This window comes from Fringilla coelebs, assembly GCF_963513975.1.
Source record: "Fringilla coelebs genome assembly, chromosome: 10".
NCBI lineage: Eukaryota > Metazoa > Chordata > Aves > Passeriformes > Fringillidae > Fringilla > Fringilla coelebs.
Genome location: NC_140036.1, coordinates 23,450,225 through 23,522,313, shown reverse-complemented (window position 1 = coordinate 23,522,313; position 72,089 = coordinate 23,450,225).

Below are 72,089 nucleotides of genomic sequence, written 5' to 3'. Positions count from 1 at the left end.
TTTTCCCCCACAGAGAGAGTTGAGGAGAAAGAACGTTGTGGGGCTGAACAGAAGAACATTCCTCAGGGATGGACATGTAGATTTCAGATTAATTTCTTCCCTCATTTTATTTATTTAGAAGAGGATGAATTAAACCTACCACGGAATGTTGGCCACAAAACATTTTTTCTGGGAAATCTTCAGGAAAAAAGAAAAGAATTTAAAAAGTAAGTGAGAACAAATGATAACAAAAGTTTAGTTTTTCTATCTATTAGAGAAGACTGCACCAGAAATAAATATGTTTAAACAATTTCTAGGGCAGTCACAGTTAAAGTTCAGAGATTCAGAAATAACTGAGCTGCTTTTACATATTTGCACTTTTAGTCCAGATTTTTCATTTGTTTGAGTTAAAATAGCCTTAAAGTTGTTCCTTTAGTACAAAGCTTTTTAAATGTCTTTAGGTAAGATCTTTATCTTCTCAATTTGAAGGTTTTGATCCCTTGTAAAACACTGGCTATAAATGAGAAAATATGGTCCTTTCAATGGTGACCTGGGAAGGGAACTTTATAATGCTCTGTTAAACTTCTGAGCCTGAAATTTCTAAAAAGAAAGATAAATAAGAGAGCAGGGGAGTGCAAATAAAAGAGTGAGAGGTTTATGCTGCTGCCTGCCAGGAATGCTGAATGCATTCAGGTCGGAGGGAAGGAACAACAATAAAACACCAGGCTGCAAATCCATGCAGGGATTTCATGGCAAGTAGAGGGACTAATTGTTCCTGTCAGGCTTCAAATGGAAATGAAGGTGTTGTGGGGATGGATCCCAGAATCCCAGACTAGTTTGGGTTGGGAGGGACATTAAAGCTCAGCAAATTCCATCCCTGCCATGGCAGGGACAATTTCCACTGTCCCTGGTGCTCCAAGCCCTGTCCAGCCTGGCCTTGGGCACTGCCAGGGATCCAGGGGCAGCCCCAGCTGCTCTGGGCACTCCCCACCCTCCCAGCCAGGAATTCCTTCCCAATATCCCAGGGAATTCCACTGGACCGTGAGACAGCAGGAAAGGAGGAACCTCGATGCTTCCTGCTCTGGAGCTGTGCCTCCACTCAGGCAGAGTGGGGTGGGTGGGGATGCTGTTGGTTAATTGATTTTTGATGGAGTTTTATTGTTCATGGACAAGTGGAATTGGATTCCCCCTTCCAGAGGGCAGGGATTGATGGGATATTGGGAAGGAATTCCTCCTTGTGAGGGTGGAGAGGCCCTGGAATAGAATCCTTAGAGAAGCTGTGGCTGCCCCAGGACTGCTCGAAGTGCCCAAGGCCAGCCTGGACAGGGTTTGGAGCAACCTAGGACAGTGGAATTTGTCCCTACACATGGCAGGAGTGGCACTGGGTGATCCTTAACATCCCTTCCAATCCCACCCATTCCATGATTTTAAGCTGTCCACTTTCAGTAATAAGATTAGGTCAAGTTTCAAGGTACAGAAATTATTTTTTAGAAGCAGTGGTTGCAGAAATTAAAATATTTTGATTTTGTGCCTTTAAATGGAATTTTAATATTCCATCTCTTAATTAAGAAGGGCAGAAAAAAAAGGAATTCTTCAGGGGAAAGCAGGAAGATATGGTTTGATATTTTAAAAGTGCTCAAAAATTTAGAAAGCTTAATGAAGTAATAAAGCAGAAAATATATTCCCTCTGTTCCCATTTATTTTCTTTATTTTCCACAATTCTGGGACCCTCTGAAGTTTCCAGGGAAGGTGTAGGAACAGTGACCAAACTTCTCCTGGTTGCCTCCAGTGCCTCAGCAGTGATGCATGGCCCTGGGGATCTGTAAATCATGGACTGGGAGCAATAAAAGCTGCAGGATAACTCATTTAAAAGTTACTTTGTGGAAATGATGATTGCTGAGTCTTGCAGCAATATTCACATGAATTGTCTCTTGACTTGGATTGAGTCAATTAAAGCTACTTAATTAGTGCAGTTAGTAATCATCTGCTAAAATTACAGACATTCTTTTGTGCCCGGGTTTCTCTGTTTTAATAACGTTTTTAAACCATTTCAAGAAATGACCCTGTGCAGATGAATTCAGTTAAGTATTTTCTTTGCATTGCTTTTGCACTAAAGGAAAATTCAAAAATATTTTAATATCTGAGACTTCTTACAGCAATATAATTCCCATTTTCTACATTATTACGCTTCCTGCTTTGGTTCCTTGTTACCCCTCATGGTTAAATAATCCAAACTCTGAGACTTGCATCCCTTTTTCTTGGCTTTTTTGTTTGTTTTCCCAATTAATTTATTAATCCTGAAAGGCCATCAACTTTCTTTGTGGGCAATGTGATTTAGTGCAGCGGACTGAACTCTTAGATTGCACTTTGATTTTGAAGTAATCTGTTCCCTCTTGGTAGGAGTTACAGGACAAGGAAAACTGATAGACCCAAATGAAACATAAATTTTGGGAAAAAAGGCAGTGGAAGAAGCAGAGCCTGTGAATTCCCTCTGGAAGAGCCGTGCCAAAGGGACAGTGGGCTCCAGACTGCCTGGGAAATTGGGGGGAAGGACTTTGAGTCATTGCAGGAAACAGAGTCCTGTAACAAAGCTTTGGGATATTGATCCCTCTTCAGTTCCATCAACATCACAAGGTGTTTTCACAGAATCACAGGATTGGAAGAGACCTTCAAGATCATCGAGCCCAGCCCCAAATTCCCTCTCATTTTCACTCGCTCACATTTGTCCAGCGAGCGGCAATCCAAAATATTGTGAGAATTATTTTCAAGCCGAGCATTTGTTTTGCCGGTATTGAAAAAAAAGCAGGGGGAAAGCAGAGCTATTATCTGTGACAATGCCTCCTTTTGTACCTGAGAGGCATCGATTCACAGCACAGCCATTTGCAGCTCTTCACACCCCTCAAAAATTGTTCACAAGAACAAGGAACCGCTGCCAGGCTGCTCTGTGAAATCCTGAGGAGGTTTTTTTCCCCTATGAAAATCATTCCATGTTCAGGATGGGGTGGGTGGAAGGTGGCTTTGAACAATCTCTGTGTTCCTGCTTTGCAGGTGCTGTCAATAAAACCAGACCAGATTTATGGACTGACTGCACAGCCCAGGAAAGGACTGGGATGCTCAGCAGGGAATGAGATTGCCAGAAATGAGCCCAGGAACATCCAGAGCTCACAGGAGAGGACACAGAAGGTGCTCCAAAGGGGGAAATGGCCTTAGGATAAAGGAGGGGAAATTGTGATTGGATTTTGGGAAGAAATTCCTCCCTGTGAGGGTGGGAAAATCCTGGAATAGAATTCCCAGAGCAGCTGTGGCTGCCCCTGGATCCCTGGCAGTGCCCAAGGCCAGGCTGGACAGGGCTTGGAGCATCTTGGGACAGTGGAAATTGTCCCTGCCATGGCAGGAGGTGGAATTGGATGATTTTAAGGTTCTTTCCAGCCCAAACCTTCTGTGGTTTTGTGATTCTCTGCCCTTCAGGGAGGAGTTTTGGTTCCCAGAGCTCCCATCATATTTGGTGTCAATTTGACCCTTAAATCTTTCACTGGGTGTGGAATTGCCTTCAGCTGGGGAGATTCTCCTCTCAGCAGCGTGGCTGGATCCAGTTTAGCTGAGGTCAATCAGATATTTCAGATTTATTTGGTCTTCAAGTCCTACATCTGAATTTAAGTCCAGATTCATTGCATAAACACATCCCAAACGAAATGCGCTTTAAATGAATCAGTTTGCTCTCTAAATCTGTATTTTTTGTGCTTCAAGTGCTTCTCAGTTTTAAATAGCATACAACCATACAGAACCCGCCCCTTGTGTTTCATTGGCTTCACCCAGGCACGTGCATGGCCTTGACCTTGGAGAAAATGCCAGTAAATGTTTAATAAACCCAGAGGCCAGCCTGAACTGTAAGAATTGTTCCAATACACGGATCAATAGCACGTGTTGGAACGCTGTTATTAAATAGAGAGCTGCCTCAGTAATGAAAAAAACACATCAACTTTCTATGAAAAGCTGTTTTTTGGAGGCAGAGTGAGCCATAGATCAAGCTTTGACAAATTCTGCTGCTGTTGAATAGATTAATTTTTTGCTATCAGCCCCTGTTCTACCTGTAAGAGAGAAAAGAAAGGAATTTGTGCTACAAAAGAGATTTAAAAGGAGGTGAAGGAAGGCACAGCTCCAAACAGCAATGTTTTGATTCAGAAGCTTGAATGCTGGTGCATCATAAATTGTAAAATGTGTTTATTTCTGCTCAGTGGTAAATTCCTGTTTTAGGAGAAAAAGGCTTTCTTTTCTGTTTCTGACAATCTGGGGGGGGGAGGAAATCAAATCCTGCTGTCTTTTTGCAGACCAAATTCCATTAATTTGCAATTCTGTGAAATTTCATTTCTTCACAAAAAGAAAATAAATGGTAAAATATTAAAATTTGAATTTTCAGTGCCTATCCTGCTGCTTTGTCCCAACAGCACATAGCTATGGAGCCTTCAGCTGGCACTTGGATATTCCAGGTCTTTGAGGGAAAAACTGGAAGTGAGAAACTCTGGCACAGCCCAGAGGGATCCACAAACTCTGGAGTGGGACTGAAACTGCAAAGTTTGTGGTTTTCTTCCCAGAATCCCAGAATGGTTTGGGTGGGAGAGGACCTTAAATGTCACCTCCTTTCCCTGCCTGCCATGGCAGGGACAGATCCCACCACCCCAGGCTGCTCCATCCCCAGTGTCCAGCCTGGCCTTGGGCACTGCCAGGGATCCAAATGTTCTCTGTCAGGTGAAATAATCAGCATTTTCCCAGTGGTTTCCTGACCTGTCCACCTCCACAGAGTTAAAATCCCTCCTGTCCTGCTGTCCATCAGCTGTGGAAAATGGAATTATCTCTGTGCCTCTCTTTGGAAAATTTGGCCATCACTCAACGGTGTTTCCATGGCAAACCCAACCTCAGAAGTCCCCGTGCAGACAAAATATCTCCCAAAATGTGAAATATGATGCTGAGATTATGTCAACAAATCCAGGACAGAGATAACTCTTCCTATAGAGTAACTGCATTATATAAGCATCCACGAAAGCCTTGGAAACACGAGATGTTTGAAATCTCATTTGATAGAGATGATTTGTGCTAAAGCAATTTCTCCCAAAGAAATGTGGATCTCATTTGCCAACTGTGATTTGAAAGAAGAAATATATATATATATATATTGATTTTTTTTTTAGTTTTTTTTTTTATTTTTGGCCCTTGCAGGATGGATTTTACTCCAGAGCAGGGAAGGGGACAGGGAAAAAAATACTCAGTTCTTCTCCCATAGTTCATTGAAATTCCCTGTAGAAAGAGATGTTCCATTCCATAGATGTGACATCCCCATGCACCCCCAAATGATTTATTATTAAACCCTGTATATATATTGCAGCTTATGCACTGTCTTTTAATAAACACTAAATTTATGAGGAATTTAACAAATTTTGGCAAGTTATGCTCAAAACTGACTCCTCCCTTCAGGACTTTGAGGGTTTATTTGAATGAATAAAGGTATTAATTTACAACACAATGAAAATATTCGTCAAAAAACCCCAAAATACTGAATAATGCTTTTCCTTAATTTCTTTTTCCTGTGTTTTCCAACAGCTGCAGACACTTTTGGAGTGGTGATTCCCACATTTTGCTGCATGAAGCCATGAAAAATCAAAGTCAAGGTGTTTCTCACAGATTTTGTGATTCTCACTGGAGTCAAAAGATGTCACATAACTAAAAGTGAGTATTTTCCTTTGTGGGATGTGGGAATAGGGTTTTGAAACCAGAATTTTTTTGGAAACTGTTGTGACCTTAAGCTGTTCAGGGCACAGTGATGGCAAGCTTTGTCCTTGTAATCCATTTCTTAACGACACAACTTCAGAGCCTCGTGAGCTTCCCATGCAAGGAAGACATGAAAAATCTGGGTGGGTTGAGCAGGGAAGGGTGGATGGACCAGGAATCCCATGGGAATCTTTGTCTGTTTTATTCCAAGGGCTTGAAGCTCATTCTGCACCTCCTCACCAAGGTGGTGTCCACCACCCCACGGTGTTTTCTTTGTCATTATGTATTAACGAGAAGGAATTCATATTAATTTTTTTTTTGACTGTAACTTATGATATTATTGTTTCTTCCTGTCCTTTCTACTGTTCTTTGTGGAAGCCAGTGCTAAAAACAAACATGTGCAGCTCTTCCTCAGAAATTCTCTTTAAAGCTTGATTGCTTTTTCCCAGACCGCGCCTGTTGATCCTGTGACACAAACCCTTCATTGGTCTCCTTGGATGCTGAAATTTTAGTTTAAAAACAGTGGTTCTGTTTGAAATCAGAGTCAAATATTTTTATTTTCAATCTGAATCAAAAAGCATTTTTCTGCTGTTCAAAATCTAAAGAAAAATCCTCTTTGTGGTGTTTTGCAGATGCCACTGAAGTCAGAATCACTCCCTAAATTTGCTGTTGCAAACTCCCCAGCTTTCTCTGTTACAGGACAGATAAACACAGGCTGAGGGGCTGTTTCCCTGCCATTTTTTCATGGTATTTTCCCCTTTATTTGGATTCTATGATATGATATATGAAGCAAAATCAATAATTCCCACTTTTCAGGTTAAGGGCACAGCTGAATAAATAATTCATAAGTCATTGGATCAATGTGATTTCAGAGAACATCCACCAGCAGAGACCAGTTTTCTCAGATACCCCCATTATTTGAAATTATCTGACAATTGTCTTGGGTAAATCTTTAAGTCCTTCTATTGACCAGAACTAATTTGAAATAAACACTTGCTATTTGTGCTCTGCTGCTTCTTTGTGACCTGCCAGCTCTGAGTCACCTTGTGCTGCCTGATTGGATCAGCAGCAAAACCTTGATGAAAAAGCCTTAAAAAAAAATAGAATTCCAGGCTGGTTTGGGTTGGAAGGGAGGTTAAAACCCATCCCAGAGACCAGGCTGCTCCAAGCTGGCCTTGGACACTTCCAAGGGTGGGACAACCACACCCTCCCTGATCCAATCACATTTCCTTGACTGGAAGAAATATCCACACATGTCCCAGCTGAGATGGAGACAACACAGAGCAACACACTCCATTTGCAGAAGGCCTCAAACTGTTTCTATTTTAGCATGCATGCTTTTTATTCATTCTTACAAAGCTCTTTAGTTTACACTTATTGGTCAGGAAAGACAAAATGCTCATTGGAACAGGCAGCTGCAGGTTTCTCTTGTTTATCCTTCTTTCTTTCTTGGTTTCTGGGTCAACAACCTTGGCAGAAAAATTCTTTCAGGGGCAAACATGGATCCCCTTATCAAACATGGATCCCCTTATCAAACATGGATCCCCCTATCAAACATGGATCCCCTTATCAAACAGGGATCCCCTTATCAAACAGGGATCCCCTTATCAAACAGGGATCCCCTTATCAAACAGGGATCCCCTTATCAAACACGGATCCCCTTATCAAACACGGATCCCCTTATCAAACATGCATCCCCTTATCAAACATGGATCCCCTTATCAAACACGGATCCCCTTATCAAACACGGATCCCCTTATCAAACATGGATCCCCTTATCAAACATGGATCCCCTTATCAAACTTGCTCACAGAAGTCACTGTAAAACCTCTTCTTCCACACATGCCACTAAGAAGAGTGCAGCACTTTCCCAGAGATTTTTTTTTTAAGGATAGATTGTCAGGAGTCGAAATCCCTTCTCCTTCCCATTTTTTATTGGCACTGTGGAAACAATGCCTGTGAAGGCATTCATCTTCCTGCAGCCTCTTTTTGAGGATTGGTTCTAGAATGTGCAGCACATTTATCTCCCAGTCCCACGGGGCTGATCCGAGAGGTCTTGGAATCAATGGAACAATCCCTGGGGTTTCCAGGGAAAGTGGGAATGTGCTAAAAGGATGTTGGGGCTGATCTGAGAGCTCTTAGAATCAATGGAACAATTCCTGGGGTTTCCAGGGAAAGTGGGAATGTGCTAAAAGGATGTTGGGATACCTTTGAGCCGCAGAGATTTCTTGCAAGGTAAAGTTCAGTGTCAGTGCTGGCAGAAATCAAAATATTTTAATTCAGAAATGGAATGCAAAGATGGAGGAACAGTAAAAAGAGACATTAATAAAACTTTTCTGGTATTCAGGCTTCACTTGCTGATTCCATGGTAGGTTTCTGATATGTGCTTCCACACATAAGTCTTGTCCATATCACATCTTTTGTGATAAGGGCTATCTTACCTGCTGAAAAACCAGCTGATAATACCTTGCCAAGTCCATTTTATGGAGCATGGAATTTAGTCCTATGAATTTCTCTGGAAGGTTTTCTATTTTAAATTGTTTCAGCTGTAGGTTGATTTGTTTCTAGTGCTGTTAACAGCTGGTACATCTCTGAAATCTTATTTTTGTCATTTGTTCTTCCAGGCCTGACTCCTGCCAGGATCACGCTGGGACAACAGCTCCCATGTGCAGCTAAAAAATACTCAGTCATTAAATCAGTCATCTTTGCTCATGTGCAAGTCTACTTTTTTAACTTCTCCCAAAACTCTTAAAATCTGTTTTTGCTACAATATTTACATGTAAAATAGGAGCCAGGGTGCTGATGGACTCTGAGCACTTCATCATCCTTCTGGCCTTTATTTTCTTGCTTTCTGTACTCCTATCACGTATTTTGTCTTCAATTTTGCAGGCAAATTCCTGGCTGGGGAACTTCCCTAGGAAGAGATGTAATTCCTCATGTCCCTACTCCATGAACAAAGCTGCAGGCACTGTATTTATACAGATTATAGCTGATTATATATGTCCTTATATAATGCATTCTAACAGATTTAAGCTGGGGGAGCATTTTGTAACTTCTGTATGGGAGCTTCATCATCAAATCCTATTTGTTTTTCAGATTTTGGTTCTAATTCTCATGAATCCCTTTACAAATGTCCTTTTCTTCATGGAATAATGTCAAACAACTTTTCTGATCTCTGGGTATTGTTTCTGCTGGAACATGATGGATTCCTCTGAGGTAGGATTTGTCAAGGTTTTCATCTCCTTTTCTGGTCACAACTGAGAGCATTACGAGTATTTGGATTCTTGGATACTTTGTCCTGAAATCTTTCCTTATTAACAAACTCTGGGAGATTTTGTTAAGTAGGGATAGCAGATAACTAATTTTGAACTCTTGAGTGCATGGAAATCTTGGATATCTCAGGCTGTTCTAGCCACAAATAGTTTTGTCAGTTATTTCAAGAGAAAAAATGGTTTTTAAAGCCATGATGATCATGATTTAAGACATCCCAATGCAACAGCAAAAAGTTATTTTGACAGAATATTGGACTCCCTGATTGAAGTAGTTAATAAATCCTTGGAAAACTGTTGGGATAATCAGTTTGCAGCCACTCTTGGAAGACTCTGCTGCTCTAACTGCCCAGGGAGGGATCTGCTCTGTAAATAAGATTTTACCATTCCTCCATCTCCATTTCCAGTCCATAAAATCGAGGCTTCCCATGGAGGAATGGCCCAGTTACCAACAGCTTCATTTTGCATAATTGGGTTCTCTGGTGCTGCAGGAAGAACTGCCATGAAATCCCAGCCAGGCTGACCAAGCACAGGGTGAGAGTGGAGAGCAGGAGTGAATCCTGGAGCCCTGACAACCCCAAAATCACCTCTGTGCAGCTGGTCAGCACTGAGGCAGTGGGAAATGCTGTTATGCAGAGATGATCCAGATGTCCTGTGATTGGAACTGTTCCCACTGCCTTGGTTTGTGGGTGGATTTTCATCCTACACTGATGCAAAGCCACTAAAACTGGTGAAGTTCTCCATGTGGGATGTGGGAATTGGACCCGTGGTAGAGCAATATCCATAACCAGTGAGCTAAAGCAACTGCTTGGATGGTCAGGATTGAATTTTGGATTCAAAGGATGTAATGTTTTTTTGGCCTACAGTTTCCTACTAGTTTAGGACAATGTACAAAACCAGTATATCTGTGAATATTAAACCTGCATAATCCAAATAATCTGTGTTGAACTGGTTTTACTCCCTCTGTTGCCTGTTATGGCCATGTCCTATAATTATGGGACTCATCCCAACAATTATAGCATCCTTTCTCCCCACAGCATGCTGTGTTTATTACAAACCTTCAGTTTTTCTGGTACTTTAAATATTTTTAACTTTTTTTTTTTTTCAAATGCCCAAACAGTTTTCAGATCATTCTATCTTCTCACTCTGCAACTGCAGTGAAATTTCAGAGAGCAGTAATAACCTACATTTCAGAGTTTATCCTTTTCCTCTCAGAAAACACGATTAAAACTCTGTTCTCTCAGTTCTGAAGACTTAATTTATTTGTCTTTCACAGGCAGATTATTTAAAGTCTTCTAATATTCAAATGTAAATAATCAAACCTAAGGCCTATTTGCTGTAGATCTTAAAACAAAATCTCTGTTCTTTAAATCTTTGTTTCCAAGAGAGAAAAGAACCTTATGTCAGAAAAAAAAAGAAAAAAAGAAAAAAAGAAAAATCATTTGCAGTTCATCTTTTGGATAAGACTATTACAAAGCTATTGGAAGCAAAAAGCCAAGCTACAAAAAATGCACATTGTATTGCCTTAGATATAGACGAATGAATTACAGGATTTGAGTCTTATTTATTTTCCAGAAGTGCTTAAGAACATTCAATCCCCTGTTGAAAAGTAGTCACTTTGTTCATGGGTTTGTTGTTGAGGCACTTGGGGGTTTTGGCTGGGTGGGTTTTTTACCTAAACTTCAGCAAAGCAGAAGAGGAAAGTAGGGCACTGCAGCAGAGTGAGGGCCTTGGAGGGGGGAAAGCAACCACAGCCAGCAGGGATGGGACAGGGATGGGGCTGGGACAGGCATGGGGCAGGGATGGAGCAGGGGCAGGGATGGGGCAGGGACAGGGACAGGGATGGGACGGGGATGGGGATGGGATGGGGCAGGGACAGGGATGGGGCAGGGTTGGAGCAGGGACAGGGATGGGGCTGTGACAGGGATGGGGCAGGGACAGGGATGGGGCTGTGACAGGGATGGGGCTGAGTTAGGGATGGGGCAGGGACAGGGATGGGAACATACAGGGATGGGGCAGGGACAGGGATGGGAACATACAGGGATGGAGCAGGGACAGGGATGGGAACATACAGGGATGGAGCAGGGACAGGGATGGGAACATACAGGGATGGAGCAGGGACAGGGATGGGGCTGGGACAGGAATGGGGCTGTGACAGGGATGGAGCAGGGATAGGGATGGGGCTGGGACAGGGATGGGGCTGTGACAGGAGCTGTGTTGGAGAAGGAGCCATGTCAGGCTCCAGTTTTTAGGATTGGGATGTTTGAACTTCCATATGGAGATATGGCCACCATAAGGTTTTGGAGAAGCCATTGAAGAAGGGTGCTGAATATTCCTTTTCCATCTTGTTATTCCCTCCTTTTTTAAGTGTTTGTGATCTTCAGAGTGGATGAAATTTTTGGAGAGGATCAGCACAGGAGGAGTTTGTTTCCTCTCTTTAACCCTGTGAAAACACCTCCATTCTGAACAAAGCCACCCTGCCTTTGATGTCTGATGGGAGTCTGGGGCAGACACAGGAGCAGAGCTGCTCACTTTGGGAGTGTGAATCCTTCAAACAAAACCCTGGGACATTGTTTTAAATGCTGAAAACAAAGCAGAGCCCTGATAGGGCACGTTGCTTTGTGGAGTTAATTTGGGGAGTTCTCAGATCCTCGATGGGTGAACAGAAATCCTGTCTTGGAATATTGCTGTGGAGATGCTTCACTTTTACACCCCCCACAGTGGAGGGTTCTTGTCACAAAATTCCACATCTCAGATGTTTGATAAAAGCAGGGATGCTGTGAGTGCCCCCAGATGAGGCAGCTCTAAAATGCTTTTTTTTTTTTTTCTGGAGTCCGTCATTGTAAGAAGAAGTTTGAGGTTTTTTCAAATATTTTATCTTTGAATCATGATTAAATTATAGTCTGATCATGGAGTGAACACAAGGATGTCGGTGAAATAACCTATGGATAATGCAGGGATACTCATCCAGGAGCCTTACATAGGTCTGGCTGTGCCATCTCTGGAATTTAATTTGAAATCTTAACTTTACCTAGAATTCTTTAGAGTAATGTTAATGGTTACTGTAAGCACAAACTGATTTCACTGACAGGAGGAAGTCTGGTTTCTCTATATATTTCCTTTTATCTAATGCAAAGTATTTTTTGAAATCATCTTAGAAATTCCTCCTGGCAAAGATAAAACAAAGGTCCAGCTCTGTTACATTTAACAAGCAGAGAAATGCTTTATGAGTATGAAGAAATGATTAATGAATTTCTTATATTTTATTTTAAATGTGTCTAATCACGAGGAGAAAGAACACATTGATATTTTTTCTTTATATGAAGTGAAAACTTATATTAAGTTTTAAGATTCATTTTCACACGGAACTGGCTTTAAAATGGTGTTTTTAATTCCTTGAGTTTAATTGTTGCTCTATGAATACTTGAATTTAATCTCTGCTGGAGAGGCTGAGGTCCAGGACAGCGGTGATACAGCCGAGGTGATTCTGAAAGAGAGGGAAAAGCCAGCACAGAAGCTTTAACTCCTTTCACAAGTTCAGACACATTTACAAATTACTATTTTCAGCACCTTCCTGCTGCATCCAAATCTGTCAGCTCAAGCTCTTCTCAGTTTGTGTGGCATCACATCGTTCCTGCTCCGAGGTGAAGCCTCATTAGCCTTCACAAAACAATACCAACAGGAAATGTCTGGGATGATGGGACTGGAGAGGTGCAAAACTGCTGCTGGAAACACAGGTACCTGACAAGCCATTAATAAGATCATTAAAAACAGGCAAAAATTCAATTTCATCTGAAAATACGAGACTTGTAACGTGCTGAAAAATACATCAAAAAGCTGTTACATAGCTAAAAATGCTCAGGGAGTTTTGCATCCTAATGTGGGGCATTGACTGACACGCAAGTGAAGGAAAAATATCAATATTAAATCAAATGGAATGGCAGGCTGCAACTTCTGCCATCCCTGGGAATTGTAATTGAATTTCTTGTGGGAATTGTAGAAGTATTTCAATGGAGGTGCACAAAAATCCCCTTAGGGAGACAGAGGTGCAGAGGCTGCAGGTTTGCTCGTGCCCAAAGCTACAGCAAGAGTGAAAATGCAGCCTTGGCAAAGGTATTGCTCAGTGGATTTTGTCAGGAATTATATTTTTTGGAAATATTGCTGAAAGTGTTCGGGGGCAGGCTGGCCTGTGGAAGGTCCCATGGCATGGGTAGAACTGAGTGGGCTTTAAGTTCCTTCAAACCCAAATAATTCTGGGATTTATGATGAGATTTTGTGAAGTTCTTAGGGAATTTATCAGGTTTGAATGATCTGGTGTGTGACAAAGGGATCTCTAATGCAAAAGCTTTAGATTAATGAATTTCTCCTAATGAACCATGGAAAAATTTGGGTCTGAAGAGACCTTAAAGCTCATCTCGTTCCAGCCCTGTGCCGTGGGTGGTTGGTGGTGCTCAGGGTGGAATTCCAGCTGGGTGGAAGGTGGGAATCAGCTCCTGTGCAGCTCATTCCCATCCCAAGGGACGGTGCTCAGGCTCTGGATCCATCAGCCCCCGTTCGATGCCCGCCTTGTCCCTAATCTCTTGGCAGACTCCTGCAGCTAATCTTCCCATTGATTTTGGCTTAGGGACACCTGGAGCTCTTCAAGCCCTAATGAAATCTGAGGAGCTCAGTTTTCGAGCCATTTAACTCATTTGGAGGCAGAGCTTATTTATTTTCTGGGGAGCAATCGAAGGCTCTGCTCGCTCCTGAGTAAAGGTGTCGGACGGACGAGTGCAAACCGAGCCAAAATCCATCCAACCACACCGAGCTCCAGCCCTGCCACTGGAATCTTTTGGGCTACCATGCACCAGCCTGGTACTTTCCCCTCTTTTTCCTTCTCTTCTGGTTTATTTTCCCCAGTTTAACTTTGGAGAAAAAAAAAAATCTGTTTCTCTTCCTAACCTTGTGTTTCAGGGCACTGCCATGATCGATACTGCACCACAAATCCCCCTGGATCCAGGCTGGAAGGATTGCCAAACTTTCTGATTGCCTTTCCCATTGTTTTTCTGGCTTCCCCTTCTGGTATTTTCTCCACCCTACCCCAGATCCAGATGTTTTGTCCAGGACTCCTGGCAGGTTTGCTGAGGAGAAGCCAAGGCGAGACAAAGCAACAGGAGCAAGCTTTGGGGGACTGGGCGTGCAGATGGGGTCACCCTCCTGAATCCCATGCCAGGTGCATTGGAATCCTGCTCACTTCTTCAGGAAAGGCAGGGATTGCCAAACAACCAAGGCAGTTCAACAGGAAAAAAAATCCAGGAACTTTTGTCTGGGTAGGAATCGTTACAGGGATGGAGAGAAGGCTGAGGTATGGAAATGGGGAGAGTTCACATTTCCAGATATTTATTTACCTTTATTTATATTATTTACCTTTAAATAATAACAATATTTAAGTAAAAATAATGTTTCATTTAGTTGTGAGTCCCTTGCAGAAAGCCTCTCATATTTCATTGCATAACTGATAAGCCCAAATCTCTGTCAGATAACGTCTCACTTTTCTATTTATTTAAATGATGAAAGATGGCTTTTTTATGACTAAGATGATTTAGTGACTTTTCCTTTCACGTTTTCTTAACCAGGATGACATTTAGACAAGGGAAAGGGAAAAAAAAAGTCAGACCAGCCATCAATAAATGGTTTTATTGGTTAAATTTTAATGTTATTTTTAAGCAAATAATGAATTACTTTGACTAATAACTGCAGAACCAGACATGATTCATTCCATAATTAGCTTGACAGTCACCATCAATCCTGTCATTTTTTTCAGCTATTATAAAACCTTGTCTCCTTTTCCCACACGACATCTTCCCAAGCTGCACCCCATGAAACAGGAGGCTCCTGAGGAATCTCCAAGCAGATCTTTGGCAATTGCAGCTCTCCAGCCATTGGGGGTGAGCACCCAGCCCTGAGACTGAGCCTGCAGCCAAAACGTGGGGAATATGGAGAATATTGACAGGCTGGGAGAGCTTTCAGCCTGGGTCAGGGCTGGTTTTGTAGGAGAGTTAAAACTGGAAGCTTCGGATGGGAATCAATCTCACCCAGGGAGCCAAGCCCAGCCAAAGCACCTGCAGTGGTGGAACAGCTCTGGGGGACTGGGTGACATCACAGAGCCTTTAATCACAGGTCTGAGGAGAAGGAATCCCCTTGGAACAGAATTTTTGATGTGTTCTAGGTCAGACAGGTGGGAGATAGCCTCTTCATTTGGATTCTTCATGTGTGCATTCTCACCTTTCAGCAAAACAATTTAGTGCTGGTGAGATAAGAGAAGGTTGGCCCCAAGCTGTGCCAGGGGAGGTTCAGGCTGGAGATCAGGAAGAATTTATTCATGGAAAAGGTGGTCAGGCATTGGAAATGGGGCTGTAGCCTCCATCCCTGGCACTGCCCAAGCAATGCCTGGATGTGGTACTCAGGGACCAGTCACAGGTTGGACTCCGTGATCCTGGAGGACTTTTCCAGCCTAAATAATTCCATAATTCCATACCCAGCAATAATGTCAAAGATGAGAGAAGTTGTGGGTATTTGTGCATTTGGGAAAATCATTGCAACTCTTTCATTAATTTACTTTTATGCATCCACATCCACTGCAACTCCCATAGATAAAATGCATTACCTCCCTTTGCTCTTACTCCCAGGGAGAAATCCTTGGAATCTTCCCGGATTTCCCACGGTAGCTTGCAAAGCATTTATCTCACAGATGTGTCAGAGAATAAACATCTATTTTCCAATTAAAAAAAAACCAGTGCAAACATATTGGTGTGTGTTAATAGCATTTAACACCTGAGTTTGGCAGCGATGCTGCTGTTGGGAAGCCAACTCTCAGCGCTCCCTCTGCAAGGAGAAACTCCTCTTGTAACAAGTGGCTCACAATCCTCACGGTGTTTTTATTCTGCACTTCACACTCGTGCTTGCTGACAGATTTAGAGCGCTTTGTGGAAGCAATAATTGGCCTGGAAACACAGCTGGCAGGCTTCCCCAGGAAGGAGCAGGAATTGCTCTGCCTGAGGTCTCTCATGAGCTGCTGAAACCCATGGAACGAGGCTCCAGGACTGTGGTGGTGTTTGCAGGGTCCCAGGATGAGGGAAGAGATGAGAATGTTGGCTCTATGTCTAAGAAGGCTGATTGATTATTGTATGATAGATATTATATTAAAAGAGAATGATATTTTTAAACTATACTAAAAGAGTAGAGGAAAGGATTTCATCAGAAGGAATAGAAGGGAATAAATGATAATAAAATCTTGTGACTGACCAGACAGTCTGGACAGCTGGGCTGGGATTGGCCATTAATTAGAAACAACCACATGAGACCCATCCCAGATCCACCTGCTGCATCCCACAGCAGCAGAGAATCATTGTTCACATTTTGTTCCTGAGGCCTCTCAGCTTCTCAGGAGGAAAGATCCTAACCAGAGGATTTTACATAAAATCTGTCCATGACACAGGACTGCCGTGTCCTTCCAGGAATGCCGGGAGCCCGTGGCCCTCTCTGCCCTGCCTGGAGCTCTGTGGGACCTGCTGCAGGTGATTCCCAGAGCTCTGGAACGCCAGGACACAGGGATGGCCTCGGGCTGGCAGACAGGAGCTGCAGGTGGGATATGGGAGGGAATTCTTCCCTGGGAGGGTGCTGGGAGCCCAGAGGAGCTGTGGCTGCCCCTGGATCCCTGCCCCATCCCAGGCTGGGTGAGGCTGGAAGATCTCAGTCGATGGAAGGTGATTCCATGGCGACCTGAGAGAGCTGGGATGTCCTCTGGGGCAGAGTCCAGAGAAGCTGAGCTGATCCATCCCCATGGAGGCATGCCCAGCATGGCATCCATGCTGCAGCACTCCCCATTCTTTGTCGGGAAAGAAGATGTCAGGACAGACTTGTCCAGTGGGAAAGACATTCTGCTGGGTTTTGGGGCTGCTTTATTTGCATTTTGGGGGGTTGCTGTTGTCATTGTGTTGCCTTTTTTTTTTTAATTTTAATTTTTTTTATTTTTTAAATTTCAAACTGTCTCTCTTCTCTCAAAACCATCAAATCTCTTTTCATGAATTCATAGAAGGATGCTTCAGGAATTGAATGCAACAGGGTCATATTCTGGCTGTTAATATTAATGCTTAAGCCTGGATTTGGAGATGCCTCCTAAAATAAAACCAGAAAGCTGCACTTTTGGAAGAGTTGTTAATAATACAGAAGGAGTAAAATCTGTCCCACTTTATTTATATCGAAAGCTCCTATCTGAAGAAATATTTCTGAGAAAATTCAAAGACCCTGGAAGAAATCATAAATAGGTAATATTTAGATTTATTGTTGGTTGTATGGAGTTGATACCTAAGAAACTAAAAATCTTTATCTCATTGCTAAAAAGCAATCATCAGATCTTTTTGAAGTGAAGAGAGATTGGATAGAAGTCAGTGGGAGGATAAAAATAGAATTATTATGTAAAATTGTTTTGGAAGGAAAATGAAGTGCTTTTCCATCCCAGACATCCCAGTTTGTTCCGTTCACTGTGGTTCTCTTTCCTCTGCAAAAAAAAAAAAAAAAAAATCTGATTATTTTCCTTATGCCTGTTTTCACTCATGGAAGGTAATTTAAGGAAATTAATTTCCCTCATTAGGTTGTATAACTCAATACTAATTTACTGAAATGATCTCAGAAAGGAGAGGTAGGCTCATCTTTGGATATTAAAGTGTTTCAGTAAGAATCCCTGGAACTTTATTATTTCTGTCAGCTTGGGGAATTTGGTTAAGGTTTGCTTTGAAGGATGGGCTATGAAATCCCTAATAAACATCTCTGCCCTGGAACACTTAGATGCTTTAAGGCTGCTCTAATATTCCTCTCACAGATGTGCTACTGAATGAATCAAAACTGAGTTTATACCCTTAAGTTAGCCCTGTCTCAAACCCAGACTAAAAGTCCCTATTCAGGGAAATAATTTATGAAATATAATTTGTCCTGAAGTGCTTCTGAAACCTCTATCCCTGTAACTAAAGCATAATTAAATAATGAAACCCCAGAATCAATCCAGATGGTCTTTTTGGTAATTTGATATTTTTCAGAAGGAAATAAACAAGAGAAATTAACACTTTGGGACTCTTTGGGAGTGGATCTTGCTTAGTAAAGTATGTGTATTAAATTATAATATAATATAATTACTTGTGTGTGGAAAATATAGATATTCCAATAGCTGGTTCTGGCAGTAAAACTATACTAAATTAAAACAGAAATAGGAATTTATATTTTATTGAAGCCAACAATACCAAATCCATTCCTTCCTTAAATCTCAGTAAAAACACTTTTTCCATGACAACATAACAAAAAAAACCCCCATAAAACCAGATATTGTCACCACTACAAGGCAGGGGAATCACAGGTTAAAACTTGAGGTCTAAAAGTCAGTATCAAAGTGGAAAAGTTGATTAATGATCTTAAAATTCAGGAAATAATGACAAAGCTTTGAGAAAAGCAGGTTTTGCTGAATATGATTTTCAGAGGAAGAAACGAAGCCACAAGTGGAGAGCAGAACATTAAATAAATATAAGTGAGGAGAACTGGGAATAGAAAAAAGTGCAAGACAAGTTGGTGTGTTCCATAAAACATGAACAAATGCTTAGCAACATTTTACAGTTAAAAAGAGGGATTTTGTTGAGCATGTACAGGTCAGGGATGTTTGTCCCTGTGCATTTCGAAATCTGCAGCACAGATGGGCAAGAAATTCATGTATTTGTTACATCCATGCACAAATACGTTTGTATAAGGACAAAAAAAACCCCCAAACTCAACTCATTAGACAGAAAAAAGAGAAATAAACACTGAATTTTTGGGTTTTAAAGGCTTTAGTTGGACCATGGTTTTAACCAAAGGGTTTTTTTAGTGATATTTTGAGGGATTCTGTTGCTGCTTCATTGTTAATCTTCAAAACTCAAATAAAAATATTGTTTTTCATATTTGCTGCTTTAAGTAACACATCCAGCTTCCTTCTAATCTCTTGCCTTGCTCTTGGCTGCTTCATAAATACATGAAAGCTTGCCTTGAACATTTTAGCAGTTGTTAAAGCAGCCAGAGAGATAAAAGAAAGTTAAAGGACATGCAAAGATTGAATTACGGCGTTTCCCAGCATTTGGATGACAAAGTTTGACCATTATGAAGGATAAATCAATTTGCAGGCGCTGTGGCCAGCGAGCTGAGGCTGGAGCTGAAACTGCTCCACTGGGAAATGTGCTCAGAGATAAAAGGAGTCATATTTCTTATTTTGTGTGGAGAAACATGGAAGGGATTTTTAGAGACCAGGAGATGTGCAAAAATTTACCAGGAAAATGAGAAGGGAGAAGAGAATGTGAATTCTCATTCTAAAATTTCTAAAGATGTTTCCCATTATTTAGAATTTAAAGTGAAATATGTACATCAATCACAAAAATTTGGTTATTTAGAAATTAGGACAAGGTTTCATATTTATGGGTCTACTGTATTTTAATTTTAAAAGAGTTCTGGGTTCCTAATGAAGAGTCTCATGATTAATGATTGGAATTGATGATCTTAGAGTTAATGATTCTATGAAGTAAGGAGGTGAAGGTGCCACTGGAGCCAAGAGGAGTTGATATGAACTGCTGTGGAACTTCTCCTCTTTGCTGTCCAAGGTCCCAAAGTGTCCCTGGAAGGAGAATCCTGGGGAAGGCTTGGAGATCTGGTGAGTGCTTCATAACATGACTGAAAATTTTCCTCTTCTTCATCCTCTCATGTTTTCTCCTTCCCTTTTTATTTGCCAAGAATCCCCAAGCAATTGCAGATATTTCTAAACTTCCTCAGAGTCGTTTCCTGCCCTTTATCAAGATTTTGTCCCAGAAATGAAGAGTTTAATCCACCATGATCACATCTCAAATGGCCACCGCTCCATCTCCTCAACCTTTGGAGCATTCTGTGATGGGGTGGACTGGAGATTCTCCCCTCCACAGCCTCAGCAGCCTGGAAGGAGGGGAATGGGCACAGAGATCCAGCATTTCAAAGTTCAGGGTGGTTAGTCAGGCTGGGGGCTGTCCTGCCCACTTGCTAAGGCAGGCACGAAGATTTATTTTCTGTTGCTTTATCATCATGAATCAAACCTGGAAAGGACCAAACTCGGGAGCGGCGCAAATCAATTTGTGTGGTTCTGGCTGTAAGGAGAGAGACAAAAAGCAAGGGGGGCCTTTTTTATCCTGCTTTCCATTTCAGCTGAGTGTGTGCTGCTAATTGAAACCCATCTCCTGGGCTCCAGCTGGAGCTGTTCCAGACAGGAGCAGGGGGAGCCAAGGTAATGTCTGCTCGGATTTGTAAAGCTTTAACCTGCCTCAGACAGCAGATGAGTCCTTTCATTGCACACGATCCATGGGAGCACTTACAAATGAGTTTCCACATGTTAGAACGCTCTGCCAGCCTGGTGGAAGAGCAGGAAGGCAGGCAGGCTGGAAAAAGGAGCCACCAATCTCCTCCCTACAGCAGCTCCTTGGGGTAGATCCCTGGACTCCTCTGAGAATAAGATTTGGTGATTCCACATGCTCATTCCTCTCTGATTTCACAGAATCCCAGAATGGTTTGCGTTGGAAGGGAACTTAAAGTTCATCCCATCCCACTCCTGCCATGGCAGGGACGCCTTCCCCTTTCACAGGCTGCTCCAAGCCTGGCCTTGGACACTTCCAGGGATCCAGGGGCAGCCACAGCTGCTTTGGGAAACCTGGAATATCAGCATAAGAGCTACTGGAACCCTGGTGCAGAGAGAGTTTTCAGGGTAAATCGTGGTGCTCAGAGTGAAGGGTTAAAAATCAACGTCCTCCTCATCCCAGCCTAAACACTAACAGCACAAATCATCAAAGTTATACCCCCAAAAAACGGTCTGGCTGCTGCTTCTAAAAACCCACTGAAGCATTCTGACTTCAGTTCTACAAATATTTCTCTCCTGATGTGTACATGGAGTTCATTAGTGACTGTCTGGGAGTAAAACCTTGAATATTTATCCGTAGCCTAAAGCCCAGTAGTCACATTCAGTGAAATCACCTCGTAACTGTGCGCTGGTTGTGGTTGCCCACATAATTGGGAGAGATGGTGAAGTACTTAAGTGCTTCTAGTGAGCTTTGTGTCAGAGTTATTTCAGCAGGAATTTGTCTTTGGTGTCGTTACAGACCCGGCTGGAGCCCCTTTTTAGAGCACAGCTCTCATTGCAGCAGAGATGAGGAAATCTCTCTGATCATCCCCCTCTGAGAGGAGATTTCCTGGGTTAATTGGACAAACAATGACATTTTGAAAAATTAGAGGGTTTGGCCATTCCAAAAACATTCTGAGGATATTTTGCTTCCACAGCTTGACCTAAAAAGTGTTTAACTTGCTGTGCTGAAATGTCATTTCTTTAGGAATTTTTAGTGCAGTTTGGAGTGTTCTGGGTGTCTGATTCCAGCATGGCCTGTCAATGCTCCAGGAGAGGGGTATTCTTTTCCCTCCCCAAACCCATTCTGGTTTAATTAAAGAAAACCAGCTTATATTTCCAGCATGAAAACCATCGATACTCAAAATCAGGGAAATTCCTATTCATGCTCCACTTAAAACTTCGAGTCCTAATGGGAGCTGCAGTGGCACAAAAACGAAAACGATCCCATTTATTCTGGATAATTTCAGAATTAATGCAGTCAGCGTATTTAAATCTATTTAAACGAAGGTGATTTCTAAAGCAGAGCTCCCTCCGAGCAAAATATTGTTCGGTGCAAGATGATCCTGCTTGGGTGGAGCCTTGTGGGTGTCTTAGAAATGTTACCGTCCCAAGATGTTTACAATTTCTTTATCAGGTGGTTTTCATGTCTGGAAGAGGCGTGTGACACTTATTTTTAGGTTCTGTCCTTTTCTTTCTCTCCTTGCAGCTCCCCCAATATCGGTGTTTCCTTAGAAACCCTGGCTGTCAGCTGGCATCATAAAAATCTGAGATGACACCGAGCTGGCTTTTGGGGGAGGTGATTCTTGTGCAAACAACGTGTTTGCTATTGCTGGCAAAACTCTTGGCTTTAATCCTCATCCCGAAAACAATAATTTCAGTCGAGATTTCGGAGAGGGAGGGGCCCTTCTGCGCTTCCCTTTGCATTCCCGGTTGAGAACGAGGATTACTCCGAGGGGAAGCTCATTGCTATGCAGAGGTGGAACCTTTTCCAGCCCTAGGTTGATGCTGGATGGATGTGTTGTCATGAGAGCTGCATGCTGGGCTTGCATAACTCTTTGGAGGTGTTTATGTACGAGCTCTCCCAAGGGTGATGTTTTATCAAACCTTATTACAAAAGTGCTCTTCTCCGCCAGCCACCGAACGCTTCGGGAGCATTAAAATGCAGAGTTGTGTCTGGTCAAGGATAAGCAGAGGCTGTGTTTCATATTCATGGCAGAGATAACTCCCAGAAATTTCCAGAAGATTTTATAGGAGCTGCAGCTCTCCCGTGCTGTGGTCACCTACAGGGGTTTGAATCCCAGAATGGTTTGGGTTGGAAGGGAATTTAAAGCTCATCCAGCGCCACCCCTGCCATGGGCAGGGACACCTCCCACTGTCCCTGTGCTCCACCTGGCCTTGGGCACTTTCAGGGATCCAGAAACCCCTGCCACATCCAGGGGGTTTCTGCTGCATCTTTTAGTTCTTCCTCTTACAAAAAAATGCAGATCAGAAAGAATCAGAGGGAAATACTTGAGGAAAGGTCGCTCTGCCGAGCTGCTTTGAAACTCAGATAAAAGAACAGTGATAATCCCATTACAGAGGAGCCACAGATGCTTTAATTCAATCCTACAAACCCGGGGAGTCCACATGGAGCCTTCCCTGCCCTCAGGAAGTTTTTGAGCTGCAGGAGAAGGGCACAAGAGAAAGGGATGGGATGGTGATGGTGGGGGAGACTGTGTGGACATGGAGATGCTGAGAAAGGACATCCCACTCCAGGGTGATCCAAAGCCTCACCTGAAGGAAATTGCAGCTTTACGGACTTGATTTTTTATTTATTTTTGGTTAATTTGGGCAGCAAAGCTCTGCCAGCCCTGCTGGGAGGGGGCACTTGGTGCCTTCTCCTGCTCAAACCCCCTGAGGCCAAGGAGCAGAGTTTTATTTTCTGTTTGCAGAGTTCAATTCTTCTCTCTCTCGAATCACAAACCTCAATTCCTTTATGAGCCACGGCTGCAGGGCCTGCAGCACAAAATCTCTGCCAGTGTTACTAGGTCAGATCTGCTGTCCTCTATTTATGTTTATTTTATAACTGAGCAAGAAGGGTCAGGTTTGGTCTGTGGCAAAGGTCGTTTCTCTGTGAGCAGACTTTGATGGACTGAGATACAAAAGGTGATAAAGTTATCACTTTGAAAAAGTCTCTTGTTAGAATACAAATATTATGAATTCATTCCTTTTTTTTTTTGCCTTGAATTAAAACCCACCAAGTGCAGCTATCTTTGGTTCCCTTGTCTGACACGGCTTTGCCAGTCTGTAAATTTTCTTTCAAATTAGCAGCCCGAGTTTTCTTATCAACCCTTAGCCAGTTGCAATTACTGTCACTCTTTTCAGCACAGTTAATAGGTTTGTGCCAACCAAACTGAAACTTTTGTCAGGAATTGTGATTTTCTGAGTGCCCTGAAGTCGCTGATATTGTTTTAAACATAAGAGCTTTTTTAGACATGGGGGTGACAGGCAAAGCCAAACTTTGTTCTCTGACTTCCCAAATTGCCCTGGACAATTCAGCAAAATCTGAGGGCATGAAGGATTAGTTTTCCCCTCATTTTTATGAGGGATTTTATAGATATTTTTTTTTCTTAATTTTTTTTTTTTTTTAAGAATACAATTTAAAGTAGAATAAACAGAAGTTGCACAAAAGAGCTTTTGAAAAATGTGTGGTACAAATGTAGGGTCTTTGGGGAATCAGTGTGATGCATCTAAAATGCTGTTGAAAATGTTAATTAGTCCCATGTATCCAGTACAAAGGAGAACATTTTCATAATTAAGGAATATCTAGAACTAAGAAGAAAATAGATTCAGATGCCAGGCAGCTGGACTTGCCTTGCTGTGTTTTCTCACTAATATTTTTGGGAAAAGATCTTTTATGGGAAAGAATCCTGTAGAGAGAGGTGCAGGTATTTCTTCTGACAGGAAAGGTGGTTTCAGCTCTTTTCTGGTGGAATTATCACTAAGGGTTCTTCACATCTCTTCCTGCTGTTACCTGCCAGAGCACATTTGGACATTTAACAGTTTTGGGGGCTTTTGAGGTCTTGGAAAAGGGATCTCAAATATCCCTGAGGAGCTCAGCTGCTGGGGAACCCAGGAAAATTTGGGGTGGGGACCCTTGTCCATAGGGCTGAGCCCTTTGCACGGGAATTTCTGTAAAAAGTGAAGATTTATGAGGTTTTTTTTTGAAAAACAGCAAGTTTTCCTGATCTAAGAAGAACATCCTTGATATGGGGCAGTGAGGCTGCCTCTTTGCTGCATTTCTGTATTCAGCTGTGGGAGGAGGGAGTTCTCAAAGGGCTTTTTTTTTTGCTGAACACATATTAATATACGACACTAGGCGGGGGTTTTTGTGTTTTTCTCAGCTTTTTTGCTCCAAATGAGCCAGAGCAGCACTCAGGGCAGAGTGGGGGGACAGCCCTGGGACCATCTGCCATTGTGTCCTATGTCCAGGGCCAGGATTTAACAACTCTGAGAGAGAATTCCTCTGGATATCCTCTCCAATAATCTGCTGTTTAAGGATTTTCTGGAGCCCCTGACAGCCCTCAGTGGGCATCCCTGCTGCAGAGTCTGCCTCGTTATCCCCCTGCACAGTGGGATGGGAGGGTTGGGATGAGCAGAAATCCCTTCCTTTTTCATGCTGGTTAGGCCACCTCCAAAGCATCCTAATGGGATTTACCCTGATTTGACAAAGCTGCAGCCAGACCTCACGGCTGGGGTGTCCCTAAATAGGTGTTTGCTCCCAGGGCTCAGCCTCCAAAGGATAAAGGACAAGAGCTGCTGTAAAGAAGGATGGCCCAAGCTGCTAAAAATACATTGTTCTGGGGTTTGAAGTCACATTCGTGCTTCCAACAGAGAAATTAATTTGGTTGTCCCTGACAGAGCCTTTGCTCCCCGTGGGTTTCTCCACAGAACTGTTTCTTCAGGGGACAATTAAAACCCACAGTGCTGGGAGTGAGGGAGAAGGGGATGGACATGCTGTAATAATAGCAGGCCCCCAAATGCTCCTTTCATTACTTCCTTCTCTTCAGATCTCCTTCTTGGCCTGTCTCTTTGTTTGTTTTTGTTTTCCATCAGCGGGATCCGGTCTCTTTCTGAATGTATTTCCCCGAGTAACTCGCTGGAAATAGCCCACATTTGATCCTACACAAAATGCTTTCATGGGGACCCAAATCCAGCTGAGTGAAGAACACTGGATCCAAAATGCATATTTATAAAAACCAAATAAAGTAAAAAGCAACCTTTCCCCCCCCAGCAAACCCAACCCTCAGGAACAAAAGTTCCTGCTGATACCCTGTTTTTCCCTTTTTTCCTTCCCTTCACTCTCAGTTATATCTAAATGCAAAGTAGACAGCAATAAATTCAGGATCAGGCTCCCACTGTTCCTGTACAAGCATCAAAAATATTTGTTCCAAATTTTTGGCAGGATATTTATTGTAGGTTATTAAGAGTAAAACACAGGAGAAGTTTTTGGAAGTCTGGTTGGCCCCAGGAGAGGGGAGCCTACACCAGGAAGCCTTGGGGGAGGATTTCCACCTCACTCTGCTACTCCAACATTTAAAAAACTCCATTCTGCTGGATTTTTAATTCCTGATTTCAAACCGGGCCTTGGGTGAACGATTCTTACAGAAAAAAAAGAAATCTTTGCAACTTGAAGCAGAAGATTTTTACCCTTCTGTGCTCCTTTACACGTTTCTCACTTCAAACCTCTGTGGTTGCCCCTCTTGAGCTTCCTGTGGTCCCAACCACTTTCTGTTCAGGTCTTCCTCTGCCACCTCAACCAAGTTAATTCCTGGGATATTTCCCATGCAAACATCAGCACTGGCTTATCCAGGCTGTTCTTAGAACTCAGTGCCAGCAGTTCCTCAGGGTGGCAGTCCCTAAGATGTTCTGGTGGCTCTAGGGGCTGTTAATTTATAAATTTATAGTTTTTTCTGCTGGTTGCATTTATAGCTAGAAACGCTTGCCTTTGTTTTTTTGTTTTTTTTTTTCTCCTTGTGTTTTCTTGGGTTTTTCATTGCCAAAATCCAGCATCAGTGGCTCCATCAAATGAAGCTGATTGAGGCTGGTGAAGTGTGCCTGGCTTGCATTTTAATGGGAGCATTCAACCTACAGATGGGCTCGGGGAGAGGTCAGCTAAGTTCAAGTGAGAATTTCCATGCAGATTCATAGATGTTCAAGGCCAGATGGCACCACTATGATCATCTTGTGTGATCTCCTGCAGAACACAGGCCGTGGAATTGCACCCATTCATCCCCACCTCAAGCACAATATTTTCCCTGCAGATGTTTGACTCCTCCTCCGTCAGGCCCAAATTTGAGCTGACCTCAATATATCAGTGATGTGACACTGACATCAGGGCTGTTAATAACACAGATTATTGGAACATTAAAGAGCAAAGATTGCAAGGTCTCCCCTGGAATCTTGTTGGCTTGGCTGCAATTCCTATTTTATTTATTTTTTTTTTAATTATTTGCTGTAAGATCGATAGAGCTGTGTGGTTGTTTTCAGGAGTGTTTAGGAAGAACTCCAGAGGGAGGATCTGACAGCCTTGCTCTGTGATGGATTGGAATGTCAGATCAGCATATGGTGAAAGGAGGGGAAAGGCAAGAGGGACAGCCAAACCAGAGCTCTTTTTTGAAACACCCTGGAAATTGGGTTGGTGACTAAATAAAGCTTTCTCGCCACCAAAAGTACAGCAACAACAGCAAAAAATTTGATCTGAAAATAAATCTCTTTTTTTTTTTTTCCTTGCAGAAAATCATCACATTTTTCTTGTTCACTTTGGGTGATTGTAATTTTTCCCAGGAGGATTTCTCACTTTCCTGGAGAAACAATGAATCCAGGAAACTTTTTCCCAAAAACCAAACCCATTTCTGATGCTTCCCAGCCAAGTGCCGTGTCAGCCAGCCAGGACAAATGTTGCACGAGGTACTGTGAGCCCAGTTCCCTGCTCTTTGTTCCCAAAAAGGCTTTTTTTCTTTGGAATTGTCTGATTTGGTCTGACAGGAGCTCGGCATGTGAATAAGACAACCTGGGACATGAGTAATGGTTGCAGAATCTGATGTTCTGCACAGAGCTGGTTTGAGGTAGGAATAAATAAAAAAATAAGAGGGCAAATATTGTTCATTTTGCAATTTCATGTTCATTTTGCAGCATTGTCTGAAGTGAGCTGTCTTGGAGCTGGCTCAGGGCTGGGAATTCCAAATTTCAAGTGTTCCCACTTGAGGTTGGGGTGTTTCAGCAGGAGGTGAAATGGGCAATGATAGGATGGAAAATAGGGACAGGAGCTGGGCAGGGAGGATGAATATTGGCAGGAAAAGGGGTGAAACAGATATTAAAAGGTGTTTTAGGGACTGGTCACCAACATTTCTCATTTCTTCTCCCCCCAGGGATAGCACTGGACTGTGTGGAAGGAGTTAGCAAAACCCAGCCCTGCAGCTTCAGCTTAAGAGGGATCCAGCCAAATCCTGTCGTAGCCATGCATCCTATCCCAGCGTCCTTCATCCAGAATCCTGGAATTGTTCAGGTTGGAAAAGCCCTCTGAGTCCAGCCTGTGACTGATCCCCAGCTTGTCACCAGCCCAGAGTGCCACAGGCAGGTCTTCCATGGACACTTCCAGGGCTGAGGACTCCAAACCTGCTTGGGAAGCCCATTCCAATGCCTGACCACTGGTTTTGTTCCATGGAGAAATTCCTCCTGATGTGTGTGTGAACTCATAGATTGTGGGCTGCCTTGGTTTTCTCATAACTTTCAGGGAACAAGAGCTAAAGGCAATAAATAATTAAATGCACAGAACTCCACAAACCAACTCCTCAAATGTAGAATATGTGGAGGAATAACTTGGGACAGTGTGGGAAGGGCCAGATTCTTGGTGGAGACCTTCAGAGACAAACAACAAACCTTTCCTGACCGTGGCCAGAAACACCTCGGCGTTCCTCGCTTTCTTCCAGGTCAAAACGACTTTAATTTGCAATCAACTGAATCATCTGCAGGTCTGGAAGCAGTCTGTGTGCAGGAGGGACGTGCCACGGGAGGGAGGAAGAGAATCCTTGGTGTTATCAGCGTTTACAGCTCCTGACAGGATGGCTTTTAGGAATGAAGGTTTCGACGTGGCTTAGCGCACGCACGCTGTAATTTGTCTGTCAGTTCTCTGCAAGTTCATTGGCATTGTCAGGTCGTGTTTAGCTCAGTGGGGAAATATGGATTTCATCCCTGGTGATTTCACGGAGCACTTTGATAGCCTGAAGGTTTCCCATTAGAACCACGGCCTCCCATCTCCTCCCCACCTCCTCGGGAATTACTGCGCCTCTTCGGAGGACTTCAGCACGCACAGGACCCAAAGGGAATCAGGAATGGTTCTTTCAAGCTCCTTCAAAAGGATTAAATATCTGATTGTGCAGGAGCACCTGCAGGTCTGGAACCTCTCTGGGTACCTGTGTGGGTAGGGGTTCCTGAAGCCAAAAGAAGGGCACGGACAAAAATCAGTTTTCCTTGGTAGACATGTGCCAAATGTAATGGAGAACTCCACTTGCTGTGCTGAGGCATGTCCAGAGAAGTATGACAGGAATATTTTGCCACTTTTCCTTTTTAAAGGAGAGTAGGGAACTCTTTGCAGCACTGTTCCTGCTGGGCTTGGTCCAATACCAACAGAAAATCTCCACATCCATTGAGGAGCCCAGGCCAGAGGTGCCTCTGCCTTTCCACAGCTGTTGCAGGCTTCAGATGAAGACCCATAAACCTTCTGTATCTGGAGAACATTTGATTTTCCATGCTCAGCCATTTAGTTAAAGGTGTTTCCAGACAACACTAACAAAAATAGAAGCTGACAGATTAAAAGCAACTCTGCATTTTGCAGGTGTGCTCCGAGCTAAAATAATTCTCGGTGCTATCGTCCACTGTTGAAACCTGAGCTGTGCAAAGCACTCTCTGTGTGGGTTTGGATGGGTAAATATTCCATGTAAAAATAAGTGTTTATAGCAAAACACTCTTTATTATTTCTTTTCCACTCTCCTGCCATGCTGGGTTTTTTTAAATCTGATTTCATGTGCACATACGTAGTTTTTATAGTGTCATTTTACCTGGTGAGTGGAAAGGCAATTTTTATAAACAAAACTTAGTGCTAACAAAAAACCTGCATCTCTCTGTGGTACAAATGAGCATAATTCCAGTAAAACACTGTTTTTAAGTGTTTAGCTGCTGTCAGCATGCCTGACCCCCAGCAGAACTGGATACACATTCTGTTCCTGGAAAAATAGACGGGAGACACTGGGTACTGTTGGGTACAGCTTGAAGACAAATTTTAACCATCAGAAAACAACTTTGAATTATCAGAAGCTAATTTTTAACCCTCAGAAGCCAACTATTTAACTATCAGAAGGCAAAGGACACCATGCTGATGTTGATTTTCAATCTGAAACTGATTAACAAATTGGAGGGTGGAAAGAACGGAGAAATACGTTTTGTTCCTGGGAAAATAGGAGATGTGGGTTCTGTTGGGTACAGCTTGAAGACAACTTTTAACCATCAGAAAACAACTTCTAACTATCAGAAGCCAACCTTTAACCCTCAGAAGCCAACTTGTAGCCATCAGAAGCCAAAGGGCACGATGCTGACATTGATTTTCAATCTGAAGCTGGGTTAACAAGTTGGAGGGGAAGAATGGGGATGATTTGTGTTCTGACTGCACAGAGCTGGCTGTTTGTTAAACTCCAAGGGTGGATCATTCCCAGGTTTTTCTGCCTGTTGTTGGTCTGGGCAGAGCTGGCTGTGCAGGATGGGATGTGCCAGCCTGGATCACTGTTGATGTTCAGTCCCCAGTGCTGCTCCTCTGGAACAGCTCTCTGATAGCCCTGAGATGTCTGCAGGCTGGAGGGCATCCCACCCTGACAGGCTGTCACAGCATCCCTGGAGAGGGACAGGAGAGGGGTGTGAGGATGTGACAGACACGAGGACTCCTCCTGAACCCCCTCAGGGCAGGACCAGGCACTGTAGATGGAATTCTGGAATTGGGTATTTCCTCCCAGGCTTCTCCAGCACCCCAGCAAAGCTTTGGTAGGATGTGAAGAACATTTGTTCATCTCCACTTTGTTGTTCCACTCTCACTGCAATTCCTCTCCAGAATTCTAGAGTGAGAGAACTCTGAGCAAGTCATGATAATAATTCTGTGGCTGTCTTGGTAATGCCTCCATAATTAACATTTGTCCTTACAGATACAATAACTCCCCGTAATGCAGACATAAATATTCCATTTTAAATAGGCACCTGAATTCTGGGGATGAGTGGTGTAAACTTTAATTACATTTCACAAGTGCATTTCTCTCATAATCCCATATTTTTCATTAGACACAAAATAACATTTCTGCTCATTTTGGATAGTTGTTTTTTTTTTTCTTTGCTTTGGTCTGTTTAAATACAAAAAAATGTGAACAAGTAGAGGAAAGCCTGTTGACTTAGACAAATTAAATATGTACAGAGTAATTCATACAGAAAGTTTAATTTTTTTCCCTCTGTCTCAATAAAGATATGATAATTTTTTGAATCAAAGTCTTAAGCCTCGAACTGCTACCGTCTCTTCAGGAAAACAAATGCTAGATTCATTTGAAAGTTATTATTTAACATGTTACAAAGATTAATCTCTCAGCTGTTATTGAAAGCTCATGCTTTTGAGTTTTGGTAACTCAAAGAAATATAAATACAATTGAATTTGATGAGAGTCTCTATTGATGGAATACAGACTTTGCTTTCCAGCCAGGATTTACCTGCTAATCTCATTTTTCCATGTAGGAAACCACGGCTGAGTTTGGGCAGAAATGGATCTTGGGTTTTATTCTGAAGCTGCATCCTTGTGAGTATGAACATCACCTCAAACTGACTCATGGAATTCCTACAAGGGCTGGAGGTACAGGACCAGGGGGAATGGCTTCCCCTGGCCAGGGGGCCGGGCTGGATGGGATCTTGGATGGAATTGTTCCCTGGGAGGCTGAGGAGGGGCTGGGATGGAATTCCCAGAGCAGCTGGGACTGCCCTTGGATCCCTGGCAGTGCCCAAGGCCAGGCTGGACCCTGGGACAGTGGGAGGTGTCCCTGCCATGGCAGGAGTGGGATGGGACGGGGTTTAAGATCCCTTCCACCCAAACCCTTCTGGTATTCCGTGATTCCCTGAGATAAAACTTCAGCTCTTGTCTGAAACGATAAATCAAAAGTTCAGGCTTAAAGCAGAAACTTCTGTCATTTCTGAAAATAGACTCAAGAGTTTAACGTTGCATGTTTGGCTGTTTCCAATTGACAGATCCTTTTTCTCTCCCTCTATTTATTGAATATTATCTCTGCATTCTGCCTGTCGTGGCAGTACCTGAAGGTTTGTGATACGCAGGCTTTGGCAGCGTTATTGACTTAAAAAGTTGCTGTGTCCTTCACATTCCCTTGTGTTCAACTCCCCAGATAAGTTCATGGTTATATTCTGTAGATCTGATCCAATTTATTTCAACAACAAGATATTGCTTGGAAGGAAATATGTCCTGCTCTCTATCTTTAGGAATTACCTAAATGTGTTAAAATCTGAGCCTAACTATTTTTCACAATTAGGCTGATGGGGCTTGATGCCTTTCTGAGGGAAAAAAAACTGAGAAATATGCCCAGAAGAACAAATCATTAGATGTGATAAGCCAGGAGGTCCAGTTTTCCTGATAATTTGTCTTAATTATCTTTTTTTTTTAATTTAACTGTGGGCTACTTGTTTATATTGGAAATAAAAATAATCCCTCTGTCATCCTTGGATATTCCCAACAGCCAAGAAAGTCTTTTCCATCTACTTCCCCTCATCTCCCCAGCCCCTGCAGCCAAGCTGCCTTCCAAGGTATAATTAATTTATGGTTTGTGCCCCAAGGAGGAAAAACTGAGCACTCATCAGTGTGATGTTCTAGCACTTCAGTGCATTATTTTTGGGCATCTTATTGTGTTTATTCCAATACCCATGGCAAAAAAACCTGGATTCTTTGCCCTTCATTTCCTTCTTGAACATAATAAATCTAATTCTGGCACTGATCATATCACAGCCACTTTTTAGGATGGTAATTCTGACTGCAAAGGGCCTGATTTTGGTGCTCCCACCATAGCTGGTTGGGAGGGAGGTGGGTGTCCACTGAAATAGTAAAATGCAAAATAGAATGCCCAGAAATTGGCTCTGTTCTAAAAGAAAACCTCAATTTTATGTCTTTTAAAGTGCTTTTTGATGCAGAATTTCAGCACAGGGCAACAAAATCTGCATGATTCTTGGTCCAGTTCATGCCACACTTTTTTACTTGCTTGGGAACCTGAATTTCAGCTCTTTATCTGAGAGTCTCAAACTTTGTGGGCAATGGCAGAGCAAAAATGCCATTGCCAGCAGCTCCTGCTGCAACTGCCTGCTCTATTTTAGCAATTCCAGGGAAGTTTGTGAGTAATTTTAGTTTTACAGGGACTGAAGAGATGTTTTTTGTTCAAAATGGTGACTATTGGTCCCATTTCCATCCAGAGAAATTTTATTCATTTTATTCCTTTTTAATTTGGCATTCTCTTTTCTCTTCCTGTTCTAAACTGAGCTGTCAAAAAGCAGTGTAGTGTCTGGGAGGTGTGCAGGGAGAAGGGAAAAAAGTCACATTTTGGTGTTCTTTTATTCCTTAATTTACCAGGAGACTCAGTCTGACCCAGGACTTCAACAGGGAGAACATACATTTAAAAACAACACAATAAAATAAGGAAAAGAGTAAATAGCTATGAAATGTGATATTTTGGTGGATAAGAGTCAAATTATCTATATATTCTATACAGTCAATCAGAAATATTAAATAGCTGAGTGCTGATGAATTGTGGTGGCATCATGAAGGGGGTAGGGAAACTCTTACCCCAAAATGACAGAATTTCATGTCCCTAAAACTTGGGAAATTCCCCTTAAAGAGGACATCTGAAGTCACCTGCATGAACCTGATGTTTATTTTTCACAATGAAATGTGGTATTTTCTTACTTTCTCCTCTAAATACCAGAGAACTTTGTTGTTGCTGTTAGTAATTAATAATTCTTGGCATTTTTGCTGCACTTTTTACTGGCTATATTTATAGAACTGAATTTAATTCAACCTCACATTAGGAATACAAATATATTAAATCCCTAAGTCATGGTTCTTTTTTTTTTTTTTTTAACTCCTCATATGCATTTAGCAAAAGCTACATTTCCAAAATTCCCATCTGTTCTGCATGTAAATCCAGCTAATTATACACTGATTGACAAGGCTATAAAAGGACATTTTTTGGGGAGATGATAGCTTTGGGAGCTGCACTAAAAATTCCCACGTGGGGGCATTCTGCAGTTTTCCCATGGAAACTCTGTGTGGGAGTCAGGGGGATACAAACACACCCAAAAAAGTGTGCTCTGGCTGTCACCTGGGTGGTGTCAGAAAGGCTTTGGGGTTTTTGTGTGTGGAGTGAATGTGAGTGTGGGGAGGGGTCAATAATCCCAAATAACGCCACAGTCCTCACTGGGGTCAGCAGCAGACTCTGCTCTTGGCTTGAAGGGCAGCTGGGGGGATCCCAGAGAGCTGGGGGAGGCCTCAAAGGCTCTGATGGGATCAGAGAACCCCACAACCCCGGAGTCACTGAGGTTGGAAAAGCCCTCCAAGGTCATCAAGTGATGGATCCCCACCTTGTCCCCAGCCCTGAGTGCCACATCCAGAGCATTCCTGGGACACCTCCAGGGATGGGCACTCCAACCCTCCCTGGGCAGTCTGTCCCAATGTTTATTCACCTTTCCATGGGGAAATTCCTGCTGATCTCCAGCTGAGCCTGCCCAGCCCAGCCTGGGGCCGTTCCCTCTGCTCCTGTCCCTGTTCCTGGGATAAGATCCCAAATCCCCCCCGGCTGTCCCCTCCTGGCAGGAGCTGTGCAGAGCCACAGGGTCCCCCGTGATCCCCCTTTTCTCCAGGCTCAGCCCCTTCCCAGCTCCAATCCCTTCCCTGCACATGCTCCAACCCCTTTATTCCTCCCCATATTTCCATGGAGAGCATCACAGCCAAGGGATGATGGATTTAGCAGTTGAGCTGCTGCAATAAATTCTGGGCATCAGCAAACACCTTGGATTTGATCCTTAAATGCTGAACTTTTGTCTAAAAATAGCCACGGTGCAAGATGAGCCACTCAGTTTCTTTTTAATAAATCACCCACTTTTAAAAATAATTTATTTTATGTTTCGTTGTTCTTTCTGTTCTTCCTTTTTTATTTTTTTTTCAAGTCTACATAAGCTACTTTTACTCTAGACAAGGAAGAGGAGAGCTTGTATTTTAAATAGATTTATGTACGAGCAGGGCTATTTATGAGAGAATCTGGAAGAAACATGATCAGAAAATTTTGATAGAACTGGAAGGAAAATTGAACACAGAAAAAGGTGAAACAAAAAGCAGACAATTTCTTAATTGTATTCTTAACAAGGGTAATTAAGCACTGGAACAGATTATTAATGAATGTGGTTCATGCAGCATCAGATATGAGGAGTCTTAAAATAAGATTGAATCCCCTCCTAAAATGCCTGATCTAATTTCAGCACGAGTTATTGGGTTAGATGAAGGCACCAAGAAATAAAATCCCAATCTGTGGCACAGGAAAAATGTTCACAATATTTCTGATGGCCCTGGAATGTCTGATTCTGGAAAAATCCACCAGGAGAAAATCCAATTGTTCTTCTAACGTGAAATGTGAGTATAATCAGGTTTAAAAACTAACACATTGCTGAGACCATAGAATGATATTGGCTTTGTGGGCTTCTTTTTTAAATTTTTTATTTGTTCTTTTGAAGATTACAGACAAAAAGGATCAATCTGTATTTTCTATTTTCTGATTTCACTGTGTTCATGTGATGCTTGTTGATCACATCAATAAGGAATTCCTGGCTGTGGATGCCAGGTGTTTGGAGGGAGTTTTAGATCATTTTAATGGGATTTTGAGGATTCACTTTTAACACTGGGGGAGGAAACAACAGAATTGAAATGCTCCTCAGATGCTGCCACAGATCCATGTCATGGCCATCCTGTCATTCCCTGTCCTTCAGCGGAGTCAGGGTGCACAGGATGCAATCCTGGAGCACCATTTAACCCGTGTGGGAACAGGTAAATCTGGGAATGATGTGTTCTGGAAATGGTTTTCCATGGGCGGAATGGTTCATCCCCCTGTCCTCCAGGGGAATGCACAGGACCCAATCCAGGAGCATCATCAAGCCTTTGTGGAAGAAACTAAATCTGGGAATGATATGTTCAGGAATGAAGTGCCTTTCCATGGATGGACTGCTTCATCCATCCCTCCCTCCTTCAGGGAAACATTGGTGCACAGGATGCAATCCAGGAGCATCATTTAACTCTTGTGGGAACAAGTAAATCTGGGAATGATATGTTCAGGAATGAAGTGCCTTTCCATGGATGGACTGCTTCATCCATCCCTCTCTCCTTCAGGGAAACATTGGTGTGCAGGATGCAATCCAGAGACATCACATTTAACTCTTGTTAAATGGAATTATGTGTTCCAGGAATGAAGTGGTTTTCCATGGATGGAAGGGTTCATCCCCCTGTCCTCCAGGGGAGTGCACAGGATGCAATCCAGGGTCATCACTGAGCCCTTGTGGGGACAAGTAAATCTGGGAGTGACGCGTTCCAGGAATGAAGAGGTTTTCCATGGCTGGAATGGTTCATCCCCCTGTCCTTCATGGTAATGGAACGCCATTTAACCTTGTGGGAACAGGTAAATCTGGGAATGGTGTGTTCTGGAAATGGTTTTCCATGGGTGGAATGGTTCATCCCCATGTCCTTCATGGTAATGGAACACCATTTAACCCTTGTGGTGTTAAATGGTAAATCTGGGAATGGTGTGTTCTGGAAATGGTTTTCCATGGGTGGAATGGTTCATGCCCCTGTCCTTCATGGTAATGGAACACCATTTAACCCTTGTGGGGTTAAATGGTAAATCTGGGAATGGTGTGTTCTGGAAATGGTTTTCCATGGGTGGAATGGTTCATCCCCATGTCCTTCATGGTAATGGAACACCATTTAACCCTTGTGGGGTTAAATGGTAAATCTGGGAATGGTGTGTTCTGGAAATGGTTTTCCATGGGTGGAATGGTTCATGCCCCTGCCCTGCAGGGGAGTGCACAGGATGCAATCCAGAGCCATCATTTAGTCCTTGTGGGAGCAGCTAAACCTGGCAATGAAGGGCCTTTCCATGGATGGAATGGTTCCATCCAGAAGCTCTGCTCCAGATGGGGAATGTCAAGCACCTCCCAAGGTGATTAATCTCCCCCAAACTCCTGTCTAATTTAATGAGTCGTAGTTCACAGAGCGGTGTCAGCAAGGACCACAACATTGGCTAAGGTCTGTGGGGAGCCTTAAATCAGGGAAGAGCACTGCTAATGACTGCTGGAAGTCAATCCAAAGGCTGCTCTGAATTTCAGATTAACATTCCCAGTCCCTCCTCATTGCTCTGAATAACAACTTCACCCCTCAGCTCTGAGAGTAAGCGGATGCTCGTGGTCCCTGTGCCAGGGATGGCTGGGAGCTGGACCCTTCTGCCAGTGGTATTCCCAATTTCCAGCCAACAGAATCACAGGATCTTTCTTCTCTTTCCCAGGAAATTGCACTTCACTCTTTCGGCACTCTTTAATTTTGTTGCCACCATTTCAAGGAAGTGTAAATTCTTAAATTTGGTGGATTTGATGCTATGAAATCCTGTAACTGATACTTAGACTCCAGCCTGGATGTTTACAACCCCTGGCTCCATTTCCCTCTGAATTTCATGAGGTTCTTGGCGCAATAACAGGAGCAGGCTTCCAAATAATGCAACTTCTGGCTGATTGAGACTTTGATTTTAGCCTTTCTTAGAACCAGGGCTACAAAAATATTCATTTTTTTTCCTTGTGGCCTTTAATTTCTACAAGAACCCTTAATAACCAGTGCTTAGCCACCAGGAGGCTGCATTTATTTAAATCAATATCTAATTAGATTCCTTTCACTCCAGAAATTTAAGGAATTTAAGCAATTAAGTTTGGGCAATGATATCCTCCTGCTTGCTTTTGTTTCTGCTTGACTACATTTTGCCTGCAATTGATAATTTCTAGACCCCAAAATCACATTGATTTCTTTGGTTTGTTGGTCTACTTGTGTATTTTTAAGGATTTTTTTAAAAGCATTTTGGGGTGCAAGAATCTTTCCTCTTAAATTTCATTCATTGGATTCACAACACAATGCAAAGGTGAGATTCCCTTTTACTTCTACCTTGAAATTGCTCTGACTAAAAGATAAAAAATTATTTCTGTGCAAAGAAATATTTGTAAAATGTAGAGATTCTGATTCATAGGCAAAGCAGAATATTTGAGGAAATTTTTAGGTTGGTGGGGATAGAGAAATCCCTTTGAGGAAGTTTTTGTGGTGAGGACAGGGAAATCCATCCTATGATACTTTATGTATTTGATACAATTAATTTTTAAACCATTTAATAAGTTAAAATAATCTTTCTTTTTGCTTTTACAAGCAGGACCTGAAAAGCAAAAATGAGAAAAATCACTTTTCCCCTTCTGACAGAAATATTAAATACATGAAAAATCAGAGCTGGGACAAAACATTTCTCCTGTGCTCTTTGTAAAGAACCTGAAAGGTCTCACAAAAAAGATCCATTAGGAAGGATGATTCCCTGCATGGGGATTTGTGGGAATCAAACTTTCCAGGAAAAAAATGGAAGTGCTGAGGTTTTTTTTTAAAATCCATGAAAAAATGAGCAACCATTTTGGGCGGACCAGAGCAGCTGATACCCTCCTGCCAACCTCGTTTCTTTCTATAAGTGCTTTATTTATATATGGAGATGTATGCAAATCCTCGACACCGAGAACACCCCGTAAGCAACGGAATTGACAGGAAATCAAAGAATTCCTGGAGCTGCCAAAGAAACTCTGCAGAACCAGAGATCCCCACTGCAGGAGGCCCCTGGCTTGGAGTTTTGGGATTGTTTTAAGAGTTTTCAGGTTTTGGTATTAAAAACTGAGGTTAAGGGTTGAATTTGATGACCTCAGAAGGTTTTTCCAAGCTGATTGATTTTTTGATTCTGTGATTTTTGGGTGGCACGTAAGGAATATTCAGCACAAAACCCAGATTTATTTTCTGCCAGATTTCAGGACCTTTTTCTGAGTGAACTCATCATGAAAATGGTGCATTGTGGATGGATATCACTGGATTTAATTTGCACCTTTGACAGGAAAAGTGGCTGCCTGTTGTATTCCAGGACAGAGAGTGGTTCAGAGCAAACATCCCAGAAGGAATTTTACATTATTACAGCACTGTCAACCTGAAATTGGACTTTCTAGGACTTGGAAATCCCATTCACACAGAGATATCAATTGTAACAAATAATCTCTTGGCTCACTTTATTCCTATTCACCTTATTCAGCCTTATTGAATTAAGGAAATATAAAAATAACCCACTTGCTGAATTTTTCTGGATATGTATTTGTCATTCATGTCAGCACAAAAATAGCTCGATTTTTTTTGGTGTGACTTTTATTTTTCTCCCCCAAAAACTTGAGAACAGATTTTTTTTTGAGCTGCCTGGAAAAAAGGTTGCCTCAGAGATGACATTTCAAAGATCCAACCCAATAAATCAAGATATTGTGACCGTTTCCCTGTATTTCTAAGCTCGTTGTTGGAAACAACAGCCTGATAATTGTGGCTGCTCAAGCCATTAATGAAGCAAAGCCATCTGAAGCTGGGATTTTGCAATCTTTTCTGCATATGAATAGTCTGAAGTTCAATGTAATCTGATGATCAAGACCCACTCGAAGCATTTGATTGTGCGAGTTGTTTTTTTGTGCCGCGATTTTCGGCTCCCTTTGACTCCCAAGTGGCTGGAACGTGGTGAATCACAAGTGGGGGAGCAGCTAAATGGGGAAAGAGAAGCAAATAGATAAAAAAGAGTGTTGGGTTCTCTCTCCCCTGTCCCAGCTCTGGGCACGCAATGGCAGGAGGGGAGAGCGTTGGGGTTCCCAACAATCCGCTGATATTTTACATGGGAGTTTGTAGGGTAACCCAGGTTTGCCAAATGCTGCCCCTGTGGGTTTTGGATGCTCCATGCTCAGGGATTTTGGGGTGTTTGGGGCAGAGTCTGACCGCAGCACCTGCATCCACAGACTTGCCAAAATACGGATTTTGTAGCTCATCCAAATCCAGCAATTTCAGTCCATGCAGAGCAAGGGGAGGTGAGGTGACCTTGAAGAGCATGAGGAGCACACACAGGTCCTTGCTTGGTGCTGATAATAAAATAAAAAGAGAAAAATCTCCTCCTGATCAATGCCACACCCTACAATTGTATATTATTTTGCTCTTTTCTGTCTAAACAGGGAGGTTTGGAAGTGGGGTTTGATGGCAGCTCGCAACAGGAACTGATCCTGGGAAAGTGTTTTTAATAAGGGCATGCAAGAATGAGCCAAATCAAATGTAAACAACTTTTTTTTTTAGCCTAATCTGCCTCAAGAGAAGTGGCAGATTCACCTCCAGCACTAATGAGTGAATCCATTCCAACCTCACTTGATTTTCTAACAACATCCTACACAGGAAAAATACACAGAACATCCTACGTACAAAAATATGGAAGTGGAACTTGATGATGCCACGTGTCCATTGCAACTTGAGTTGTTCTGTGATTTATGAAGCAAAGTCTGCAGGTAAGAAATAAAATTTAAAAACAATCCTGCCACTAAATTAAAGCAACACTGCAGGTGTTTTCTGTCTTGTTTGGGAGAAGAACAAGGTTGGTCCAGTTGGATCTGTTATCAGCTTGTCAGTTCTTGGTGGCTTTTAATGATTCCTGGGTTTCAGATGTATTTATCCATGCCACACACACCTTCCATGCCACATTGAGAAATTGCTGGTGGGGACATGAAGCTGAGTCTCAGGTCGTTCTTCTTTAATATGGAAAGTGTTAAAATATCCAATTTGGCTGAAAAAATTCATTATTTCCTAGTCAGTCTCTTTCTTGAATATGTATTTCCCCAAAACACTTCTGAAGTGTTCCTTTCATCAGGATTTTGAGGTGAAAATAAATATTAAGGGTTTGGCCAACAAGCTGGAAAATCAATTTCTGAACCAGCTTAGTGCACAAGATGCTCAAAATAAGAGAGAAAGCAGGATGGAAACCTCATTCCTACCTGGAGGATAAAGCCCAGCTGTTCCAGAGCCGTGAGAAATATAATTATTAAAAACCACTAATGAGGCATCTCAGATGGCACAAACAAACTCACCTGTATCTTATCTCTATGCATAGCAAAGAGATTTTTCTGGAAAAAATTGTTAAAAGCAATGTTAGGACGTAAAAAAAGGAAATATTTGCTGCACAAATTCTCAGCTTTCAGCTTTATTTTCATTTACAGCCGCGCGAGCTGAGTATAAAACGCAGCTTTTTGACTTTGTAGTATTTCACGTCTCGTTTGAACGGTTTTAAAAATTGATTGAAGGCAGCCAAGAATTGGACCTTTTCCCTCTTCTCCTGTTCCGTGGTGCTTGGTTTTATGTGGCACCTTTTCCACTAAAAAGGCACAGAGGAGACTAAACAGCAAAATAAAAGCCTGCCATGCTCTACTAAATCTTATTACCCAAACCAGAATCATTTGAATGTTTTAAAAGTTTTATCTGTTGGGTCCCTGTGGGAGGGGAATGTTGGGTTGGTGGCGGATTTATTTTCCCTAAATTTCTGAATTTCAATCAGGATTGCTCTAATAGCTGTCAGCTGACCTGATTAAAGCCTACCTCTCCTCGAGTTGATTTAAATCAATTTGGCTGCCACACAGCAAGCTGAAATCCATGCTGGCCATCTGCTACGTGAAATTAATTTATTTTGGAGAACTTTAATTCAATTACCAGGCCCATATTATGTGGCAGGTGTAGGAGACAAATCCATATTTCAGGTTCCTATGTGGGATCTGGTGTAGGCAACTGAGGAGTGAGAGGAGGGCTTGGGTAATATAAAGGGAGTAAGACAGGATTTCCCTGAAAGCTTTAATTACAGTTTCAAAGCAGAAGATTTAAACAGGCTTTGGAATCAGGAATATTTCAAAGACTCGTATTGTGACCTGGCAATTGCTGCTGGTGTTGCACACAATGCTGGAAATTATATAAACAGTGTGACTCGGTTAACATTTCAAATCTCTGACTCACAAATTACCATGAAAATGGGGAATATTTCAGGATCAAACGAGGCCTTTACCCATTTCTTGGCTTGGGGCTGTAGATCTGGAAGGCCAAAGTGGCAGAGCCAGATCACGTGTGGCTTTTGTGTGGTGTTGGGAGCCCTCTTGTCACATCTGTCAGCTGCTGGAGGAGCTGCACTCCACGGATCTGCTGGCATCCAGGGTGTGAGTGCCCCCATCCAACAGCAAAACGTGGAATTGGGGTTTAGAAGTTCAAACCAGCTCATGGAAAACACGGAATTGGGGTTAAAAGTTCAAACCAACCCTTGGAAAATGTGGAATTGGGGTTTAGAAGTTCAAACCAGCTCATGGAAAACACGGAATTGGGGTTTAAAAGTTCAAACCAACTCTTGGAAAATGTGGAATTGGGGTTTAGAAGTTCAAATCAGCTCCTGGAAAACATGGAATTGGGGTTTAAAAGTTCAAACCAACTCCTGGAAAACGTGGAATTGGGGTTTAAAAGTTCAAACCAGCTCTTAGAAAATGTGGAATTGGGGTTTAAAAGTTCAAACCAGCTCCTGGAAAACATGGAACTGGGGTTTAAAAGTTTAAACCAACTTGTAGAAAACATGGAATTGGGGTTTAGAAGTTCAAACCAGCTCTTGGAAAATGTGGAACTGGGGTTTAGAAATTCAAACCAGCTCTTGGAAAACGTGGAATTGGATTTTAAAAGTTCAAACTTACTCCTGGAAAACATGGAACTGGGGTTTAAAAGGTCAAACTCTTAGAAAATGTGGAATTGGGGTTTAGAAGTTCAAATCAGCTCCTGGAAAACATGGAACTTCAGTTTTTCTTTCAGGCATTTCAACCCTGAATCGGCTTGGAAGAGAAGGGAAGGAAATATTTTGCCAAAATGCTGTAAATCTGTTTATTGAGAATCATCTTTTGAGAAATTGATAGATTTTTACTCTTAATCGTAACTTGGGGGGAAAAAATATCCCAAACATCACTACAATAAACCCATTTCTTGCACAGCTCTACTCAACCTGCAGATTTATTTCACTACAAATTCAGTCACCTTCTCCTGAAAGGTCAGATGAGAATGGTCTTTTATTACTGGCCTGACATTTTATTAAAATCCTGTTTTATTGTGTATAGGAAGAGAAGTGGTGGTGTGGGAATGCACAGGAGTGGACAGGGGAGTTCTGCCAGGTTCCAGCCAGTGGATCTGCATCTCTGAGCCTCATCACCGGAGTATATATATTTTTCTCAGCTCAGTTTCTGACAATAAAATTGTTCTTAAGTTTCCACACACTTTTTGGCTTTGATTTTGGGGTTTTTTTTTTGGTTTGGTTTGGTTTTTGGTGGTATTTTTTTTTTTTGTTTAGGTTTGTGATTTTTTGTCTTTGGTTGGTTGGTTTAATTTTTTTTTTTGTTTTTTGAGCTTTTTTTGTTTGCTTGGTTAATTTTTTTGTTTTATTTTGGTTTGGGGGTCTTTTTTTAATATTTTTTACTCCTCCTGTTAATCTGAATTTTCAGGAATATCCATCAGTCGAGCTGTCACGTCCCCCTCCTGCCACCAGCATGACCTGGGGAGTCCTTGAGAGGCACCCAGCTCTGGAAAGCAGCAGGAGCTGGGAATTCCTGCCCTGGAAAGCAGCAGAAATGAGAAATTCCTGCTCTGAAGAGCAGCAGAGTGAGGAGTTACTGCCCTGAGTAGCAGCAGGAGTGGGGAGTTACTACAACCACCCCGAGTATGAGCAGCTTGCACTGAGGTGGCCTCAGTTTTCAGGCACCTTTGCCTCATTCAGGCAATTCCATCAGAATTAAAGGAAGAGTTAGTGCCTGCTTTAAGGGCCTATAATCAAAATTAATGAGTTTCATCTCTCAGAACCATTAGATTGTTAATCAGGACATGGGGAGTTCAATAAAGGGGGTTGACGAAGATTTATGGCGTTACCAGAATGGAAAAGAAGAGAGAAAAATTTAAAAAATGAATAAATATTGGTGGGTTTGCATGTTCCCCACCCCTTTAGGGGGAAAAAAATCCCCATAAATCCATCAGTGCCCTGCAGGCAGAGTGGGGATTGTTTCACCTGGTTTCACGTTCATATTCTGGTGAACAGAGGCTGTGAAATGCATTCAGGTTTTCAGCCCTCATTAAGATTTACTCAAATTTTAAATATTTTCATTGATTTTTTTTTCCCCTTTTCATGCCCTGTTTTCCTCCAACACTTGTGTGCTCAGTTGAAGTTCATGAGGCTGTTGTGGGGACACAAATGTAGAAGCTGTAGAAATAGTTTTAAAAATCATTAATTTTTTAAAAATAATTGATTTTAAAAAAATCATTAATTATACATTTTAAGTAGAAAAAAACCCCATAATCTTAATAAATAACCACCCTCTACCTTGGCAGGGACACCTTCCACTGTCCCAAGCTGCTCCAAGCCCCTTCCAAGCTGATCTTGGACACTTCCAGGGATCCAGGGGCAGCCACAGCTTCTCTGGAAAATCCATTCCCTGCTGCCAAATTCCAGCATCTTCAAACTCTGCTTGGGCCAGTCCATCCTTATTTCCCAGTGTTCACTTTACATGCAACACAAAGACTGTAGAGTTTCTAATAAAGGGGAAAATTTTTAAGGGCTAAAAGCAATTTTGCCATTGCAAAGTATTCACCAGCTCCCATTAAATATTTTCTCTTTTTAATTGCAAATGACAGCTCGGAATGGCTCTGTTTTTACTGCACTTTGGAACATATTAGTTTTTTCCCTTCAGGGGAAGAAATGAATTTTTCCCCTCCAATCAAATGTAATCTAGAGCATTTAAATAATTCTTTTCCCAAACACATTTTTTCAGTCCTGCCTATGAATGAAAACAGATTTATTCTTTGGGCTCAGATTTTAAGGGTTTTATTCCTTCAATTTTGAGCTTAGATTTTTTGCAGTGGAAATGAAGTGATTTTTCAATGGAATTATGAAATTCCAGTTTTCCCAGCACATTTCTGACTGAGGTCTGTCCATCCACCTAGAAGGAAGGAATACAGAACTGACTGAGGGAATGCAGAGCTGTGTTCAATTTATTGCTGGTTGATACAATCACAGGTCTCCAGGTCCTATTGTGTCTGCAGGACTGAATATCTGCTTTCATTCCACTTTAGTGTTTTAGAGGATGAAGGGTCACAATTTCTTGTCAGCAGCAAGCTGTAATTATATGTATTTTTATTTCAACTTTCCAGATCCCACTCATTAACTTTTCCTTGGCACAGGCACGGTTTATATTTTGATGTAGTCCTTTTGTGGAAGGGTTGTAAGGGCTCTGGTAATCTTTGACTTGCTGGGGCTGCATCAAAACAGAAACAAAGAAGAGCAGAGAACAAAGCCTGAACTCTGGGTTAGTTTATTCAGCTAAACAATCTCATTCCATCACAGTAACACTGATTTTACTCAATAAAACCCACGAGAGCCATTAACAGCTCGAGCCTTGGTGCTGTAAGTGCTCCCTGATGCTCAGAAAATTTCTGCTGAAGGCACCTCTGGAGAACATCTGGCTAAACCTTCTGCTCAAGCCAGGACTGAAGCAAAGTCAGATTTAACTTCAGAGTTGGGCCAAGCTGCTCAGAGCCTTGGTCACACAAGTTTGGGACATTTTCCAAGCCAGTGAAGACACCCAACCCATCTCTCTTCCATCCTGAGCTTTCCAGGGACGTCGCTTTTCCCTCTGCTTTCCAAAGATGGGAAGGCACAGCTGGAAATCCTGTCCTGGGCTGAATTCCCCACCTTTCCCTTCTCCCTCATTGGAAATAAAATTGCCATACACAATTTTAAGTAGCAATAAAAAATAACTCTCTTGTCATCACAGTGACTATTCTAATTAAGGCTTAATTAGAAGAAAATCAAAGGGGATACTTTGAAGCACACTTTTTCTCAGAGAAAGGAATTTCATTTGCTTGATTCTTCCTTTGTCCCCAACTCCTCACTGTGTTGTTTGAACTGCAAAGAAAATAAAAAGATTTTAGGGAATAAAAAATAATATTTCAGTGCATTTTGGCATTTTTTTCTGGCCGCTGAAAGGTTATTTTTATCAAGGTGGATTTCTTCAGTGGGATAATTAAAAGATAATTGATGGTTCACCAAATATCCCACAGCCTGCTCTTTACCATGGTTTTCTTGTTCAGATTTCCTTCTGTTTGAAAAGTAGGGAATCTCCTGGCTTTAAAAAAAGCTGGTAAAATTCCCTTCCATAGATCCCAGCCTTGCAGACTGACCCTTTTTCCTGCAAAGAGAAGAACTGTCCTGCTCCATTTCTGCTCCTGGGGGACTCATCCCAAACTCAGCATTTTGGGGCCATTTGCTTTTATAGTTCCATCTTGGAATCATGGAATGGTTTGGGTTGGGAAAGAATTTAAAACTTCATCCATTTCCAGCCCCCTGCAAGGGAAGGGCACTTCCCCCAGACCAGGCTGCTCCACCTTGATGGTTTCAAAGCTTTTCTCCTTTCCAACATCCAGAACATTCCCCGAGCACGATTTGCTCCTCTCACCCAAATAAAGGCGTTCATTAGAGCATCCTGATTTCAGATCTCCACTGGGGAAGGAAAAAACGCTGTTCCAAATTCTGCTGAGCTCTCCTTGGGTGCTGCTGTCCCCAAAACCCACCTGGCTGCAGATGGCTGCTGCTCCTAATTGCTGCAGGTTCTACCACGAGCTAATTGCCTCGTTGTGTAAAGCAGGAGAAGTAATGGCCCGTGAGACATTAGAGGTGATTAGGAAAAATAAAGTTCTGTGGAAGAGTGAGATGTTGGCTGCCTGGAAGTTATTTCTGCACTTAAAATTCCAGCAGCTCGGGTGGGCAGGAGGACACAGCAAGAAAATTAAAAGTGGAGTGGTTAAGCTGCTACTCAGCCTGAGTTAGCAAATTAGGAACAAGATAAATAAACAAAAAACTCCTCCAGGTTATATTTGATCAAATAAACAGAGAACAAAAAGCAGGTGAAGACCTGATAGACAATGAAAAAGATGCAAAGTGGATTTTTCATTATTTCAAATAATGACTGGAAAGCTGGAGTAGGGAATGTGGGTTTGGTGGTGTTATTGACCTGGGATTTCTCACACAGGGTCTCAGCAGCTTGGAAATATCCTGGCAGTGAAGAAGTCAAATTAAAAAAAATTGGCTCTTGAAGGGGGAAAAAAATAAAAAATGGTGATCACATTAAATCAAAATTGACTTTCATTCTGGCCAGAGTATGGCTACATGATGGTACATTAATGTTTCATAGAGAAATTTGCTTAAAAGCACATGAACATATGAAGGGTAAGTGGAGCATCTGAAGAGGCTGCAAAAATATTGCAGCAAAAAAATCTCTGAGTAAATTATTAAAAGTATTTGGAAATTATGAAACAATGCAGTGTTTTAATAACCACACTGAGCCTCGAACCTTTTCATGTCCAGGCTGGAATTTGGGTCTAATGAGGGTTTAAAAGGATCCCACATCTAGGGGGGGATCAGGCACCCACACTGCTCTGGGAAGCTCCTCCCCAGGGATTTATAAAACACAGATGATCTGTTCTTTCTTTTGAGAGTTCTTGATCTCTCCTACAATAAAATCTAATAGTACATTTTCATTTTAAATGACAGATAGTCATGATCCTGTCAGAGCTTTCCATTGGGAAACCGAATTTTTCGTTTTGAAATAGCAAAATAATGCTAGAGACAAGTCTTGGAGGAACGAATTTGCACGTCAACATCCTCATATCTGCCAGCCTCTAACTTTAGGGGGACTTTGGGTCAGGCTTTGGATTGAAAAGTGGAGTTTTTTGAGCAAAAGTATTGTGTGATATAAACCAGAAATCTTCCAGCCTAGTCTTTTAAATTCTAGAGGGTTCATGTTTAAAGAAATGCTTTGCTGTCAGCAGACAAATACTGAAATAATTGTTCTCTGGGGGATGACAAACACCCGTTAAAATGCAGACACACATCCAGTTCTTCATTTTTAGAGCACACTAAAAGTTTGATACACTGGGGACTGGCAGATTGATCAGGGAATCTGGAGGTTGGACAACAAACAATTCCTCATTTCTGTCTACAGCTGAACCCAAGCTTTGAGCTGAGAATAATTCAGTGGCACAAAAGGTTCTGATTCACCCCAATTTTACAAAATATCCAGGAAAAGTTCTGATGGAGGAATAGGGGGGTGTTGGTGCAGGAGAGGCTCCTGGTGATGCCCTGTGCAGGCTGCCCTGGAGCAGGGGCTGGGCAGAGTCCCAGAATAAAGCAGGGATTTATCCCAAGGATCTCCTCCATGGATCCACCTGGGGCAGCACCAGAGCCCAGCCAGGGCTGCACCCAAGATGAACCAAAATGGCCCCAAAATCCCCGAGCGCTGCCGGGGTCTCTCCCTGGGATCAGCTCTGCTCCATTTGCACCTTGCAGTTCATTATCCCATCCCAGCTTCAGCCCCTGCAGTCCCACCCTGCTTGTTTTTCTCTCTGCAGCCCACGGGGTTTGTGCTCCTGGCTGAGATTTGGCTCATTTGTCCTTGGTGCCCAGCTGGAGCAGGAATTGTTTTGTCTCCCTGCTCTGTGCAGAGCTCAGCATCCCAAAATGTGGAGCTCAGAACTGCACACTAAAGCAGCACAGAACCTGGAAAACATAAAAGCTAAACCTGGGGCATCACTGTAGCACTGGTGAGGTTCCCAAAAATGCAGTGGGCATGGTACCAGTCTGCAAGACAAGAGGTGAGGTCAATCAGCTGGGATAACCCAGTCCTGGTGTGGATTTGAGGGCCAGAGGGAGGGCCCCAGCCCAGCTGGGTTTAGGGTGGGTTTAGGTTTAAGCTTAGATTTAAGAGGGAGGAGGAGTGGTTTGGGTTTTGCTTTCACACAATCATTTAGGTTGGGAAAGATCTCTAAGATATCCCAGTCCAACAGTTCTGGTACTGCTGAGCCTTTCACTCAACCGTGTCCCTGAGTGCCACACCTCCTGGAGAAGGTAGGGAAGGGGTGTTCTTGATTGTCATGTTCATGATGGTTACAATAATACTTTTTATGGCTTTTTGTCCTTTTTTGTATTTGTGTTAATGAGCATTTGTCCCCTTTTGTGTCACAGAGGTTCTGGGTAGAAGCTTCAGCTTTGGCAATGTTCTTTTAAGGTGTTAAAATGAGCAGAATTTGTGTTTTCGACCGTGTTTTGGCCCAAATATGTTCAGAGGAGCTGTTTATTAGGTACTCTGGCTGATGAAGTGCCCTTTGATAATTAATTTGTCAGATTCAATTTATTGTTTCATAGAAAAAAAAAAAAAGTTGTACATCTAGCTTTGGTGTAAAATTCAGGGTGAGAAGGTTCAGACAGTGCTGCTAAAAAATAGTAAAAAATTGGTGTTGTGGGTTCAGCCAGAACCTGCTGGATTCATGAATTTTGGGACTGAATTGGGTGGTGCAGGAGGTGGTTGGGTTGTAAATATTTGTGATGTGTGAGCACGAGAGCCAGCTCTCTTTGGGTGAACCTGTTTGGGGTAATTCCACCCCAGGGCTTGACCTCCCTGCCTGCACAGGAATTAGTGGGGCTTTTTGGGATTTGCATTCCTTGGTCTCAAATCTGTTGGAAAATCAGGGAGGAAACTTTTAGTAAAAATGAGCATTTATGGGAGAGCTTTGCTCAACACTGGGATGATTCAAGGACTTGGTTTTCTGTGCCCAGGCACCACTAAAAGGGACAGAAAAAATATATCAGGCAGCAAAGCAGAAGTTGAGGCTTTCTGGAGCAATCTTGGTGCTGTAATACTGATAAGCAGGGAATTCTGATATTTTTGAGGAAAATAATTCCAAAATACAGCCACTGCAATGGAGTTGTGACAGCTTGAAGTCAACTAAAACTTGTTCCCTGTGCTCCTGGTTTCCAGGAATGTTAATTAGGAGTTAACTGGTGTGGAAGGTTGGATTTTTCTGGGATTTTTGGTGGTTCTCTCTGGAGATGAGGGTATTATTAAGCCTCTGCCTGGGTGTTGGTTACTATGACACCATTAATAAGGACAGGCTGTTTCTATGGCAGACAGGCAGAATGTTTTAGGTGTAAAGATGGCTCCAAGACAAAAAAAAAGAAATCCCTTATTTTCTCTTGATAACAACACAAATGAAAGGTGTCATTAGAAGGATTTATGGGCTTAATAAATTATTTTCTGTTTGCTATTTGGGGCTGAAGGTGTTTGGCTCCATGTGCTTTAAGGAATATTGCCTGGAAATTCAGTTTGGCTTAGAGTTCCTCCTCAGATTCATCCAGGATGTTATTCCAAGCCACATGCAAGTGCTAAACCTCACTTATAAACAAAACTAAACCAGAGTTCAGGCTGAAGACTAACTTGGGGCTGCCAGGGTTTGTTTGGGATGGGTTGCAATCACATTTGTTCCCATTGGAATGCTGCAGTTTTCTGCAAAGAAATGGAAATTGCTGGCTACTCTGCATGATTCCAGGGAGCTGTCAGTCCTAAGGGAAGTGAAATGCATTTGTGCATGTGTTCACATAATTTTTTAATCCTCTGGGAGCCCTGTTTTCCTGCTGACTGCATCTCCCACCTCTCAGCAGTGCCACCACAGGCTGTGGCACGGTGTGACAAAACCTGTGTTGGCCCCCGGCGCCTCTTCTATCATTAAATTCCCAGAAAAAAAAAATCCCTGCACGGTTCAGTTTTGATTTGTTCCTTATTTTTCCACACACATTCTTGCCTTTGCCATCCATTTTTACCAATGGCTTTGCCTGGAGGAGACACTTTTGGGGAGCAGCTTTTGTTTATGGGGTCAGGGTGTGAGACAGGGACCGAGCATGGTCCGGGATGCTCTGGAGCTGCCTTTGGGCTGTGTGTGAGCTGAGAGCAGGGGATGGAGTCTCCCAGCTCCCATCCATCACTAGATGGCACGCTGGGAGTGGGAATGTGCCTGGGCTGGGTTAATTCCTGCAGACACTCAGGGACAGGCAGCTCGCTCGCCCCGGTGCAAGGGACAGGAGCTGAGCAATCAGCTGGGAGCAGATGTGTGTGGCACAGCTCCTGGCTGGGTGGGATGTTTGCTGCTAAAACATATCTGGTTTCTTTCTTTTAAATAATTTTTTTAATATTACTGATATTTAATGTGAGTGTTACAGCCACCTAACAGCTCTCAGGCACCAGCGAAATTCAAATTTTTTTTGTTCACCGTCACAAACGCCTTCCTAGTGGCGCCTTATATTATTTATGTTCTATAAATCTAAGGAATCCACTTGGAATCAGACACCAAATGAGCTCTTGGAGAGTTTGGAATGGCAGCAGCCAAGCTCCTACTCTCCCTGTCCCCAGTGGCAACAGAGACCTGCTCTGCCTCATGTCAAGGGGGAATTCCTGCCTGTACAATCCCACCACAATTTTAGGTCCTTAAACGGGACCTGCTGGTTTTACTGTCCCTTCTGAGGGTGCTGCTCGTTGATCCTCCTCTCCTGCATGCCCAAATTTTGCTGCTCCCGTGGGATGCTGCCCCTGCTGTCCTCAGCTGGTGTTGGCTGCCACTGGGAAGGAAAGAGGAAAAAAATGAGGAAAAAATAAACCAAATCCAAACAAATCAAATCCTGTGGCCAGCCCACGCTCCTTCATAGCAAGTGCAGTCACGGAGTTGTGGATTTGGGGTTGGAAGAGGTCTGAAAAATCATCAAATTCCACTGGGACACCTCCTGCTGTCCCAGGCTGCTCCCAGCCCCAACCTGGCCTTGGGATCCAGGGGCAGCCCCAGCTGCTCTGGGAATTCCACCCTGTGCCAGGGCTGCCCACCCTCATCTCCTGGAATTTTTTCCCAGTTTGGAGCCATTCCCTTCTGTCCCATCCAATATGCTGTTCCATCTTCTCTTTAGTTCTAAATGTGATGCAGTTATGCTGGGGTTTTCTGCAGGGAGCAGTGGGGATTTCAGCAAACTGGGATTCAAACCTCACTGCTGAAATCTGCTCTCTTGAGGAGTGATCACCAACTTTCCCCCATGTTTTCCACCGTGCTCTCCCCACCCGTGTTTGATGAATTATTGCCCCCTCACTGACACCATTTTTGTGTTTTGGATTCAAACCCCTCTGAGAGCCAGTGATGGCTGCACTGACTGTCCCTGGTGTTTTTTGGATGCTGTGGTGGGAAAATGAGGAAATCTTGGCTAATTGCCTTCAGGAGGAGAAAACTGGGTGATGAAAGGAGCACTGATCTGTGTGCCAGTGGCTGTTGTTTCTTGGAGCTGGGGATATTTGTGATTCCTTCAGGTGAAGGAGCTGCTGTGTCATTCCAAGGAATGTGACAGCTCCCAGTTTGGCCAAATGCCTGCAATCCCCCCGAGGTGATTCAGACAGATTTTTGATAGAGACCCCATTTCATTGATATTTTCTGTTTTCCTGCTGCTGGATATGCTTCAGGCAACTCGGTGACAATGCTAAACTCCAACATCACGGGAAGATCAAGGGACAGGAGGAAACTTTGGAGTCTGGGCTGTTTCTGTGCGCGCTTGTCACGAGAACAGCGGGGTGCAGATGCCACTAAGAGCTCCAAAAAGGCATCACATCTCTCACATCTCCTCTCTGTTGTAGGCAGCAGGATCAACAAATCCTTTGAAAAAATATATCCACGGTATCCGTGGGACTTCTGACAGGCTTTGGGAGTTTGATCACCCTTGGAAGGAAAGCCCAGCTCTGGAGTTAACAAAGGAACAAGCAAAGCCCCAGATTACCCTGAACGCTACAAAATCCAGATTTTGGTATCAGGAGAGGAAATCAAACCTATTTGTATCAACATGATGCTCCTCTGAAGCGTTGCTTCCTTTCAGAGAGTTAGCTGTTCCAAATTCCCAAGAAAATAAGGGAATGCAGCTTTTGGAGGAGGGCAGAGTGGCAAGGAAAAGCCAGTTCAGCCTTTCAGGAGGGTGCTGGATGAATGGCTTCAAATTCCAATGTGTTTTAGAGAAGCAAAGAGTTTCTGCAGGAAAAAGCTGAGATCCAGCTCACACTCCTGTTATATTAATAAGGTTTCAGGGGTGTTTTTAAAGGGGATAATATTAAAACAGTGTTCAAACATGCTGGCTGGGTTTTATTGTGGGAGGTTTGAAATGACAGCACACCATTAGATAAAAGAAAGGGTGATCATGTTATCATGGAATGATTTGGGTTGGGAGAGGCTGTAGGGATCATCTCACCCCAGCCTATGCCAGGGCTTCACCTCCCTCACATGGAAGTTTTTTCTTAAAATCTAACCTAAATTCAGATTCTTTCAGTTGGAAGCCATTCCATCCATAACCCCTAATCCATTCCATGCTCTGTCCATCTGAGGTCTGTATAGCCTAGAAAAAATTAGGAGTTTTTTTATTTTCCTGTTTCCCCTCCAATTTTATCACGCTTTGATCATCATAGAAGCTTTTTTAGAGCAGTTTTTGAGAAGGTGTAAAAATAGGGATTGGTCTTACTTTAATTTGGGGTTTTTTTCTGTCACTGTTTATCTTCATGTTTATCATACATCGGAATATTTTCTCTCTGCCAGTGATCTCCCCCATTGGACCATCCTTGGACCAGTAGGGAAATCCTGCTTTTAAATGAAATGCTTAATTCTAAACAGACATCAAGATCTATTCATATCCAGTAAGGTTTTTTAATATTAAAAATAATCGAGCATGTGTTGGCAGAGCAACTCCTCCTGCAGAGCCAGGACAATATTCCTTAAATGAGACTTCTTGATGTCCCTGGCAATTCCAAATTCCTGCTCACCTGGGTGCACTGGAAAGCTCCAGCTGCAATCCATCACTTTACTGCTTCAGCCTCCCAGAGCTGGTGTTGAAATGTTCACATTTACTGTGGTCATGGAGTTGCTGCTTCCCCTGCTTGTGAAACCTCTCAGCTGAGGCCAGGTGTGTTTGTTTAATCCTGGGTTTTATAACCAGGAGTGGGTGGCACAGTGGGAGTCTGGCTGCTGGGGGAACTGGTGATTTTTGTCTGGAATTCAGCTTCTGAGGTGCCCTGTGCTTTCTGAATTCCAGGTTCATAAACCTAACTGGGAGGATGTGGGGAGAAGGAAATACAGAAGGAGGATATTAATTAAGATTTTAATTTGGTGGGAGACACACAGACTTTCCCTCCTAATATATTCAGTGAGGGCAGTGCAGGTCACCATAAATATGGTGCTGGTCATTCACATAAAAACTGGAATGAAAGCACTTGAATTCCATGGCTTTCATATTCCCAACCTGTTCTCCACGAGTTGTGCAGCCCAGCAGGAAGGATCCTGTGTGCATCCATCACATACCTTGGCTTTTCTCCTGCAGCACTGCAGGAAAATAAGAATTGGTGGTTTTTAAAATACTGATCTGCCCTACACTGGGGAAATGTTGGGGAAAGCCCCATGTTGATATTTTACTCTGACCATAATTTATTTCATGCCCATCCCATGAGATATTTGCATATCAATACAGCAATGCATTTTGTATTTTGTATTTTGGTGCTAGATGATCTTGAACAGAGCACAAAAGGTGATTCTGGTGGAAATAACACAGAAATTCAAATTTTTCTGGGCTGGCCTCTTCTGGGTGGATGGATATTCCAAAGCCAGGGAGTTCATCCCTGGAGCACTCATTGTTCCTTGGTGTTCAAGGCTGAGAAGTTATCCCCACAAAGTGCAGCTGGAAAAGATTTCATTTTGGTACTGATATCTCTGAGTGGAGTAGAAGATGGTAGAGCAGGCAGTGATTTTGTTTTGGATCTGCAATTCAGACAATTGTTTATTTCCTGAAAAACGGTGACTGTGTTGAAAAATGAAGAATAAAAGGAAGAAATAAGTGATGATTTTAACTTGGGGTTTAACACATAATTTATACCCTCATTTGAAGCTGTATCATCTCCTGTATAATTCCTGTGAGCAGCTCTTTTATTGAGAATCATTGCTGCTATCAGTGCCACTTTTATCTCAGAATCTTTTCATACAATGCAAAGCTGGGAAGAAAAATGCATTCTTTCCTTCAGTCACTCATCCCTGCAAACCCCAAAGACAAACAGCTGAAATTCCTGGGGGTGAGGCAGAATCATTTGTCACTCCAAATTCTGGAGCACAGAGCCTGGGAGATCAGGCTGGTTTCTGAATGCTGAGAGACAGCTGACATTCCACTCCAGGGGAAAAAAGGAAGGGAAGGGTGGGATTTACTCCAGAGCTTTCACAGTGGGGAGGATAAAACCAAAGAAAAAAAAGACAACCAACCAAAAAACCAAAAAAAAAAAAACCAACCAAAAAAAAACCTCCATCAAATAACCAAAAAAAACCCCAATTAAAAAAAAAAACACCAACCAAAAAAAAAAACCCACAAAAAAACCCCAAACCCAACTCCAAAAAACCCCACACCACCAAAAACCCAACCAAAAAAAACCCCCTAAAGCCCAGGGTGAAAACATCACGTTCCAGAAGTAGAGGAGAGATGAGATTTATCTAGGATTGCTTCTTTTACAAACCTAGGTGAGCTGAAATAATCCTTGAGCAGTGAGTTAGGGTCTGTTAAGTTTTATTTAATAACCCTCAGCACAATGCCCAGCCCTGATCCAGCAGCTCAAGGCAATGATATTTTCTCACCCCTTTGTCATAGATAAGAGAATTAAGGGAGGGAAAGGTGAAGCTGGGTGGCAGCAAGAGTCAGGAAAGGAGCCCTGAGGGGTTTTCAGTGCAGCTTCCCTGGTCCTGTGTAATTAGGAGAGGTCACTTGATTGTGTGAGGAATAATTTAGTTGGCTCTGGAGTAATTGTTTGGAGGGCAGGGATGTGGAAGCTGATCCTTGCAGGGATGTTCCCCAGTCCTCTGGTGCCTGTTCTGGCTGGGGGGAATAAATGGTCAGTGATCAAGTCTTGTGAACTGCTGGGAACTAAATGATTTAACTCCAATTCATCTTTGAAATATGCACCTGCATCTCCAGGAAAGAAACAGCTCCTTTTCAGATGGCTTTTGACCAGATATTTTAAAAATATTTGTTATTATTTGTAATTATTTATATAGGTATAATCTATATATTTCTATATTTTTAAAAATTTAATTTTAAAGATATTTTTATTTTTATATTTTTATATATTTATTTTTAATTTTTTTATTTTTAAAATATATTTCTTTTTATATAGATATTTTGCATTTTTATATATTTTTATTCTTTAATCTTTATATATTTTTATATGTTAAAATCACAGAATCCCAGGATGGCTTGGATGGGATGGAAGGCACTAATTAGGCCTTATTTTTCCAACTACAATTCCACTTGTAATAAAATCATTGATTTATCAGGGAAACACTCTATTATCAATAATTTTATGCCTTTAAACTTTCAGCTCCCCATGTCCCAGCGTTAGACAAGGCGTCCTCAAAACCTTGTCCTAAAAATCCAACTTATTTCAGCGACTTAAAGGATGAGATTTGGTCCTTGAATGGTATTTCAGTAATGTCTGTGACTTTTAAATGAATTATACAATTCAGATATTACCTTGCTGTTCATTTTTTTTTGAGCATGTGACAGCTGTGGTTGTGGCAAAATCCCTTCCTGGAGTTCTCTGGACCAACCCATATCCCAGGGAAGGAATGGTGCTGCAAATTCCCCCCTAATAAATAGATCCTAAACCCCTTGGCTGACAGGGATCACCAGGAAGCCTTTGGAGAGCAAATGTGGGTGTGCAGGCAGTTGTGCAGCCAGTTCCTGCTGATAAATGAAGTGCCAGATCTTTAATCATAATCTTTAATCCCAGGTCCAGCTTCAGGTTAATTATTCAGAGCTCTTGGAATCAGTTCTGGAGTGATGCACACGCACTCAGGGAAGCACTTCAATCAAATCCAGGGCTATCCATGTCTGCTTGGACAACTTTTTAAGTGTTTTTTTGCAGAAATATTCTGTATTTTTGAAGTCAGGTGCCTGATTGAGAGGGGAGGTTGGAAGGGAGAAACAAGAAGAAAATGTAGGGCATTTCTGCAGAGGGAATCTCTTTTCCTTGACCAGTGGTGGTGGGACTAAACACAACTTGGCCAAAACTGGAAAATGTTAAATTTACTTGTTTTAGGTGTTGTTGAAAGCATTCCCAGGTGATGGGGGTGGGTGGTTTGGTGTTTGGGGTTATTTGTGTGTTTTTGCAGTTTTTCTCTTGGTGGTTTTGGGGTTTTTGGGGAGTTTCCCCCCACATTTCAATAAATGGTTGGGTTTTTGGGGATGAGTGGGTTTGGAGTCATTTCTAACAGTCACCTGCCAGTGCACAGAGCAGTGGTAAATGGGAGCTGCCCTCCAGAAATGGTATTTCAGACTCCTGACATTGAGTGATTCCCCCCCAAGAATGACCTGGAAAGTGCAAAACCAAAACCCCACTCCAGGTGGGTGATGGAGAGCTTGAAATGCACCTTCCACAGCCACGAAAACCCAAACCTATTTGGCAAAATAAGAACATTTAAGCCTGATTATTGGAAGTGGTGCCTCCCAGAGGCACATGGGTGCATGTGGGTTCATTCTGTACATTTTTAATCCCCAAAACATCCAGAGCACTTCATGGAGTGTTGGGATTCCATCACAGGACTGTGAATGTAGTTGAACATTTCAACAAATTAATTCTATAATTCCCTAACAGTGCAAGGATTTTTTTTTTAAATAGATCTGAATTTGGTAATTTTTCTACAGATTTTTATTTGCTGTCACCTTTGTGGACAAATCCCAAGGGAATTCATTAAACTGAGTTGGGAGAGGAATGTCATCCTCTGCAGGATATGTTTTGTTGTATTGTCCCAAGCCCAGGGTTATTTTGACAGAGGAATAATGGAGATAGCCATGATTTAAAGAACAGGAGGAATTCCTGACAGGAATGGGGATCTGTCCTTGTTGGGAGCCAGCCTGGGGTACTTGATCATGGCTATTGATTCAGCCCATCAAAATTTGTTGTTGGAAATGTAATTTATGCTGCGACCTTCAGACAGCTCTCAGCTGAAATGGAAAAACATGATCCTTACAGATGGCTCTGCTTATCACTGGCTCCAAGGAAATGCAGGATGGATGGAGGAATTCAAGCAGGCTGGAAGGACTTTCCAGTGGGAAAAACATGTGGAAATATCTGTTCTGTAGGCACTGCTTCACATAAAATTTTGCTATAAAACTCCTTTGATAGAAGAATTGCGTCTCCCAGAAAGTAAAAAACTCTTCCTTCCTCCCCTTTTCAATTCTATTTTATTATTTTCATTACAGATGTGAGGTACTGTTAATTTTGTTTTGGTTTGGGCCAGTTGCAGGTCTGGGGAGGGTGTAGGTGCTTGGGGAAGGTGCACAGGAGCAGGATTTGAAGGGTTGTTCCTACTGTAAGGGTTAAAGATGTATTTAAAGGAACAGAGTGAGGAGAAATGATTGGGAATGGGATAAGCTTCACTGTAAAGGCAGGGAAAGGAGCAGGGACTCCTCTTCCCAGTTAGTTTCAGGACAGTCACTGGTAGGGACCTTTCAGCAGGATGGCTGAAGGATCAGTGTAGGGTCCCAGAATGGTTTGGGATGGAGGGAGCCTTCAGCACCATCCACCCTGCCATGGCAGGGACACTTCCACCATCCCAGGCTGCTCCAAACCCTGTCCAGCCTGGCCTTGGGCACTGCCAGGGATCCAGGGGCAGCTCTGGGAATCTGTGCCACCGCTCCCCCACCCTCCCAGGGAACAGTTCCCTCCCAAAATCCCACCCAAACCCCTCCCCTGTCCGTGCAAAGCCAATTCCCCCTGTCCTATCCATACCAGGATCCTCTGTCCAGCTCTGCTCCTCTGCTGTTCAAGAGAGGAAAATCTGCAGGAGAGCCAGAGGAGGGATATCAGGATGATCAGAGAGTTTGGGAACTTGACACATGAATAAAGATTTAAGGAGTTGGCTCAAGAAGTTTATCTTTGTAGTAACAGAGAGGGAAATGAAGTTTGTTCCTCGGTAAGGATTTGAATCAGAGGCACCAGCTACAGCCTGGTTCAGAGAAAAATCTGAGTGCTTACAAGAAGGAGGAGAAAGGAGAAAAAAAGAGAAGGAAAGAACTGTTAACCAGTGGAGTAAATTTTCCAGGGAGGTGCAGGGCTGTTGTTGCTGAGATGCTGATGGCTGGACAGGGACCTGGATGGGGTAGGAGCCAGGTGGATGTGATGGACAAAGTGATCCCCATGGCTCCTGCAGTCTGGGGTCTCCAGCAGCCCACAGGACTCTGCTCTGGGGCCTCCCACTGCAAAGTTCTGCAGCACAGGAGGATTCTGCTCTCCTCCCACCCCTCCCCACAGTCAAATGTTGTTCCAAGCCTCGGGGTAAAGGCGGTTCGGCGTCGCTTGCGATGTGGTTTTCCCTACATTAAAATGTTTAAGGAGTTTAAAAGTGCAGTTTTCTAAAAACAGACACCCTCAGGCTTCTGCTTGAGGAGCTGGAGACAGGAGTTCTGTTTCAAAGCTGCTTCAGATGCTTGATGGCTGTATCAGAAACTGCTCCTGCTCACGCAGGGCTGGTGCCTGCGGTGGATTCGAGCAGCCGAGCGCCTCCAGCCTTTGTGTCTCCTGGATTTGGAGCAGTACAAGTTTGATTTTGGAGTGTTTATGTACAAGGCTGCCGTGTCTGGAAACTCAAGAATTGGTATTATTAAAGTTATTTCCCTTCCTCTGCTTTTGGTAGGGATACAGATGCAGTTTTCAGTTTTGTTGGAGTTGAAATCTCCTCGGTTTGGGGTTTTTCTTTTCCCCCAAAATGACAAGAGTAATCAGCACTGTGCATTTCAATTGCTGTGGAATTAAATTTCAAGTGGAACAGCATGGTAGCTATTTCATTATCTTGGAATTTATTCCAGAATTAGGAAGCAGCGTTTTCAAATTTCATTTCCTTGTGTAGCTTCTTGAGCCAGCCCCTGTCTGTGACAGGCTGAGCTCCAGCAGCAACGGGTTTCATTTATTAATTGGAGGCAGCAGGCATTGAAAGGTTCTGCATTTGGGCAAGAACACATCTATATTTGCATACCTTAACTAGAACAAATGGATGTCAGTGCTCAGCCCTGAATTTTCAAAGGAGCTCAGGAAGTCATTTTTCTCTTTGAAAACCCTAAACTTCAGAGGAAGTATTTTTTTAAATTATTTTTGCAGTGACTCTGTGGTTATGAAACAAAATACTGATTAACTCAAGTTTAGAGACTGTCCCTCCTCATCCCAGCTCCTTGGAGTTATCTTGAAGATTTTAAGTTTGTCAATTTTTCCTCAGCAATGTTTCTGAAATCCTGCCCTTTCTAAACAAATGCCCAGCATCTTATCTGCCATCGAGGCTGTTGGGGCTTCATCTCCCATCCTTTATCTCTTATCCCTTCCAGTCCTCTTGGAAGCTGCTGGATCGTTGCTGTTGTCTCTGGCACTGACAGCCCCATCAATTCTCCATCCCTTCACTGGTCCCCTTTCTTCCTCCTGCATCAAGATAAACTTTTATTTTTATTTCTGAGGACATTCTCTTTGTTTTCTCCCCGGTGTCAGCTCCTGTCACGTTGCCCTCTTGCTGCTGGCTCTGTTGATGTGGATGGTTCCAGACCCTCAGCCCAGGCTCCTGAGTCCATCCCTCCTTGTTCCAGGCACAGTTTCCTGTCCTTGGCCCCTTCCTGCTCTGAAGGAGCCAGAGCTTGCTTCAGAATTATACAAATGCAGTGGTGAAGGTTGACCAGCTTGATTCAGCCCTCACCAAAGTGATCACAGGCAGCCCCCCACCTCCCCAGCCCAAGGCTGGGTGCTGGGGCACTCAGAGTCCCATCAAACTCTCCCCTGGCACATTTAGGGACTGTCCTCCTCTGCAAGAGCGTGGAAATGCCAGGGACAGCTGGGTGGTGGTGTAGGGAATGATGATTCCTGCTGCCCAGGAATGCACCCCATCTATTCTGTGAACCTTGGCCGTGTGAGCTGAAGTTTGATTTTATCACTATTTTTTGTTGCAGCACTTCTGTGCACAAGCCTGAATCCTTTATTTCTGGTGAATTTGCTCTTGTGACCGTGGTTAGAAGTTTCTTCACTTCTCATCTCACTTACCCCCAAAAAAGCTGTTTGTTCACACAGAGACACTGGTTTAATCTCTGCTGCCTGAGAACAATCCCAGACTGCTCAGGGGTCTGTCTGATGCAGAATTTGAAATCTGAAGCCTGGCAAAGTGCTGCACACTTTTGGTTCCTGACCTTTTTGCTGCCTTTGTGCCCCACTCCCTGTGGCTCAACACAAACCTCTCCTTGGGGCAGAACCCTCCTCTTATTTTCACTGCTCACACTCAAGACACTTCTTGCTCTCTGGGGAAGATATTCAGGGGACAATTTCTAGCTCTAAACATTCCCAATTTCTTAACCCCCTTCCAAGGGCAAGCAGCTGTTTGCAACAGCTGAGGGTAGCACCCAAATGAGCAATCTGGTTTGTCCAAAAAACCCCACACAGCTTCCCAAAACCAGCGTGGCCTGAAAGGAAATGGAGTCATGCAGGATAATTACCATCCCCTGGATATCTGAGTGTGCAAAGGTGCATTTGATGCCATTCCTGTAAAGACCTGATTACACGATGGTAATGAGAGTTTTCAGAGCTGCATTGTTGTTACAGGAAAGCTCCTTTTGAGCTCAGCACAGCAAAAATTCGCTTCCTTTGATCAGGAGAAATGTCAATTACATTCATATTTGAGCTGGAGATCCTATAAACAAGCCCAGTCCTTTCAGTAGTGCATGGTTAACACAAAAGAAGTAATTAAAGCACATCAATAGCATTTCTCAGAAAGCATGGGCAGGGGCTAACAACAAAGTACAGAATCTTACCCCGATTCTCACTATTCTCCAGGTTAATAAAAGGTATTTTTACATCAGCTTGGTGGTTGTCCACGTATTCAAAACACTTTCCTCCCTGGCAATGTCAGATATTCTTCCTTTTCCACCTTGTCCAAGAGGAGAAAGGCACCTCTGGGAACTGAGCTGCTACTAAACCAAGTGCCCAGAGATTTTCAGAGTTCAAAATCACCTGTGAAACTGGGCAGGGTTTTATAATTCAAGTCTAGCATTGAGTAAAATAGCAAATATATTTCATATCATGGCTTCCTAAGAGAAGAGCCTGGCAGGAGGACACGGTCGAGCTCTTGGTCTGTGTGCTGCAGGTGGGAAACTTTGAAATAAGCTTTTGAATTGTCCTTGTTTCCTAAGGTTTTTGGGGTTTTTTTAGCTAAAAATAAATGGGCTAAATCAGGGTCAAGAGTTTCTGTCCAGGCTGGTGTGAAAACAGCTCTCAAGAGCTCACTGCAACCATCTAGTGAAGGATGAAAAGGTTTTATAGATCTCTGTTCTGCCCCACAGTGATGCTCGTGTGTGGGGGGACAATTGTGGGTGTTGTGTGGGAAGAGGGAGGACCTGCTTTTCCTCTGCCCCTCAGTCCCACCACACAGAAAGGGCTCAGGAAAGATGGGTTTGGATTTTTTTGGCTGTGATCTGGGTGCACAAAAGTCCCTGGATTCGTTTCTACATCACTCTCAGGCATGGGGAGTGGTTTTAGAGCTGTCCTGAGCAGGATCAGGAGTTGGAGTTTGAACTTTGTGGGTCCCAACTCAGGATATTCCATGATTCCCCAGATCAGTGTCTGTGTCATGGCAATGAAAGTGGTTAAAATGAGCTGGAGAAGTTACTGGAAAAGAAATGATGCTGAATTGAGCTACCAAATATGTGTAAATTGACGTGTGGTGCAGTATCTACACTGTGCAAATTCCTAAGGAAAATATTCCTAAAAAAAAAACAATTTCAAGGATAACAGTAAACCACTTCTAGGACAGGTTTACAATCCAAAACATGGAATACACTGATTTAAATCTTGACTCTGAGCAGCTGTATGGCAAGAAAATAGGGGGAATATTTCCTCCTCTCCCTGCAAAGCATCAGGTGCATCCATGCACTCTGCTAAACAACTTTTCAAGGCACAGCAACACACAGCATTTTTTTACAAATACTTGATCTCCAAATCCACAGACAGAACTGGTTAACTGGGCTCTGCTGGGAGGGATCCATGAGGAAAAACCAGGGGTGTGTTATTCCAGGGCAATTGTTTCAGTGCACGGTGCATCTGTCTCAGACAGCACTTTGTGTCACTGGCCAAAACTGTCATGGTCTGCTTCAGCAGGCAGACTTGCAGAATAATAAACAAGATTTCTGTATGTGTGACTGCAGCAAATACTTGTTGATGGTGGCTGCTGAATTTCCTTCAGAGGTCCTGCCAGCTTTAATTAACTCAGGTTTATTCTGAACCGTGCCGAGATTAGGAAGTTGTTTGCAATCTATTTGCGTTGTAATACACAGCCCAGAACATCTCTCCCTGACTGCAAACCTGTCCTCTGCCTTTCCACAAGTGAATTTGAACCCTGGCCATCCTCTCTGCTCCATTTTTCAGCCCAGGTTTGGGGACACTTGCTGGGTTTGAGTGCTTGGGGAGAGGGTGATTGCCTGCCAGGCTGCCTGCGCTTGTCAGAGCCAGCAGCCATCCACAATCTCAGTATTTCTTTTCAGATATGTTTGTGTTGTATTTTAGGGCTTTTCCACATCACCTGCTCCTCTTGCCTTTTGTCTGTGAGCCCCTGGGGTCTCTGATTCAAGGGTGGGATCTCCTCGAGGCTGGAGCTGCCTCCAGCTGCTGCTGAGCCGGGGTTGGATCCTGAGTGTGGTTTGGGTGTGTGAGCTCGGCTGTAATTACACCAGAGCTGTCCCAACACACTTTTGTAGATCTTCCATAAGGCTCCAGCACAAATCCTTCCAGAGTTTCACCTGCTAGGACAGGCAGCCAGGCTCTGCCAGGGGTGCTGCTGCCTCCCCTGATCACTCTGCTTGCAGCAATCTCCTTAAAATTTAAGTTCTGGGTTAATGAAACAGAGCAAAGCCTGTTCTCCCTGGCAGCACCACTGGCCAAAATGACAGTTCCCACTCTGGCTGGGACAGAGATTGATGCTTGTGTGCTGTAGAGGAAAAAAGCTCCAGAAGGGAAAGCACAGGGACAATGGGAATGGGGGATAAGTAAGTGCTGCTGCCAAGTTTATTAGATGGCTGTGTTGGATTGGCTGGGACATGATTTGTTTTCTTTTTCAGAGGAAGGGACAAGCAAAGTTCTTCCCACCACTGTAGTGTGGGGAAATTGGTTCCTAGTGCTGATGTATTTTAACTCACCCCTTCAGCTGTCAGTACTGAAACTCACAATTATCCCTATGGAAATGTTTTCATGACAACAGGCCAGGCTGTGATTTACCCAGGAGGTGGTGTCACCACCTCTCCAGGGCCACTGAGAGCTCTGGATCCTTGTTCTCTGTGGAAAGAGGGAGTTTTACCTCGTGTCCCTGTAATAAACTCTCCATCCCCCTCCTGCCCTCCTGCCCACCCTCCCACCCCTGGGAGAGAAACCTGCCCCATCCATGGGAGAAGTGCTGGGAAGAGCTGAGCCCTGGCCAAAATAGCACTGGGAAGGTGATTTCCACTTTAGTGCAGAGCTCTCCTTCCTGCTGCTGCTGCTCCAAGCTGGCCTGGGTCAAGTGCTCCACTTAGCAGTGGAGAGCCTCCGTGCTGGGAGCAGCCCCAGGAAGGGTCCTGCTGCGGGGATAAAAGCCCTCAGCACTCAGCTTCTCAGCGTGGGTGGAAATGGAGAGCTCCAGGCTTTTCAAAACAAACATTTCTGGCCCAGCAAGGCGGAGGCAGCCCAGCCAAGGAGCCACCTGCTCCTGCTCTTGTTTGAAGTGGAGCTTGGGTCTCCTCTCCTTCTCCTTCCTGCCAGCTATCAAATACTAATATTATTTTATAGAATGGAGCCCTTTGTGCTCCTCTGAAGGACCAGCAGGGCTATAATCATTGCCTGGAGGGCTTTAAAATTCCAAGTGTTTTTGCTCCATAGTTCTGGGAGGTTTTTCTCTGGAAGGAGCCCTGTCCCAGGGGAGCTGCTCTGCCCTCCAGGAGCAGGGGGACAGAAACTCCTTGTGACACTAATGGCAGCATGAGGCCCCACTAAGAGATTCCAAAGGATAAAACTCAGCCTCCACAACACAAAATGCCATGGGGAAAAGGTGAAATTGTAAAGGGCCTCCTTCTGATCCTGCCCAGCATCAATTTTAAAGCGATGGGGAGTGGGAAATTGCCGTGGATTCGCTCTCCGTGGTAAAAGCAGTTTGTTTCTCGGATTTCTCTCCCCTCCCTGCAGTCAGCCTCCCTCCCTCTGCTCAGAGGCTGCTCGGGTCCTTCTGGTTCATCACCCAGACGTGCCCTGAGGGCAGGCTGCTGTCACCTCCAGAGCTCCCCTGGCCGCTGCTGCCGGGCCCCATCCATCAAGGGAACAGGTTGGAGGAAAACAGGAGCTGCCAGCCTGAAATAAATCACAGCTCGGAGCAGCACCAGCTCCTCACTCCTGCTTCTCCTGCCTCATCCCTGCCTGAAAGCTTCCCAGCTCTTGGCACGGCTCTGGAAGGAGCTTGGCTTTAGTGCTGGGACTTTTTTTGGCTTTTCCCTGCCAAACAGGCTGGGAATGGTGGGACTGTGGGATCTGGGTCTGCTCAGACCGTGGGGGCAATGCCTTGTGTTGCTGGGTGATCCCAGGGTTGGAATGTGCCCATCCCCAGGCACTTGGAAAAAGTGGCAGTGTTGATTTCATTGTTTTATTTATTTTTATTAACTGCTTCCAAGTGAGCAAACAGATTCCATGTCACTGCATGTCATCCACATCCAGAGAACTGCGTGTCCCTTTCCCTGATCAAGGAATACCACGGTTTCTGTGCTGTGGTGGGATTTCTGGGGTTAAATTTGGAGGTCCTAGTTTAGTTTGCTGATGACTGGGATGCCTAATGAAGGGACCACTGGTTAATGTGGTTATGAAAGGTAGTAAACAAAAACGTGGAAAATAATTCAAATTTGTTGGTAGCGCTTTTGCAGTTGTTGGACATCAGAAAGTCAACGGTACAAGACCTACAAAATGTGAATTAAGGGTGGAAGAGGAGCCCTTCCCTTCCTCTTAAAAACCAAAAAAATAGTAGGAGAAAACAGACTTGGAGTTTTGAAAACATGTTGTGTTTGATGAATCACAACCACTCTCTTGAATGACTTTACTTTAAGGTACCAGTGCATTGCAAGTTTAATTCCTCTGGTTTGAAATCTTTCTTGAAGCTGCTTTGCTTCAAGGAGCACTCAGTGAGTCTGGACAGGATGGAATGAAATGATGAATGGTTCTGTAAACATCCCTGATCATGGTGCACAAACATGGAAACGCTCATGGGTTGCCTCCATGGAGGAGAGCCAGGAGCTCCTTGGAGCTGGGGCAGTGCAGGGTGTGGATGTGTGAGCAAAAAGACAATTTCAGTAATTTTTTAAATTTCAAAACATGTTTGAATTTCTAGCATTGAATTCTAACTTAAAACCATGCCTGCTTTGATGCTTTTTTTTCATGATTTTATTTGTTTTGTAAGATTAATTTCACTCCTTTTTAGCCCACTGAAAGGGAGACTCATGGTTAGCACGACACCTTTAATTTTCTCCTTTTCATTTCTCCTTTTTATAGCACACCTTGGGACGCCTCTTTGCTCCACACCTTAATTTTAATCATGCACTGAGAGCAGCCTTTATATTATTCAGGCAATCTCGGTGGAATAAAAAATGGAAATTGTTATTTGTCCTTGATGGCTCCATTTCCCGGGGAGATGTAAACACGCCAGGCTTCACTTCCCAGGTTCTAAAGTGAGACTTCCAGGTGTGTCAGGATTACACATGGAGCATTAGGAGGCTTAAAATGTTTTTCCTGTCAGGATGGGAGTCCCAGCAATTTTAGGCATTTGATGCAACGCCCCACCCCGTGCTGGCTCTAATAGGGGTCGTTACAGAGCCCGTTTTGGAAGTGGGGTTATTGATGAGCTGCAGCTCTGCAGAACCCAGATTGCCTTTCCAGTCTGCTTTCTGCTCACAAGTTGTTTTCTCGGTGGGAAATAAATTGTTTTCGCTGTGGGAAATGTTGGTTGTTTACTAATAAGTTGTTTTCTCGCCGGGAATAGATTTTGAATGTTAAGATGGAAGATGGGGTTTTGCTTTGTGCTGGGGAAGGAAATGCAAAAAGCTTCAAGTCCTTGAGCTATGGGGAGTTTTAAAGAGAAGATTTATGATGTCATGTGTCAGTCTTGCACCTTATGGGGACACAGGGAATTGTATCTTGGCAGTCACTCAGAACTGAAGGAGCTGTGGTCAAGCAGGCTCCTGTTGATGGAAGAGGAGCTTGGATTTCACTGGAACTTGTGCTCACCTGCAGCTCTTCCAGGGCAAGATCTGAGGCTTTGATCCGTGTCTTTTTTGTTTCATTTCTATCATGGGAGTTTTGTTTCATTTCTATCTCCAAAGAGGAGTCCAACCTGTGGCTGATCCTCACCTGGCCAGCCAGACCAGAGTTTGTAGGTGAAAAGTCCTGAAATTCCCCCACAGTGCAGCTGGATGGGGTGTGCAAGTGTTGGCTTCCCTCCCAGCAAACCTCCCTGCAGTCATCAGAACTCCAGCAAAATCCCCCTGTGTGGTGGTGGGAACGTTGGATTGACATTTTCTTCTGGAGCTGTTTGGACAGAACAAACTCTGACTGAAATCCATTCAGTGGAACAAGGGTTTCATAGCTGGAAAAACGGGATTGAGTGGGAAAATATTCAAAAATCAATTTATTTCCTGGATTTTTCTTCAAATTTTGTTTCTGTAGGTCAAAGCAACTTTTTGATGACACATTTTTGTGTGAGGTTTCACCCTAGAATCCATAGAATTGTTGTGGAATAATTTGGGTTGGAATGGGACTTGAAAATTCATCTCATTCCAACACCCTGCCGTGGGCAGGGACACCTTCCACTAGACCAGGTCATGGTTTTCAGGAGGAATTTCCCCATGGAAAGGGGTGTTAAACACGGGAAGGGGCTGCCCAGGGAGGGTTGGAGTGCCCATCCCTGGAGGTGGCACTCAGGGTTCTGGGCTGGGGACAAGGAGGGGATGGGGAACAGGTTGGACTCAGTGGTCCTGGAGGGCTTTTCCAACTGAAATATTTCTGGAATTCTGTGATAGCAGTGAAGTAAAACAGACCCAATCCCATCCAATGAAGCCATCTTTCTTTCTTGGACCAGGAATACACTGGATATTAGGGAATATTCCTTTACCAAATGGGTTGTCAAGCACTGGAACAGAATGCCAGGGCAGCAGAGGAGTCACCATCCCTGAAAGGGTTCAAAGACGGGTGTGGATGTGGCGATTTTGGACATAATTCAGCAGTGCTGGTTTAGTGGTTGGATTTAATCCCAATCTTAATGATTCCATGGTTCTGGGAAATTAAAGTTTGATACACATTTTCTGTTACACTTCTGTTCAGGTGAAATACACGATTTGTGTGTTTTCAGGAGGTTTTGAACTTGCTAATGGTTTTCTTGTGATCAAATGGGGTAAAACAACTGGAGGGAGCTTTTCTGATGGAGAAACAAGCTGGTTTTCCAGCAGCCAGAACTGGGATGTGTAAACACACTGTACACTTGGACATGTATGGCTCAAACATGTTTTAAATGGGGAGAAAAAATCAGATTATTTACTGTTTGAGGAATTGTTTGACTGGGTAGAATACATATTCCCCCAAAAATGGGCTTACATGATCCCCATTTCCTTTCCTGGAACACTCCTGAAAAACGAAAAGATGTCAAAAATTTGACATTTTGCATCTATTGGAGAATTTGCATAGAGTAACTGCAGTTCCTGCTGTAATTCATTGACTGCCTTCTGTGAACACAGATGTGAGCCCTTGGTGCTCTCCATAAATTCAAAGAATGACTGCAAAATGATACATCTAAAAAAATAAAAATTAAAAAAAAAAAAGGCGGATAAAACTAAGGAAAAATCTGGGCAGGGGGTGAAGAATTTGCCAGATGTGCAGAAGAGAAATCACAGCAATGAAAGGAAGCAGCTGCTGGAGGGTGGGATCTTCCTTCCAGGCTGGGAGAGAGTTCTTGGGGTCAGCTCAGGGCCTTGCTGGGCCACCAGAAACTTCTCCTTGATTCCTGAATCATGGAATCGTTCAGGTTGGAAAAGTCCAAGATTTTGGAGCTGAACCCTTCCCCAGCCCTGCCAATCCCACCAGGGCCCCACATCCCCAAGTGCCACACCCAGGGGGCTCTGAAATCCCTACAGGGGTGTTGGGAAAGGAAGAATTTTGGAGGGAAAGAAGATTTAAAAGCTTGCAGTAGCAATTCACGTTTGGTTATTTAAAAGGAAGTAAAGTCCAGGATCTCTGTGTGGCAAAATGGAATTTGTTTTCCAGACTGAGCCATACAAAATTCTTCTCTCAACCACAGGATGCAAAGGAGATGGTTTAGGTCACTTTCCTTTTATTTTTTTCCCCCTTTTTAAATTTTTTTTTTAATTTTATTGGAGTTTCTAAATTATATTTTATTTTGTCTCCATCCTTGCATCTCTTTGCCATTTTGGAAAACTTTGCCTTTTTGAAAACAGCAAACTCCTGTGTTTTCACTCAGGTGTCTGCTCTCTAGAGCCAGAAGTCCTGGAATTCCAGAACTCTTGAGGCTGGAAAAGCCCAGCCCTCAGCCCAGCACTGCCCACCTGTGTCCCCCACTGCCACCACTCCTTCTCCACCCAATTTTGGGTGGCTTTCCTCAGGTTTTTCTCCACCCACTCCGTATTTTAACAAATTGGGATGCCCAAAATGCAGCTCAGTGCTCCAGGTGATGACTCCCCAAGGACACAGGGAGAGGGAACATCCTTATCTCTCCTTCCCCCTTACTTTTGGTATCAGTTTAGATCTGTCTGATAAAAAGCTGTCACCACCTGAAGTCACCAGACTGGGCTCACGCTGGCTTTTGGGTGTCAATAAATATTTAGAAAGGTAAAAAAGGCCAAAATGGGAATTTTGTGGCGTTGGAGCAGAGGAACAGATGGATTTCTGCTGTGGTTTCATTTAGGTCAAGGGAAATCTAATTAACAGAAATTACAGCAGTTGAGTCTGGTATTAGCGCTGTATTCACAGAAACTATCATTTTTACATTAAAAAAGGTAATTATCTGTTCCTGTGAAGCAGTAGAGGAGACATAAGAGCTGTCAGAGGGCATTTGGTGTATTTTGCCATGGAATTTTAGTGCTAAATCTAATTATAATAACGAATTTTTTCAGTGATGGTGAGACTGAGGGGATTGAAATGAGGAGCAGTGATTCCTATTTAGCAGCCTTCCAAGGAATTTATCAGGGCTTCTTAGGCTTTGTTTTGTGGGCATAGCAGGGAAAAATAATCCAAGTGGATTTTTCAAATGGGTCATTTGAATTGAGTTTTGAATTGTAGACAACCAGAGGCTGAGAATCCAAGTCTTAAATTGGCCTTAGAAATGAATTAAGCAAAACTGAAATAAAGCTTTGTTAATTCTGAATGTCTGAGAGGCTTCATACCTGTTAAGGCAATTTTAACTAATCCCCTTTAACTTGATATTTCCAGTTAATTTGGATTTATATCTCAGTGTCTCTGTGCTGACAAACCCTGATACAAAACCCATGTTAAAAAGAGCTTTTTGTGGGGATAAAGGGGAATTTTGTTGTGCATCTCAATGGAATGATACCACTTTGCTGAAATCCAGGGGTTTTCCCTCTTGCTGGAATAGGCAAATATTTGGATGACTAATTTTAATTGCTAATTTCCAATCAATTGATTTTTCAGGGGCTGATCTTGAAAATTTTTCTTTTCTCTGGAACAAGCTTTCCCTTTGTCAGGCAAATTGTAAGATTTTACTGGGACCCTGAACATTTTTAAATTTCAATTTAAATTTTTAATTTAATATAATTTAAATTTAATTTAAATTTAAATTAACTTTTAATTTAAAAAAAACTGGCTTTGCACATTCAGAGATTTTTTTTTTTTTTGCCTCATGTGCAAAACTTTACAAACATCCCCGGAGAAACATCTGACAGAACTTTATAAATAACACACCTTGAGGAACAGTTTAAAACACGTTTGGAAACCACTCTGGTGGAGAGGAGTGGTCTGAAAAGCTGGAGAGAAAAGCTCAGCTCACACTTCAACTCCTATAAAAGCACTTTTGAGGGATGTTTTTCCTCCCCTGGTGAGCAGCACGTGCTCAGATTTATCCAAGTGACATTTCCTCCCTGGAATATCAGCTGGGAGCCCAAGAAAATCTTGCCAATCCCCTTCCCACTTGATCTTTGGGGGTGAATTGGGAAGAGCTGTTTTCCCTGGGTTTCAGGTGGAAGGGAGGAGAGGGAGCTCAAGGACGTGAGATGGCTCCTGTGGGTTTGGCTGGCTCTTGTGTTCCTTTGAAATTCCAACATCTCTGCAGTGGAACAGTTTGGGAGCTCTGTTCTCCACCATTAATCACGAGAAGAGAAATTTAGAGTCAAATCTTTTTGCAGCTCAAGATGAATTTGTGGCAATTTCAGGATGAAGCTGTTTGACTTTGGCACAGTCTCTTAAGGTGTGATAAATTTGGCGATTTTCCTAAATTTAGACAAACAGGACTTCAATATCTTGGAATAAACTTCACATCTTAAATATTTCCTACTGCTGTTATCACCTGAGTAACTGAGCTGCTGCAGTCTGAACAAAATTAAATGAAGGAAACTGAGCTATGGCTCAAGAATTTCTGGGTGTTGATATTCTGGGTTTAGAAGATTTAGTTGTTACCCTTTCATTAATTACTGCCACTTTTTTGATATTATATTGGAATTTCCTTCACACCCAACTATATTTTTATTTCAATTCTTAGCCTTTTTTTTTCCACATAATGAACTTCATTATTGAGTAGGATTCAGCCTGATTTTTTAATGTAGCTTATCCAAACTGAAGCCCATCAACCAGGAGCCTCTAAAAACGCTGGAATGGGAATGTTTACAGACTTCTGACAAATACTGAGCTGTTGATTGCAGAGATATTTTTATGAGTGAGTAGCAAATGTTTCTGGAGAGATCATTTACAGAGAGGCTGCTCTGATTGAGTTATTTGCTGCATTTCTGTGGTGCATTTTTAAATTTTTTTTCTGGTTGTTGTTTGTTTTCTCCAAGGGACGTCACAATAAAAGATGAGTCTGAAAATAGGCCCCATGTCTGGTGGTAATGGATGCACTGCTATAAATAGTGGGACTTCTGGGGGCTTTTTGGATGTCACAATGAAATCAATCTTGGGATAATTATGCTACTCTGAAGAAGCTGGAACATCAGCTTAGTCTTTGATGTGTGAATATGTAGGAGTGACTTTATTGATAGGACAATAATTGGGCATTATGAAAACTGTCCAGCATCTTCCCTAAGTGTGGAAGTGCCTGTGAGGGTAACAGGAACTCAAATTTGATCTGATCCCAGCAGCTTTTCCATAGGTAGGGAGTTCCTTCTTTGCCTCTATCACCAGGAATGTAAGAAAATGCAGTTTTTCATCAGAATGCAAGCAGCAATCCAAAAGTCTTAATATTTTTGTTTCCTTCCAAAGGGAAATGAAGTGTGACCGACATATTTTGTCCCATTTTGCCAATACATTTGTTAGAAACGTTTTCTTATAAAATGGTTTTAGGAGGGTGTTTTTCTTATCTGTGGTCTGAGTCTTGTGTGTTTCATGTGAGATTTTTACACCAAAGCAATTATTAAGTAAGAAGGAGCTTTTTTCGTTAAAAAAATCCCCCCAATAATCCAAGATTAAATTTAGAATCT